The sequence below is a fragment of the Onychomys torridus genome, chromosome 9, assembly GCF_903995425.1.
Source record: "Onychomys torridus chromosome 9, mOncTor1.1, whole genome shotgun sequence".
NCBI classification, from domain to species: Eukaryota; Metazoa; Chordata; class Mammalia; order Rodentia; family Cricetidae; genus Onychomys; species Onychomys torridus.
The window spans coordinates 34,429,619-34,482,363 of NC_050451.1; the positions used below are offsets into that span (position 1 = coordinate 34,429,619).

General features: G+C 48.0%; 4 protein-coding genes across 9 annotated transcripts; 1 reads left to right on the forward strand and 3 right to left on the reverse strand.

Moving 5' to 3' along the window:
* Positions 1 to 2,303: 2,303 nt before the first annotated feature.
* Chchd1 (coiled-coil-helix-coiled-coil-helix domain containing 1) lies at positions 2,304 to 3,472 on the reverse strand. Its single transcript, XM_036199517.1, has 3 exons — positions 3,302 to 3,472; positions 3,091 to 3,209; positions 2,304 to 2,595 (listed from the first exon to the last, which is right to left on the reverse strand). The coding sequence occupies exons 1-3, from the start codon at positions 3,423 to 3,425 to the stop codon at positions 2,482 to 2,484; spliced, it is 357 nt and encodes a 118-aa protein (XP_036055410.1). The 5' UTR covers positions 3,426 to 3,472; the 3' UTR covers positions 2,304 to 2,481.
* Positions 3,473 to 7,458: 3,986 nt separating this feature from the next.
* Positions 7,459 to 11,539, reverse strand: Fut11 (fucosyltransferase 11). Its single transcript, XM_036199040.1, has 3 exons — positions 10,708 to 11,539; positions 9,999 to 10,624; positions 7,459 to 8,049 (listed from the first exon to the last, which is right to left on the reverse strand). Exons 1-3 carry the CDS (start codon positions 11,506 to 11,508, stop codon positions 7,902 to 7,904), a joined length of 1,575 nt encoding a protein of 524 aa, XP_036054933.1. The 5' UTR covers positions 11,509 to 11,539; the 3' UTR covers positions 7,459 to 7,901.
* A 27-nt stretch (positions 11,540 to 11,566) lies between these two features.
* Sec24c (SEC24 homolog C, COPII coat complex component) lies at positions 11,567 to 35,965 on the reverse strand. Of its 4 annotated transcripts, none has more exons than XM_036199034.1 (24): positions 35,885 to 35,965; positions 33,786 to 33,985; positions 29,970 to 30,105; positions 23,145 to 23,284; positions 22,593 to 22,964; positions 22,136 to 22,272; positions 20,698 to 20,742; positions 19,386 to 19,497; positions 19,022 to 19,149; positions 17,370 to 17,508; positions 17,065 to 17,180; positions 16,761 to 16,885; positions 16,435 to 16,626; positions 16,135 to 16,228; positions 15,819 to 15,935; positions 15,249 to 15,419; positions 14,752 to 14,848; positions 14,527 to 14,672; positions 14,273 to 14,411; positions 14,006 to 14,124; positions 13,728 to 13,907; positions 13,335 to 13,526; positions 13,026 to 13,115; positions 11,567 to 12,801 (listed from the first exon to the last, which is right to left on the reverse strand). In XM_036199034.1, the coding sequence occupies exons 2-24, from the start codon at positions 33,955 to 33,957 to the stop codon at positions 12,661 to 12,663; spliced, it is 3,300 nt and encodes a 1,099-aa protein (XP_036054927.1). In that variant the 5' UTR covers positions 33,958 to 33,985; positions 35,885 to 35,965; the 3' UTR covers positions 11,567 to 12,660. The 4 variants fall into 4 exon arrangements, with proteins under 4 accessions (XP_036054927.1, XP_036054925.1, XP_036054926.1 ...); XM_036199032.1 differs by having other exon boundaries at positions 20,698 to 20,766; XM_036199033.1 differs by lacking the exon at positions 35,885 to 35,965 and adding an exon at positions 35,541 to 35,846 and having other exon boundaries at positions 20,698 to 20,766.
* Positions 35,966 to 44,615: 8,650 nt separating this feature from the next.
* On the forward strand, positions 44,616 to 52,127 carry Synpo2l (synaptopodin 2 like). 3 transcript variants are annotated; one of them, XM_036199037.1, is made up of 4 exons: positions 44,616 to 44,720; positions 45,577 to 45,728; positions 46,127 to 46,641; positions 49,950 to 52,127. In XM_036199037.1, the coding sequence occupies exons 1-4, from the start codon at positions 44,616 to 44,618 to the stop codon at positions 52,106 to 52,108; spliced, it is 2,931 nt and encodes a 976-aa protein (XP_036054930.1). In that variant the 3' UTR covers positions 52,109 to 52,127. The 3 variants fall into 3 exon arrangements, with proteins under 3 accessions (XP_036054930.1, XP_036054931.1, XP_036054932.1); XM_036199038.1 differs by having other exon boundaries at positions 44,616 to 44,711; XM_036199039.1 differs by lacking the exons at positions 44,616 to 44,720; positions 45,577 to 45,728; positions 46,127 to 46,641 and adding an exon at positions 47,973 to 48,066.
* Positions 52,128 to 52,745: the final 618 nt, after the last annotated feature.

The following is a 52,745-nucleotide window of genomic DNA, read 5'->3' on the forward strand; positions in this document are numbered from 1 at the left end:
GATGGACACTATGCTATTGTCAGCTGTTTCCTATAACCCTGACTGAAATGCTAAATTTCAGCTCTGAGTAGATATATTTCTCTTCATCCTGGTTCATAGAATTCTTATTACACTACTGGGAATCTACTGACCCTAGGCTGACTCCATAATCTAAAACACTCAAAAACTGGATTTCTTCATATTACTAAAAGACACAGCTTGCAGAACCAAGCAGTTGTAGTGAAATACATGATTATAGAAAAATATAGCTATTGAGGGACGTGTTACCTTAGTAATTATCACACTAGACCAGGGAGAACTCCTCTGATTTCTATACCTCGTTTAATGCTATCAGCTAGAAGGAAAAGGTTAGCTTGATTATGCCTGAAGAGGCAGAACATACATAAAATCTTACACAATTATTCCAACTATCAGGGAACAGTAAACACCTTCAGCAAGCAGCAATGTAAGAAAAAAAAAAAACAGTAATTTACAATGAAGTTAATTGTCTACTGAATCTTACTTCTACCATTTGGGAGAATTAAGTGGAAAGACACTGGGGTAATGGGATAGATGATAATCAGCGCTGCCTGTTTAATAGAAGAAAATAGTTCCAGAGAGGGAGTGTGTGTGAAAGATTTTATCCTCCAATTTCTTGCTGTAGTCAGGTAAATGTTAACAAGATATAACATAGTACTGCTTATTTATACATTAAGAAACACTGGGGTGAATATTTAATTAGTAATGTTTGCTCTGGGGGGGGGTTGTTTGTTTGTTTTGGTTTTCCGAGACAGAGTTTCTCTGTGTAGCTTTGCGCCTTTCCTGGAACTCACTTTGTAGACCAGGCTGGCCTGGAACTCATAGAGATCCGCCTGCCTTTGCCTCCTGAGTGCGGGGATTGAAGGCGTGTGCCAACACTGTCTGGCTGCTTGTTTGTGTTTTTTTTTTTTTTTTTTTTTTTTCTTCCTGAGACAGGGGTTTCTCTGTAGCTTTCTTTGAAGCATGTCCTGGAACTCACTTTGTAGACCAGGCTGGCCTGGAACTCATAGAGATCTACCTGCCTCTGCCTCCCAAGTGCTGAGATTAAATGCATGTGCACAGCCTGCTAAAGCAACTTTTCAAAAATGATTTATCTTTTTTTTTTTCAGGCATGTTCTTTATGATCTTACTTAGGGATCTGCCTATCTGCCTAAGGACTGGGATAAAAGGCATGTACCACCATAAAGTTTTTTATTGTGTGTAAGTGCACTTGAAGGCACCAAAACAGGATGTCAGATACCCTGGAGGCAGTTATAGGCAGCTGAGGTACCTAGCACGGTTGCATGAAACCCAACGCCAGTCCTCTGCAAAAGTAGCAAGCACCCTTAAATAATGAGCCACCTCTCTAGCCCCTAAAAACTATTCTTAATTTTACAAATCAAAATACGTCTACAGAACCTCTGCATCATCAGTTTATGCACTTCCTTCAGCAAGTACTTTGGACAGACTATTCTTGAAGTATGCACTGAATTCAGTTGATGGAAAAAAAAAAGCTCTGCATACAGTATGCCGGATGGTGGTGGCACACACCTTTAATCCCAGCACTCGGGAGGCAGAGGCAGGCGGATTTCTGTGAGTTCCAGGCCCGAATGGTCTACAGAGTGAGTTCCAGGAAAAGCACAAAGCTACACAGAGAAACCCTGTCTTGAAAAAACAAAAAACAAAAGCTCACCGGGCAGTGGTGGCACACGCCTGTAATCCCAGCACTCAGGAGATAGAGACAGGTGGATCTCTGTGAGTTCGAGGCCAGCCTGGTCTACATAGCTAGTCCAGGTCAGGCTCCAAAGCTACAGAGAAACCCTGTCTTGAAAAACAAAAACAATAGCTCTGCATACAGAAGGACTTTACCACCCCTTATATATCTAAAAGCAAGAGCACCAAATGGAGTAAATGACTTGAAAGGCAACAAAAGACATCTATACTTGTTCATCAAGAGCATAGTTGGGCCAGGCAGTGGTGGAGTGCGCCATTAATCCCAGCACTTGGGAGGCAGAGGCAGGCAGATCTCTGAGTTGTTCAAAGCCAGCATGGTTAGTTCAGGACAGCCAGGGCTACACAGAGAAACCCTGTCTCCAAAAAACAAACCAAAACCCAACAACAACAACAAAGAAAGACAATGAGCATATCAGGAAGCAAAGAACTTCCAGGGTCTAGAGGAGAGTATAGGGCTAAAGGTTAGCTCAGCGGTTTGGTGCTTGTCTAACGCTGGGAAAGAGGTTCATCTTTGAGAAGGGGGTGGGGTGTGAGGAGGGAATATCTCATGAGAAGAAATGGCCAACTTCTTCTTTAGAGGGTTTTATTACAAGATAGCATCCAGAACGTGATTCATTCACAAGAGCAAAATTAAGTGTTTTTTCTCATATTGCCCTTTCAAAAATGCACAGTAGTTCAAATGCAAACATCCCTAACATGCCTCTGTATAGCATTCAGAAATGATAGTTCATTGAAAATGTTTCTCCATTTTCAGCTGAGGTGAGATTTGTTGGGAAATCTCTGTAACAACCTGGTCATCTTGTGAGGAGGTAAACTCTCAGACCGCTCTGGAGTCTCCTGGATTGATCTCATCCTTCCAGCTTCCTGCAAACACAATATAAGATAAAAATAATAACAGGAAAAAATAATAACAACAAGTTCTTCAGTTTACTATGGCCTAGACCCATAACGTTTATAATACTCCAAAACCCCAAGAGACCCTGCCTCAAAGAATAAAGTTGAAAAGGAATGGAGGAAGATTCCAGATGATGTCCTCGGGCCACCAAACAGAGCTGGTTCCCACACGTACGGCCCTGCATATTACAACATGCATGCACTTACACACACATCCGAAAGAACAAAGAAACAAAGGGGGACTTTTAGAAGAATTTAAAGGGATTTGGAACCTACAGATCTGTATCACCTGAGGCTATTATTCTGGCTATCAAGTTCGTTTAAGGAAACTTAAGCTTTTCTCACTTTGGCAAGGGTAAGATGAATCAGAGGCTCTTTCCATAACTTAGGACACGGCAGTGCCAACCATTCATTTGTATTTCCCTTTCTCCTCCCAAGAAGGCACCCCTAGGAGCCAGTTGTCACCTGAGCCCTGGAAGAACAATCGAAGAAGTCTTGGATCTCTTTTCTGCACGCCTCGTCGCGGAACTCATTCTGCTTCCAACAAGCCATCATTATCGACATCTCGGTGATACAGGTCGCCTCTGGAAGGGAGGAACTGGGGGACCTTCAGTCACGGGCCGACCTTACACCTCTCCCGCGCGCCTAGCCAGGCTCCCCCGCTCCCAGTGCTCACCGCCCTTCTCTCGGCGTCTGTTCCCGACGCGGTTAGCTAGGATAAGAGGCTTGTTGGGTTTCAGGACAGGCTTCCCCGGGTTCGCAAACCGCGCCAGGCGGCCGCGCAAGCTGGGCGTCGCCATTTTGCCCAGCGTTCCCAGTAAGCTCCGCGGCGCTGTGCGTGACCCCTCTTGACCCTTACGCACGCACTTTCCTTGTCTTGGCCTCACAACCCTCGGTTCGAACCCCGTCGGGCCCACGTTAGGACGCTCGGTTGTGCGCCGCCCCAGGCCGTCCCTTTGCGCGCTCCGGGTCGGAGGCTGCCACTTGCTTTGTGTGTGTGTCTGTGTGTGGGTGCCACGTGAGTGCTGTGAGGCCAAGGGGAGGCGGCGGATCCCCTGGAGTTGGGTTGGAAAAGATTTTTGTTTTACAAACCTGTACTAGTGGTTGATCCGGCGGGGCGGTGGTGGCGCACGCCTTTGATCCCAGCACTCGGGAGGCAGAGGCAGGCGGATCTCTGTGAGTTCGAGGCCAGCCTGGGCTACCAAGTGAATTCCAGGAAAGGCGCAAAGCTACACGGAGAAACTCTGTCTCGAAAAACCAGAAAAAAAAAAGTAGTTGATCTTTACAACTCTTGGAGCCATTGGAAAAGGAGAATTCAGCTCGTTTGTTTAACTAATTGTAACTGCTGTGTAGATGCTGTTCACTCGTTTGAAATGACCACACCATAGGGTGAGGGTTATAACATTTATGTGTAGCATTATATATAATATTTAACATTCTTAACATTTACTTATATCGTTCCTGTTTATAGACTTGGACCTACAGATGTGGTTGATTTGTCAGGCTTAAGTGTTTGACTTTTAGCTGTTTACAAAACCGAGTCCAAAGATGTGCCAGAGATCCCTAAAATGAACTCCCGAGACATTTCTGCCAATGGAAGTGGAACCCAACGATCATGTAGTTTACATGAGGTCTATTTTATTGTAAGATGTACCTGAATGCATGGGTACATTCGTATTGAAATTGTTTACCACGGTGTTCGGAATGCTCTCTGGATAACCCACACAGCTGGCTTTTCTTCCCAGTCTCAGCGCACATCAGTTTTCCCTCTTACCAGCACCCATCACAGTCTGAATTTATTGTGACCTTATTTACCCCAACATAGCTCCATGGTTAAGAGTGCTTCCAGCTCTTATAGAGGACGCAAGAGTTTGGTTCCCAGAATCCACTTCGCAAGGCTCACCACCATCCGTACCTCCAGCATCCAGGGGATGGGATGCCCTCTTCTTGCCTCCATTGGCAATACACGTGAGTTCGAGGCCAGCCTGGACTAGAGAGCGAGATCCAAGACAGGCACCAAAAGTACAAACAGAGAAACCCTGTCTCAAAAAAAAAAAAAAAAGAAAAGAAAACGAGAGGAGCCTTTGTGTGTCTTGTTTATTGCTGAATCCCCAGTGTCTAAAATAGTTATGCCAAATGTGGCATATGCCTGTAATCCAAGCACTTGGAAAGCTGAGGCAGGTGGCAGATTATGAGTTTGAAGCCAGCCTACCTTACATGAGTACCAGGCAAGCCAGGGCCACATAACATGATCCTGCATAAAAAAAAAAAAAAAAAGAAAGAAAAGAAAGAAGAAAAAAAAATGAATGAAAAAAGAAAAATTTAACACCACCACCACCACCCACTCCCGCAAAAGTAAGCAACTAGAGGCCAGCAAAATAGCTTAGTGGGTGAATAAAGGTGCTGCCACTAAGCCTGATGATAAGCATTCAATCCCTGGGACCACGTGGCGGAAAGAAAACTAACCCTTGCAAAATTGTCTTCTGGCATCCACATGTACAGGGAAGAAGAGGCCACCGCACATACACATAATAAACAAATGTAATGGGGAAAGTAACCAGGTGAAGACAGTATGTAGAAAGCCGTTTATTATGTATAAGATGAAACCTGAGAGAATAGATAGCTGGTAACCCTCGCCATCAGCCTTGTGTTCTACCCCAGATTCTCCTATCAGAAACTTCTATCACTAGTGCCCAGGACCTGCAGCAAATACTTGGTGCTGTAGACAGTATAGCCGAGCCCCAAGCCAGAAAAAAAAAATTACTTTCTCCACATGGGAAGTAAAGCTTTTTCCTGGGTAAGTACTCTGTGGTTACTCACAGTTCTTCCTTTTGGAAATGTAGCACCTGATTTGTCCTGGTCTTTTATGATTATTTACATAGTGATAGGGATAAAGAAGCTGGGAAGCACCAAGCAAAAAGCAAGTCTGATTGTCCAGCGACAACCATTTATGAACAGCTGGCTCACTTTGTGCACAGAAGGGGTGCTCATGTGAGTGGTAGCAGGAACAGGAGCCGGCATTTTGCATAACCATCACTTACCTTCTTGTTGCTCACAGAACATCTGAGTTCTAATCTAGATTTGCACTTGTATAATAGTTACTTTGCTATAGGAATCGGCATCTATCACCCTTCTGTCTGTCTGTCCGTCCGTCCATCCATCCATCTACTGAGACAGGGTCTCACTATATCGCTCTGACTGGCCTGGAACACTAAATAGACCTAGTCTCAAACTCACAGAGATCTACTTGCTTCTGCCTCCCAAAATACTGGAATGTTGAAACTAAACGTATGTGCGCAACCATACCCATCTATGCTATTAAAACTTTTTTGGGTTTTTTTTTTTTTGGTTGTTTTTGTTTTGAGACACAGTCTTGCTATTGTAGCCCAGGCTTGCCTAGCACTCATGGACCCACCTATCTCTGCTACACTTTTTAAAACATCTTTCTCGTTCTCTGTAAGAGACCAAATGGGTTAAATAATTTTCATGCTACTATGAAGGCATTTTTAAGTAAATAAAATAAAGGTCTGGTAATATTACTCAGAGATAGAGCCAGGGCACATGCTTAGCATGCACAGGTCCTTGGGATCCATCTCAGTAACACACACACACACACACACACACACACACTGAAGAAACAAACTTTAGAAATATAATTCCAACCTACGTGCAAGTTTTTCTTGGTCACAGCCTTGGATATCACATTATTAACTATGCAGCTTGGTTGCTGAAGCATCTGACATGCATATGTATCTATCATGATAGATATGGATTCACAGATATCTGTAGTTTACCATCAGATACTGATAAGCCATGAGATTTCTTTAGTGATAATTCACTAACTAACACAATAAGCATAGCTCTAAGGTCCAAGGCATTCTTTCTTATTACCCCAGAAAACATTTGTCTCCTGGTCAAGCTACAGCAGGAGACAGTTGGTCGGCACCTCCAAATCTAAAGTTTTTTGTTGCTGTGGATATATATGGGTGTTTTGTGTACATGAATGTCTGTGTAGCATATTCGTGCCTGGTGCCCAGAGGCCAGAAGAGAGATCAAATCCCCCTGGAACTGAAGTTAGAGACAGTTGTGAGCTGCTATGTGTGTGCTCAGAATCAAAGTTGGGCCCTCTGGAAGAGCAGCCAGCGCTCTAACAGTGCTCTCCAGCCCCAAATCTAAAGTTTTTATTTAGCTAGCCACTTACAGTGGCTTAAATCCCTTACTTTCTTCAATCTCTTTGAATAGGGGGTCTTGAGCTGGCTTCATAAAAGAAAAAAAAAAAAATCTCAGTTCTAGGGTTGCAGCTATAACTCAGTTGGTAGAGTGCTTGCTTCCCCAGAACCACAAAAAGCAGAGACTCAGCACCATAAAGTTATCTGGAAGAATGTGAGTAATGGATTGAATGGGTCTTTCCAGCCCTCCGACAGGGCAATATATTGAACTGACATTAGTGTCTTATTAAAACAGCTACTTAATCTGTTCATGAGAGAAGGAATTCCAAATATTCCCTAAACAAGAAAACCAAGCAGTAAGAATGATGGAAATGTTTGTCAATCTTCCCAATGTTTGTGGGAAATAGTCTAAAGCCAGAAAGAAAGAGCCACTTAAAATTTAAAAAAATTAAAAAAAAAAAAAAAAACCATTTGATTCTAAGGACAGTGCAAATATTTCTTAAAGTAACTTGAAGAGCTGGGCATAGTATTGTATACCTACAGCCCCAGCTACTTAGAGGCTGAGGCTGGCATTGTCACTTAGGCCCAGGAGTTAGCAGCTAGCCTGGGCCATGTACCGAGACCTATCTCAAAAGGAAAAAAAAAAAAAAAGCAGAAAACCAGAATAGCCCTCCCCCTCCCCCCCCATTTTGCCTCTCCACCCGTGTATCAGCTGCTAAGAAAAGATGAGGAACAGACGCCACTGAAAAAGGCACTAAATGATAGACGTTTTAGATCACAGCTTGACCCATCCTGTCCACATTTGAAATGACAAAATGGCTACAGACATCCTTGAGTCAAACGGGTGCCTCTGGCTTCTGCCTCTCCTTAAGAAGAAGCTCTATTATCATAGGCTGAGACACTGGCTCCACACCATTCAGGTACAGTGGAGAGGGCTGAGGGCACTTGTCTAGCATTCTCAAAACCTCAGGTCCCATTCCCAGTACAGGGCAGGAGAATCAATGAACACGGCAGATGATATTCACTCAAGGTAGCAGTGGATGTGCCTTAGGTGCCATGGTGAAAGTTTCCACAAGTCTTCCAAGCTAAAGGCTCTTGCAAGGGCGGTTAGAGATTTTTATTCCTTTTCATGAAGAGCTGATGCACATAATCCCAAAACTTCCTCTGCTGTGTTTCATTGTTGTGGATCATGGCAGTGAGTGCTTCCCCCTGATAGAGACCTTGCCAATAATCTTGTAGCCACATTTCCTTCCAGCTGAAACGACAAAACCGGACACAGTGAACAGGGCACAGCGCTAATAGGCTCTGCCCCCAAGTGGTTGCAGAGACACCAAAAGCAGGCCTGGGTGGTGATAACACACACACACACCTTTCATCCCAGCACTTAGGAGGCAGAGGCAGGGTCATATCTGAGTTCAAGGCCAGCTTGGTCTACAGAGAGAGTTCCAGAACAGTCAGGACTACACAGAGAAACCCTGTCTCAAAAAACAAACAAATTTACGCCGGAACAGGCTCGGCTGTGAAGGAAAGGAGAGGGAGTAAAACTCACACTAACCCAAGAGACAGGAAGTAGGTCATAAACATAATAAAGACATCATAGTCCACCCAGGAAGCCAACATTGCTCACATGCCTCTAGCTCCCAAATGTAGAGGGAGTACAAAGGTCTCAGGAGGATTCAGAGCATGTAAGCAGTATTCTAGAGGAAAGCAAGGGGGCAGTGAGGGGTCTTTAGAAGGTTTTAACCTTCACTGTTATTTAAAAATCCAAATGAAGCCGGGCGATGGTCGCACACGCCTTCAATCCCAGCACTCGGGAAGCAGAGCCAGGCAGATCTCTGTGAGTTCAAGGCCAGCCTGGTCTCCAAAGGGAGTTCCAGGAAAGGCACAAAGCTACAGATAAATCCTGTCTCGAAAAACAAAACAACAACAACAAAAAAATCCAAATGAAGATGCAATGAGAGCTAGTGTGTAGAAAGGCACAATCTAAATTTAATTTTGTCAGGGGAACAGTGGTCTCAAATAGCCCAGGATCGCTCAAACTCACTGCACATGGCCAACTGTGATCTTGAATTCCTGATCCTCCTGCCTCTGTCCCTTTGGCTATGCACTATGCACTACCATCCCTGGCTATTTCCTTAATATTTTTTTCTTCAAGTAAATCATCATCTACTCAGCATAAACTGCTAAGATTCTTAGGGAAAGCTTCTGCCGCGAGGACCCTATGTACCAGCAGCATATGAAAGCAGCCCTCTGCTGCCGTCCACTGTTGGAGTCTTTTTCTGTGAGCTGTTCTAGTAACCCCTCTCCAAATGAATCGTTGCGGCTTCCTGCAGGTGGCTTCAGCAGTTCCCAGTGCAGGTATGTTATGCTTCCTACTCACTTTACCCCACACTTACTGCCAGTGTTAATTATACATCTATTGAAAGCATTCCTTCAATCCTGTCTCAAGTAAACAAATCAGGACACGATCCTAATCAGGGCATAGAAAAGGGAGAGCTGGGGATGTCGATCAACGGTGGAGCACTTGCTTAGCATGCTTGGGAGACCGACACAGGAGAATCACCACAAGTTTGAGATCAGTCCAGGTTACAGAGTGACTCTGGTATGTTGGGTTGATTTTGTCATTCTTTTTTTTTGTTGTTGTTTGTTTTTTGGTTTTTTTTTGAGACAGGGTTTCTCTGTGTAGCTTTGCGACTTTCCTGGATCTTGCTCTGTAGACCAGGCTGGCCTCGAACTCACAAAGATCCGCCTGGCTCTGTTTCCCGAGTGCTGGGATCAAAGGCGTGCACCACCACCACCACCCGGTGGCGTGTGTTGGGTTGATTACTGAGAGGGGGGTTGTCCTTTACTGGGCTGAGGTGTGACTGGGTGTTAAAGTACTCTCAGAGGGCTCTGGGCTTAATCTCTGGCACAGCCAAAGTCCATCTTTTTATTCCCCACCTCCTCATCAAAGGCACTCAGTTGAGGTGATGATCCTCAGGCTGGCAATCAGGCTGTTCATAGCCTGGCCCCACCGAATGTCCTCAGGTTCTCCATCACCTCCCCACACAGCACTTGGATTACAGGTGTATCCGCCACACCCAGCTCCCCACTACTACTGACATCTTATAGCAAAGTGAGCCTGTACTGTCTTCTCCAGTCCCCTACACACTAAGAAAGCAAGCAGTCTGAAGTGACAGCTGCAGGGCATTCCAGCAACCCTACCTGTCATTCTCAGGAATCTCTTCCACTTTGCCAAAGCCAGGGGTAGGCATTGGGCAGTTCATGTGTGAGGGCTGGGCAATGTGAGGCTCTGGGACAGGAATGTCCCCAGGAGAGGATGCATGTGCTTTCTCGGCTTCTAGCCGAGCCAGTTCATGGTCACAGACGAAACACTCAAAGCCATTGAGGTAGTTAGGCAGCATGGGGTCATTCACTCCCCACTCCCTGTGCTCCAGGCTATCCAGAAGAAACTGGTTAGTGATGCCTCCTGGTTGCTTGTACGCCAGGTATTTCATATACTCTTCATCATTCTTGTCCAGAAAGTCAATAAACTCTGCCAGCTTTTGGGGGGACTCAAAGTCATCAATTAGGATGATGGAGTGGTTATTGGGCATCCAGTCCCTCACAGAGGGTGAGCCACGGTACACAGGCACAGCGCCCAGATGCATGGGGCGCCACAGTTTTTCTGTCATGTAATCATTGCAGATGGCATTTTCCAGGGCCAAGTGGAACTTATAGCGAGAGAGAAAGGTCAAGAGTTCTGGATCCTCGGTGGTGGCTGTGGCTGTGTCCTGTAACCGCACGGTGGGCAGCTCGCGGTTCTGAAGGCACTTGCCATAGGAATCCACCTAAGCAAGGCAGAGCACGGCGGTCAGCAGGGTGCGCTGTTGGCCCGGCCCAACCCTCCCCGCCACGCCGCTCTCTCACCCACCGGGATGTAGCGCATGAGCTCGCGTACGTAGCGGTCCCGGTCCGCGGGCACGTCGCAGTGGGACTGCAAGTAGAGCAACGGCGCGTACCCGCGACGACGCCACTCGGCGCGTTCCCGGAGCGGAGGCGCAGGCCGGAGCAAATAGGCGGCCCCGGGCAGCCACTGCAGCGGCAGCGGGTAGTCCGAGTGGCGGCTGAAAGTGGCTGTGAGGTTGAAGAGGCGGATGCCGGGGCCGTGGCTTAGCAGGAAGTTGTTGAGCGGCGACTCCTCGTGCAGGAGCGCCCAGCTCTGGTGCGCCAGGCGCGGCAGGGGGGCGTCGGCTGCACGGAAGTCCGTGCCGTAGAAGAGCAGTGCGCGCGTCCGCGGGTCCGCGCGCGCCCGCCGGTCCCGGGACGCCACGCACGCGCCCCGAGTGCATTCTATGCGCTCCGAGTCTCCCGGGAAGTGTGGAAACAGGCCTGGGCTCCACCACAGCAGCACCGGTAGGTCCACCGTATCTGTGCTCCCCGGTGGCAGGGACTCCAGCCCGCGCGCCACCCCCACTGCGCCTAGCGCAGCAGGCGGCCGGAAAACCGCGCCGTCCCACGGCTCCGGCCATTCTGCCTCCCCACCCGCCTCTCCCGAAGTCCCGGACCGGGAGCTGCTGGCCGCACATCCACTGAGTAGCCCCAGAACGGCCAGCACCGTTTGGGTGCAGCGAGCAGCCATGTCCACAGCAGACCCACTCGGACAGGAAGAAACCCCGCCCTGCAGCGAGTGGAGAGCAGACCAGGTCCTACGCCACTGGGGCACGCAGCGCATGCGCGGCTCCTCTTAGCCACAGGCGGGCTGGAAGAGGTTGCAAGTAATAAAAAGGACACTGGTTACATCTTATTTTATTTCTTTACAAATTAAAGATGCATTGAAAAATAAACCAATGAAAAGAAATGAAAAGTCCAGAGCAGGGACACCCCGGGCTGGGAGCAGGCAAGCCTGACCACCATCAATCCTAGCCCTTGTCCTGCCCCGGCCAATTGGAGTTGAAAGATGACGGTCAGCCACTCAGTCAATACCAAAGCCCCGTAAAGTCCTGGCACAGGAAGACAGGGAGGGCTCCAGCTATCTCTGCCTCTCCCCAACAACGCCCGGCTTAAGCTGTATTTCTGGTGGGAGTTGAGTGGGATGTGGGCTGGCTCTGTGAGGTATTGCAAGTTGACCATCAGGCTCTCTACAGAACCATTCAGTATTGGGGCTTCTCTGGCTGGAAAGGAAGCTGCTACCTCCCCAAGGTGTTAATATGCTTTGCATTCAGTCCCCAGGGTCATTCATCTCTAGCTATGTGCTTCTGTCCACGAAGTGCTCACCAAATAGCAGGGGAGAGAGAGCACACAAAATGGAAGTAGAGAGACTAGTCATCCATCCTCAGTAACTATGATTTTGTTACTGACCACCAGGCCCCCAAAGGACCAACTGCTTTACTCTCTACCACTTACAGTCTGACCCCAGCTCTTGTGCACCTGTATATTTTATCCCTAATATAGGAAGTTGTTGATGACACGGAGCTGAATTTGCCACCTCCTGTAATAGCCCTGGGATTCCCACTCCTTCTTGCCTGCCCCTTTCCTCTTGGAGGCTGGTCCAAAAGGACGCTGTATTGCCAGAATCTCGCTGCCTCCAAACCCCCAACACCGGATCATATACAGTGAACTGATAAACTACATTCATTACAACAGGATTAGCAGGAGAGAGGGTAGAGGAAGGGACCAGGGCACCTTCCATCAGCAGGACATGACAGAGTGGTAGGATATTTGAGCCCAGAAAGAAGGTGTCTCCTTATATCTTGCCCTCCCCCCCTAAGGAGACTGAGGTCAGCTTACATGACTCATAAGAAAGGGAACTGTCCCAATTTTCTCTGCCATCCTGGGGTACTTTCTGGAAGCTGGCCTGGGACCCTGTACCATTTACCCACTTGCTTTAGCTCAGTAGCTGTCGAATCTCCTTGTGCATATGACAGAGAAAGTCCACATAGGATGCACCTCCACTTAGGCTCTTGTCTTCCACTAGGAAGTGCTTGAACAGCATCTCCAATTTGTCTTCCTGTTTCACCACGATAAGCTACAGCCAGAAGGCAGGTTGTGAGGAAAGGCCAATGGTAACAAAGCACTTAGACTCTACCTCCCCACGCCCCTTCTTGCTGACTTGACAAGGTAAGACCTAGGAATCAGGTCAGTGTTGCTGTGCTGGGGATGTGGTTTAGTGAGAATACCTGGCTGGCATATAGGAAGCCCAGGGTTCAATATCCAGCACTACCACCACCAAACACACAAGATCTGTGTTACCTTCATGTACCGCATTCTCTGTGCCCGTAAGTTATCGATGAGGCCTCGAACCTTCTTGGACAGTGGATTATCCAGAACTGGCAGAACACTCTGGAACAAAAATTCATTCATTACTCTAATAAAGTACTTTTAAGTCCATCAAGAAGGAGCAATCCAGATTTAGGAGTCATAGGAAATGAGGAAGCCTGAAAAAGCTTGCCCCAAGTGTTCTCTGATAGGTAAAGGGCCCAGCATCATGACTTCACTGACCCCAGTCAAATCCCCCAGTGTTTTCCATACCCACTGTCATCCTTGACACCCTGCTCTCACCAAGCCACTGGTGACCTGACTGAAGGAGGAGGCGTTGAAAAGGCTCTGGACGACACCTTGTTGGACGCTTGCCCCCACCCAGACAAAGAGGCTGAGCCCGTTTTCCAGCAAATATATATCGCCACTGCTTAAACGCTCTTCAGAGGCTCGAACTGCTGGGGGTTCAGTGGTACTGTCCATGGGAGACTTTGTCTAGACGAAAAGGAAAAAAGTCACCAAGAACTACAAGACACTCTTTATACACATAAACTCAGAAAGTTAAGTCTCTAGATAGTAATGCAAAATGTACATAAAAACAAATTCCCTACTGTCGGCAATTAAATAACCCCACCCCCTCCTTCTTAGAGGCCCCGTCCTCAGTGCAACGCCTCACACGCCAGTCCTCAATCGCACCAGTGGTAGGAGGCGAGGGTAGAAGAAGACATTGGTCTCAGCTACATCCATGGAGGAAACCAGCTGTCGAACATAGGCACGGTCATCAGTAGTGACCTCGGCTCCAGGCTGCAGAACATCACTCTTCAACACACAGTTCAGGTAAACCGGGAGGAGCTTCATACACTCAGGAAGGATCAACTGAGGAATGCATGGAAATAAAGTCAATGACCATGGGCAATTCCTCTAACATGCAAACTTTTGTTGAAACGACCCCTCTGTTACCATCCTTGCCCGACCTGTCCTGCAGAGGAAGGGCTGGCACAGTTCTTTCTGTAACAGGCCAGGATCTGGGCACACTGGGTGATGAGAGTGTCACGGACAGTCTTCACAGGGCTATTCAGAACACCCCGATATGCTGTAGGGAAGGAGAGACAGCTGTCACTGGTCAGTGTCCTCTCACAGGCATCTTCCCATCATCACACCTACCCAGGAGTGCGGAACTGTTGACCATCCTGGACCTTTCTCTCCTCCCCTATCCCACCCTGCCCTGCTTCTACCCTCACCAAACTTGGCCATGTAGTTGATGAGCGTGTCAGTCTCACAGTTTCGATACAGATCAGCCAGCTGGGTGCAGCAGTTTAGGGCCAGGTTGTGGATGCGGAGCCGACGCTGCCCTGCACAGCTGGTATAAAGCAGGGCACACTAGGGGAAGGGAGAAAGGGGGAACTCACACCCCTCCCTCACAATTCCACCCACCCCTTATCTTCCCAGTGAATGCCTCCAGCACTTTCACCCCCTCCCGTCTCCCGCCTGCCACCTGCAGGAGGGGTCCACTCTCTTCACTGAGCCGATCATCATGCTTGAATTCCACAGTCACTGTCTTGTCCTCATCTAGTCCAGCCAACTCCACATCTGTGGTGTTGCTCATGTAGAAAGCTCCAAAGAAATCGACAGCACGGATACCTGAGACCACAGGGATAATAGGTCAGGGCTAAAGGTCAGATGTGTGCCTCAAACAGATTTAGCCTCAACCGCGACTCACCAGTGCTTGTCCGAACCCGCATCACAGCATCAAAGCCAACCACCTTCTGTACATCCCGACGCAGGTCACTCAAGAACCGTTCCTGGTCATTCTCCACCTGCAACCCAGGTCAGAGTCACATCACTGACCACACAGCTCACCCCGCAGTCGGTCTCCCACTCTACAAGCCTGCTTCATCACAGCGACAGTGACAATGAAGCTTTTATGGACTCATATCAAGTGGCACATGGAGTATTTGATATGTACTTGTCTAATTCTGTAGACAAATCCTAGTTAGTAAACTCTACCTTGAAGAGGAAGGGACAGAAGATGAGTCATGAAGTGACTGCCGATGCCAGTTAGTGAGAGGGCTTCAATATCAACCAGGACTGACTTGAAGAGCCATCCATGCACCTGACCACTATACTCTGGGCTCAACTTCACACACCACTGATAGGTCAGTAGGTAAAGAGCCGCTCCACATATGAGCAGATATTTCCACACCCAGAATTCCATACCTGAAAGCAGGCATATTTGTAGACAGAGCCTCCAGTGAGCTGGGGAACAACAGAGAGTGTGGCCACATCTACATATTGGTTAGGGAAGAGGAAGAGGTCCACACAGCAGCCTTGGGCCACACAGTCTTTGGCCAGAGTCTGATAGGTACCTGTCTGAGGCTGGAACAGAGTCTGGAGGGGAACAGAAGACATGTCCTATGTAAAATGAGAAACTCATACTTTCACGACTTCAGACCCACTACCACCTTGTAATTCCAGCAGTAGAAGAAAATTGCAAGGAAAAAGAAAAAGAAAAGGTGCAAGGTATGTTCGGGCACACCTATAATCCCAGCACACAGGAAGCAGAGACAAGAAGATCACTTCAAGTATGAGGCCAGCCTAGGCTACATAGCTAGACCAAATCTCAAAAAAGCAAAAATGAAAGAAAAGGTCAAGTCCACCAAGAATCTTGTGGGCGGGTTGGTAGTCACAGATGTAATCCCAGTTCACCTGGCTAAGGTGGAAGAGGACACATTGGAAAGTTACCACCTTCCTCTGTAACGGGAGGCCCCTCCCCATCAAGTCCCACACCTTCTCCTTGTCTGTGTTGATCAACTTCCTGTCATCTCTATTCTTCAGCTTCCCTGGGGCCTCTGCAATGGGCAAGGATGTGTGGAACACAAACAACTTTCCTGCACACTCGGCAGCCTAGGAAAAAACAGAACATTACTCGTCTGTTCCTCTCTTTAGTCACCCACTATTCCTCACCGTTTTCTTTGTCATTTATTAGGCACTAACTGAACCCGGCTGAGTGGCTGGACAGCTGTCAATCACTAAGGCTGTTTTCCAGTGAACAGCATGGTCAGAGGGAAGCAAGAGAGGAGACTGCCAGGAACTCCTGCCTTACCTTCAGAGCTTCCATCCCAGCCTGGATAACTGGGGCAAATACCGTCTCTGTCTCTCTTGTATCTGCAAACATTTCTGGGATCTGATCCAATAAGCTGAAAAGACAGATGATGGCAGACAACCCAAATTGCCACCCAGCTTTTAGCTCCCTCCATTCCCAATTCCTGGAATAGTTACCTGGCTCCCAGACTGAAAACTCCCGGACCACATCCTTGTCCATCTACTAACCCTCTGCACAACTCCCTGGCCTTCTATGAGTGTACCCGCCCACTCTCCCTCATCCCCACCCTCTGGCTCTTACCTGGTGATGACTGCCCGGGACTCATTGACACTGACCAGGAAGCCATCCAGCAGTGGCACAAACATGTCAGCCACATCAGATACAACCATCATCTGTGGCTGAGCCAAGGAGCTCTTCACATTGTAGAAGTGGAGCACTTTATTGTAGGTGACAAAGCCAACTCGGATGGCTGACTCTTCTGCTCCACCCTCCCTGTGGAAGGTGACACTGTTACCCAGACTGGCCACCTTCTTCAGCACCCACGATTTCATGACCTGTTCCTCTTGCTTGGTCAAGCCAGACAGCCACCATTAACCAAAGGAAAGCAGTGCTTCCTCAGCCCTCACCTAGGCAGGTAGTCTAAGAGTGACTTGAGCTCCTCACAGAGGAGCCGGACGAGACCAGTCCTGATGGCGTTGTAGGAGACGTCAATCATAAAGATGAAGGCAGGAGGACCGGGGAACTTATTGTTCTGTAGAGGAAGGAAATGGTGAAGGCACAGGAGAAGAGTAAGCATCCAGGAGACCAGAGGGCAATGTAATGAGCTTCAAAGGGAACCGTGCCAGGTAAGGGAACCGGTGACGGCTATTCTGTGAGGGTGAGGCTGTCTCACAATCCTCCACCCACTGCTCTCCCCACTACTTCCCTCACCTTGCAGTAATCTACAGTGGCCAAGAATTCGTAAGAGCCTAGGGACAGCTCAGGACGGTCATAAGCATCCACACGTTTGCCGGTATGATCCAGATGTTGAAAATACTGGGGGGGAACTGTAGGGAGGATGCAGTGTGTTACTCAAATGTCCACCCTCAGTCTTAGTATGCCAATTCCTAGCTGAGCTCCTTCCCATCACTCCAATACCCCATGTCCTCCCCTGTGCCCCACTTCCCCATCGATCTAACTAAACAGAATAAAGGAGAGGCAAGCCTTCCCCACAAAGCTCAGCCTCCACAGCATACCATCATTGATACAGCTGCAAAAGGAGCACTGGAAGCGCCGCCCTCCCTCGATGAATGTCATGAGAGGGCACATGTATGCTTTGCAGCGATTACAGCGCAGAGGACCAGATTCGCCATGGTCCACAACATACGGTGAAGCCTAAGGAACAAAGGGCAGGGGCTCAGACATGGCAACACATGACACAGACTGAAGGCAGCACAGCTCAGGCACTCTGTCGGGGAGGGAATACAGTGGAAGAGAGTGAGGACAATGGTACTGCTCACTGGAGAAACTCCAGTTCTTTCTTTTCATTTCCTCTCCCAGAATGCATTTCCTCCTAAATATGAAGAGGGCCCATGAAACTGCCATAGCAAGCCAGGGACTGCCATGGGTGCATGAGGAGAAAGCAAAAACTATTATAGGATTTCTGCCCTTGTCCTAGAGATGACTTCTGCTTCTTTCCCTGCACACCTATGATGCTTCTCCCCCATCACTCGCAAGAGAATTCTGGGACACCTGCTGTCCCAGGTAGACGTCATCTTCCAAATACAAAAGCATCTAACCATCCTCACTAGCAGCTAGAATGGAAGTGAGAAAGCATATATACCCTGAGCCTTGAGGTCCCAGTTCTGGAGAACTCTCAAGTACCTAAGTGACATTTCTTTTGTTTATTTTTTCCCAACAGGGTTTTTCTGTGTAGCCCTGGCTATCCTGGAACTTGCTCTGTAGACCAGGCTGGCCTAGAACTCACAGAGATCCCCCTGCCTCTGCCTCCCGAATGCTGGGATTGAAGGCGTGTGCCACCATGTCCGGCCAAGTGTTACTTCTCAAGATCTAAATAAACAGCTACCTAATTTTTTAAAATGCTTTTGCCAGGTATGGTGGCCGCCTGCTCTTAATTCTAGCACTCAGGAGGCAGAGGCAGGCAAGTTTCTAAGTTTGAGACCAGCCTGGTCAACAGGGTGAGTTCCAGGAGCAGGTGTACAGAGAAACCTTGTCTTGAAGAAATCACCCCCCCCCACAAAAAAAAACACTGCTTTCAGGTACTGAATTGGCAGATGGGGGCCCAAGCCAGGTGAGGAATGGAATGTTGGATACAATAGTACCTTCTCTTTTATATGCCTTAAGAGCCCTACCCATCTCAAGTCACTGCACTGTCATCATCCAGAGATCTGACCACACAATGGGTTCCTACATCCAGCTGGCTTGCCTGTAGAAGTTAGGTTGGCCCTACCTATTGTGTTTTATTTTAAGGCAGTGTCTCACTATATGGCCCTGCCTAGCTTTAATCCTTCTGAGTATCATGCCTAGCTCCTTGTTTGTTTTGAGATGCAGCCTGTTGTGTAGCCAGGCCAGGCTGGAACTCTGTGGCCTTCTGTTTCAGTTTCCTGGGTGCTACAATTACAGGTGTGTGCGCCTCCACACCCAGCTGGCTCTGGTTCTTTTCATTTGTTCCTCCTAAGAACCCTTGTCTCACAAAGTAATGGATTTGGTTTTTGCTTTCATCCCTCCCACTGCTATCAAGTTTGGGCCCTGAGAAAGAAAGATACCAAAGACACTGTTCCCTCCTGCCCAGCCAAGATGGCTTCCATGCCAATCAGAATCCCATCTAGAAAGAAGCATCATTCCCCGCCATTTCTTTCATTGTATTCTAGCCCCTTCCAAGACTTACCTCCTCTGGGGGCAGCCTTGCCAGTGGCTTGATGACAGCCGCCAGAGGCACCTGAGCCTGCTTAGCCATGTCAGATGTGCAAGGGATATTATAGGATGTGCATCGAATGTACCGGGGACTTGCATTCCCTGAAGAAAGTAGAAGATTTGAGTCATATCCCAGAAGCCTTCTGGAGACCAGCTCTCTACTGGAGAGTCACCCCACCTCCACAGAGTTAAGAGTTGGCAGTAGCTTTTAGCCCCCCTGAAGGACTGAGGGAGGAAGTGGGATGGGATGGGGAGACTGGTCTCTGGTTAAAGTCCAATGAAAGTGTGATCTAGAGAATTAGCTGCCATAGGGAAACAGATGTTAAAGTTCATCTCACCTTGGTCTTTCACCAGGAAGTTGGTGGTGACTAAGGGTGGCACCTGTCCCCGTACACCAGTAACAAATGGCTCTGAACCCCGATTGTTCCTATCGTCTTCGATGACCTGAATCTGTCGGACAAAAGCGAAGTGAGCAACATGACTGTAGACAAGAACAGAGGATCTGCCCCACACCTCACGCACCGGGCATGCTCTCCTTTGGAGCAGGCGTCAAAGGCTATGAGGCTGACCTTCCACTTGGCAGCAGTGAGCAGGAGATGCTGGGTGGGCCTTGGTGAGAATGGCTTTCTGATAAACACCCCCTGACCTCCAGGCACTGGTGAGTGCACTTTTATTTCTCCCACTCCAGGAAAGCTTCAACTCTGACCCCAAACCATAAGACATGATTGGATTCCATTCTCCATTCCCAAACTTTCCCCTCCCTCCTCTCCAGGAGACAACTGAGCTGGAGCAAGGAGAACAGAAGACAGAAACCCATGTAGAAATGAGTCTACCTGGAATGGCTCTGAACTCAATGAAATTAACAAGGAATGGGAGGAGAAGAGAATTAAACAGCCAGAATGATCCGGGAAGGAAGCAAATGCTGCCTTCTTTTTGGGTGAGCGTTGGTGGGGTCATAGAGGAGAGGACAAATGCCAGAGCCTTATGGCCCAGTCCTCAAACCTCTACTTGGAACAAGACATTGAGGAGAACAAACACAAAAAGGATATGCAAAGCTGGTAATCAGACCCTTGTTCAGGCTGGTGACCTTTTACTTCAAGAGGAGTTAGAGAAAACCAGAAAAAGTAAAGGGCAAATAAGACTGTATCCCGCAGCAGAAAGAGTTGAAGCTTAGAGATACACCAGAGTCTAAGACTCTCCAGATGAGAAGGTGGCCCACACTCTCTCAAAACAAGCAAGCTCTTCCCTTGTAAGAAATGCCATGAACCTGGACGTTCATAGCCACCCACCAGAACATTTCTCCTCACCTCAAATGGGAAGGATCTGCTGCTTGACTGTCTGGTTCCACCACATGCCACACACAAGCTCCTGGAGGAGCCAGCAGGACCAAAACCAAAGCTTAACATGCCACCAGACCCACCCTCAGAGCCTGACCATCCACCATCCCATACTCAAGGCACTGCTAACAGCTTGCTTTCTCTCCCGTACATGGTGACTTGGGGGGCATGCATATCCTTCAGCTTATAAAAGCAAGGATCTAGAAGGGCTCAGGGAGAATGGAGAGGGATGGCCATGGGAGATGGGGTGAGGTCACAGGCATGCATGAGCGGCATTGACACGGGTGACAAGCACAGCCCCCCCTGCACTTACTGGACTAGGGATGGCGTCAGGGTCTATCCTGTGCCTGCTTTTCTGCTGTGGAGACAGCTCATTAAGTTGCTTTTAGTGTTTAGTAATAAAGGCAGCAGGGGTACACAGGGAGGGAGACAAAAGAACAAGAGGCAGACGTTACTTCTCTACCTAACCCTGGTGGAGCAGACATGAAGAGCTGGAGCCCAGCTCAGACTGCTGAAGTCAGGGACCCAGGAGATCTGGAATTCCAAGTCTCTCTAGCCCAACACAGAGGCCTAGCAAGGAGGCCTCAGTGACTCAGACTACTATGGAGCAAGATAAGCTCAGGTGGAGCAAGCAGGAGGCAAGCAGGACTCTTTAAGGAAGCCCTAATGGGAAAAACCTTGAGGACCAGGAAGTTCCCCAGCAGGTCAAAGAACTCTCATGCTGGGAGATGCCTTGGTTGTCTGGCTAACCTCTCCTTCCCACCATGGAAGAGAGAAGGAGGGGCTACCAGTCCTTTTGGGTTCCCCTTAACTAACAGGCTTCCTAACTGTGGTAGTTCCCCAAAGGAAGAGGGAGGAGAACGGAATGGAATATGACAATGGCTAAGTATGAAGAGGGAACCAACATTGATGTCACAGACAGGATATAAAGCGGGCCCATGTGAAGACCTACTCTAGCCATGTCTGATAAGAAAGGGCTGAGGGGTCCAGTGCCTCTGGGGGAGAAGCAGCTTCCTCAATGGAGTGTACATGCACACTGCCTTCATACGCTATGATTACTCCCCATCCACACAGCAGGGACCTGGCAATCAACAGTATTGTGGGCATCATCCTACAACACTACCCATATAGGAGCAGAGAGGAACCAGTGAGGCTCTCCTGCTCTGACCACCTGACACCAGAGAGCTCCTACCTGCTCTAGTGATCAAGAAGAATGATACCCTACTAGATCTAAGGGAGTGAGACCTGGCCATCACTCCACAGAATGGCAAAGATGACCCCGTTATTAGTCTGTCCAAGAGCACAGAACATGGGCTGCAACCCAGAGCAGTACCAACATGACTGTTCACTCTTGGTTCCCCTTTCTCCTATGTAGAGCTATGGATTAAAACTGCACTAAGCCGGGCGGTGGTGGCACACACCTGTAATCCCAGCACTCGGGAGGCAGAGGCAGGTGGATCTCTGTGAGTTCGAGGCCAGCCTGGTCTACAGAGCTAGTCCAGGACAGGTTCTAAAGCTACAGAGAAACCCTGTCTCGAAAAACAAACAAACAAATAAACACACTGCACTAAAAGACTTTGGGGACTTGAAATTCCATTTTGAAAGTTTAGACAGCATATCTGAGTTCTAAGTCTTCAAGATGATAGTTGAAAAGGGAATGTTATCAGAAAATGTGAGGCAAACATCTCATCTAGGTCAGCCTGTACATCTGGCAGATGTGTTTCCCCAAGACTACATAAGCACCTACTTACAGGGCTGGGGATGGCATCAGGGTCCAGGCGCTTAGGAGGCAGTGGCTGAGGAGGCCCAGGCTGACTGCCAAAGGTAGGTGCTCCAGGGTATGGGCTCTCATAATTAGATTGAGGGCCTCGGGCTGGTCCAAAGGAACCTGAGAGACAAGGGCACAAGGTTGATTAACTCAAAATCCCTTCCCTCTCTCTGCTTAAGGACTCAGGAAAGTAACTGAACTCTTTAAAACAGATTATGGGGTATACTAGTGCCTGAGGAAGCCACTCAAAGAAAGACCACACTATCTCAATGAGCTAAGAGACAAGAAGACTGTCTTACAAACCTCACATCCTAGTAATGGTACCCTGAAACTGTCCATCTAATTCAGTACTTAGCAAGCAGTACCAGGATAAAGAAACAAACAGAAAGCCTGGAATAGCTGAAGCCTTGGCCTCTAGCCAGATGCTGGGGGAAACTCACCATTTTGCTGCAGCTGATAACCTGGCTGCTGAGGGGAGTGCATAGGTGGTGGTGGTACTGGGGGCCCAGTCATCTGGGTGCCTGGGGGCAGAGCATGAGCAGGAGGCGAGGACACGTGGTTGGGCTGGTTCACTGGGAGACCCCCAAAGCCCTGTCCAGGCGGGAGTGGACCAGTCATGGAAGGCATCCGAGGACCACCTGAAGCTGGGGATGTGAAGCTGGAAGCCAGTGGTGGGGCAGATCGCAAGGGAGGCTGGACTCCAGGATGACCTTGAGCTTGGCTAAGGGGAGGAGCCTGGCTCTGAGGGTAGGAGCCATAGGGACCAGAATTAGGGAAACTTCCTGAGGCTGAGGCCAATGATGTTGGTGGACCTGAGAAACAGAAGAGGCAGAGGCGGAGGCCCAGTCATTCTGCCTCGTTTAGTAAATTCTTTCTCCTCCCACCAAAAAAGGAACACATATGATACTCAAAGACACAGGAAATCAAAAATATGCCCAGAACCAAAATTTCCAAAAAGTGGATGATAGCATCCTGGTCCCATCACTACTTACCATAGCCCAACCCAGAAGAGGGAGGGGCTTGGGACGCAGCACCACTGATCTGCATTCCGGCAAGCTGTGCGGTCACCTGTGTACTTGTCGGGGGAGGGCCATAGGGCTGAAGCACAGCTGGCTGGCTGGCCACCGGGGGCCTGTAAAGAAAGTGGAGGCAGGTGACTGCAGGGTGAGAAGCCTGTGGAAGCCAGCAGAGCACCCCCTACAGGAGGCTCCGCTGAGGTCTGGCATTGCACGCTCACTCCGGCTCTCTGACAGCTTCACAGAGAGTTTTGGCCAAGTGACATTTTTTTTTTAAATTTAGTTTTTAAAGGTTTATTTGTTATTTATACAGTGTTCTGCCTGCATGTATGCCTGCATGCCAGAAGAGGGCACCAGACCTCATTATAGATGGTAGTAAGCCACCATGTGGGGGGTAGGAATTGAACTCAGGACCTCTGGAAGAGCAGCCCATGCTCTTAACCTCTGAGCCATCTCTCCAAACCCCCGGCAAATGACATTATTGACAGTCTACACAAATAAGATTAGTGGCAAAGCTTACTTTCCACTAGGTTCACTTACAAATACCAAGCACCCTGGGGTCGAACTCTAGTTTGATTGAGAAGTTATCACCTCCTTAGCCTCAGTCCTATATACTGCCTCAGTTTTGTAACCTACGCCTGAAGAAGTTGAACAGTTAGGCACACATGGGCAGACTTCCAGCAAGGGCCTACTCAAGGAAGGTTGAGACCAATCAATATAACATGATTGTTCAACTAAAGCACCTATGATGTCGTCCTGGGATGGTGTGAGAAGAATCGGGGAGAGCAGGAAGCAGTCGGTTGAGACTAGCATTAGGCAATAAAGGAAGGAGGAGGCTTGCTGTTCCAAGGAAAGACTAGAGAAATGGCGCACCAGGTAGCCTTTTGGGTCTACTAGCAACACCTTGTCACTTGAGCAGCCACGTCAGACACTCACACAATGACAACAGTCAAGTATGAATACTGGATACCAGGTGTAGGCAGCTGCTCTGATGTCTCAGGAAGATCTTATGGCAGATATATGCAACACAGAAACTCCATCTGGGACTTGGGATGAATCAAATCTATCAAAACATTGAATTTCTGACTTATACTTAAAATTCAAAAATAGCCGGGTGTTGGTGGCACACGCCTTTAATCCCAGCACTCGGGAGGCAGAGGTGGGTGGATCTCTGTGAGTTCAAGGCCAGCCTGGTCTACAAAACGAGTTCCAGGAAAGGCGCAAAGCTACACAGAGAAACTCTGTCTCGAAAAACCAAAAAAAATAAAAAAATAAAAAATAATAATAATAATTACTTAATTAAGTTACTTTTTTTTTTTTTCCTTTTTGCCAGATGTAGTGGTGCAAACCATTAATCCCAAAACTGGGAGAGCAGAGGCAGGTGGATCTCTGTGAGTTCGAGGCCAGCCTGGTCTACAGAGTGAGTTCCAGGACAGCCAGAGCTATACAGTGACACACTATCTCAGTGAGTGTGTGCATGCATGCTTAATTTTTTTTTCCTGTGAGTACATGCACAATCACGTTTGTGCCAGGGTGAGTGAGCAGTAAGTGTGTGGAGTCTGGAAGACAACTTTCAGACGTCAGTTCTCAACTTCTACCATGTGGAAGCAGTCTTTCTAGTTCCTGCTGCACAGCATACCCCAGGCTGGCCACCCCTCAAGCTCCTGCCCACTCTCCAGTCTCCACCTCCCATCTCACTATAAGAGTGCTGCCATTACAGATGTGCACCACGCATCCAGAACTGCTTATGGGGTCAAACTGAGATTGTCAGGCACTTACCCACCAACCTTCTCCCCCGACCCTCCCTGCCTTATTTTATCTCTACTAAAAAACTAGTACTTGAGGTTTGATCAGCTCCATCTGCTCTTTAGTTTAGCCAGCCAGTCACTTTTCCTTCAACTGGTAGCTCTTTTCTTTTTTTTTTTTTTTTTTAGCTGAGGATCAAACCCAGGGTCAAGCGCTCTGCCACTGAACTAAATCCCCAACCCCATCTGGTAGCTCTTTTATGTGTATGTTGTGCTGGGACTTGAACCCAGTGACATGCATATGCTAGGCAAGCAAGTACTGTAATGGTGAACTATGAACCCATCCCTAATGCTGCTTTCAACTAGCATTTATGCTACTGGCCCTTACTTCTAGCTCTTTGTTGGGCCCTGCATTATTCTGTGGTTCACAATACTGAATGAACATACTGTTAACCATACAGCAGATGCTCAATAAATCTTGTCAGACTAATTATATTGCTCTAGTAGTGTGGATTAATGCTATCAGCTGTCCAGTATTATCCTGTCAAGAGCTCCCCATACCTATATATAGCGTCTATAGTTTTCCTATTTAATCTAACCCTATAGCAAAATCATGAGACAGAGAAGATAGAAAACAAAACCACTGAAAGCATGACAGAACAAGCTAGAACCAAAATCGAAACCTGATTTGCAACTTCCAAGACTTAACATAATGCCAATGAATGAGAAAGCAAATCAGAAAGTACAGCACACTACATCCACAAGGCCCTACATGTGTCTATGATTCCCTCCTCCGTCTCTAGGGGTAACTACTCCTAATTCTCAATTACCATCCCTTGTCTTTACAACAGCAGAGTTCAGTTTTGTCAGATTTTAGCGTTTCATAAACAGGATCAAACTATATATACTCTGTAAATTTTGTGCATTTTTTCATATTTTTATGAAATTTATTTATGATATTCCCGTTTATCATTAAATGTTACTTCATTAAGCCTGGTGATAGTGGCGTACACATGCAATCCCAGCACTCAGAAGGCAGAGGCAGTTGGAGCTCTGTGAGTTTGAGGCCAGCCTAGTCTACAAAGCGAGTTCCAGGACAGTCAGGAATATACAAAGAAACACTGTCTGAAAAACTAAAAACCAAAAAAGATGTGTGCTCCCATACCCAGCCTGAGTTTTTGTTTGGGACCAGACCTTCCTATGTTGCTCAAACTGGCATCAAATCCTTGGGCCAATGAACCCACGGCCTTAGTTCCCCACTCTCTGAGTCTACCTGCATTTGTCACCATGTAATTTTGCCTCCATTAGCACAAGTGGTTGTTACTGTTCTTTGTTTGGGTCTCCACTGTGTAGCCCAAGTTGGCCTCAAATTTGTGATTCTCCTGACTCAGCCTCCCAAGCACTAGGGCATATCACCACACTACGCTCATACAATTTTTATTATTCCAAAATGCTTCCTCTTGTCCATTTGCCTATTCCCTCCCTGATTACCAATTGTCAACCTGAGCAAAGCAGAGCTCCTCATCCTCTAACAGTGTGCAGAAACTTTTTCTACAGGTGCAGTCCCAATACACACTTAAAAATCAAGTCTTAGATCGCCTGTGTGGCCTGGACAGGTGTCTCCATGACGGGTAAGGTGACCTGCTGACATCCCATGCAACCTAAGTCAGAAGCTCATTTTTTTTAGTAAAAGGGGGGGACCTGTAGGTCCCTGGCCCCCGTTTTGGGTAACTTACATTGCTTGCTGACCTTGACCTGATATCCTCCCTATGCCAATTCCCTTCGAGATTCCACCCTCCTGAATGCTTAAGGGAGGTTCCTTGTTTGTGTATCCAGCACATTGGGCGTTAACAACTTAGATACAAGATTGTAAAACATCACAAGTGGGGTTGGGGATTTAGCTCAGTGCTTGCCTAGCAAGTGCAAGGCCTGGGGTTCGATACTCAGCTCCAAAGGGAAAAAAAAGAAAAAGAAAAAAGAAAAAAAAACATCAGAAGCAAACTTCTGCCTTCAGGGGTTCTCCCATTGTGCTGTAAGCCTGTATTTAAGACCTCCTCCTTCCTTCAATAAACGGCATTCAGCATTCAAAAAAAAAGATCATGATGGGAAAACCCACAGAGACAGCTGACCTGTGCTAGTTGGAGCTCACTGACTCTGGACTGACAGCTCGGGACTGAACTAGGCCCGCTGAATTGGGTGACAGTTGTGTGGCTTGATCTGTTTGTGGGGTCCCTGGCAGCAGGACCAGGACTTGTCCCAGGTGCATGAACTGGCTTTTTGGAGCCCATTCCCTGTGGTGGGACACCTTGTTCAGCCTTGATACAATGGGGAGGGGCTAGGCTCTCCTTCTACTTGGTATGCCAGACTTTGTTGACTACCATGGGAGGCCTTACCCACTCTGAGGAGTGGATGGGGGTAGAGTGGGAGGGAGGTGAGGAGGCGGGAGAAGGGGAGGGAGGGGGAACTGGGGTTGGTATGTAAAATGGAAAAAATTTTAATAAAAAAAAAGTCTTGATTCCAAGCACCTCATGGGAAGATGCGAGGACACGATTCCTTTCCCCAACACCTGCTTCCCAAGATGAGAATTCCCACCTAATTAACAGGCAGTCACAAAGTCAACTCCCTCTCCAACTTCAAGTCTCCTCTTGGTCTCTGGAACTCGAGGCTTTCACTTTCTAACAGCTTAGTTTTGAGTTTGGGAGGAAAACTTTTTTAAATTTCCATTTCACCTCTCTTTTCTAGAGTCCTTCAACAAAACAGTTTTTAGGCTATAGTAATCTACTCCCCGTTGAAAGTCTTTGATATGCTGGGTAGTGATGACACCTCATTTAATTCTAGCACTTAAGAGGCAGAGGCTGGAGGATCTCTGAGTTTGAGGCCAGCCTGCTCTACAAAGCGAGTTCCAGGTCAGCCACGGCTACAGTGAGAAACCCTGCCTCGGAAAAAAAAAGAAAAGAAAAGCAAGTCTTTGAGCCAATCCAAGTAGGCAGTTTTCTTTATCTCTCCACTGAGACTGCCTTTATTAATGATAATGACCTTGCAAAGCTACACAGAGAAACCCTGTCTCAAAAAACAAATAAAAAGTAATAATAATAATGATGATGATGATGATGATGATAATGACCTTGCCAAGTCCAAAGGTCAATTCTCTGCCCTCATCTTCCTCAACAATGAACAAAGTTGATTACTGTCTTGCTTTCATGAAACACATTCTCCCCCCAACCCTCACTCCCCCACACTATATAGCCTTAGCTGGCCTAGAACTTGCTTTGTAGACCAGGCTGGGCTGGAATTCACAGAGATCCACCTGCCTCTGCCTCCTGACTGCTGGGGTTAAAACTGTGTGCCTCAGACACCTGGCCTCTATTTAATTTCACTTTATGTGTATGAGTGGTTTTGGCTTTTTTGTTTTGTTTTTTTGCATATTATGTATGTGTTGTGGGATATTTGTACACTGTGAAAAATGTATTGCTTTGACTGGTGCAATAAAAAGCTGAACGGCCAATAGCTAGGCAGGAGGTATAGACAGGACTTCAGGACAGAGAGAAAACTCTGGGAAGAAGGCAGATTTGCCAGTCGGATGACAAAAAAGCATGACATGTAGGAGATGAGGTAACAAGCCATGAGCCACATGTAAATTAATAGAAATGGGTTAACTTAAGTTATAAGAGCTATCAGCCAACCTTTCATAATTAACAAGAAATTTCTCTGTGGATATTTGGGAGCTGGCAGGAGGGACAGAAAAATCTGCTTACAGTATGTGCACCACCTATGTCCCCGGTACCCAAAGAGGCCCAAAGAGGGCTTGAATACCCTGGAACTGTGAGTGCCCATATGTGTGCTGGGAACTGAACTCAGGTCCTCTGCAAGAGCTATTAACTGCTGAGCCATCTCCCCAGCTCCCCTGAAACACTCTCTGTAGGCCCATCTCTTACCTCACTATTGAATCTTTTTTTAAGGGCTCTACTACTGACTACATTCCAATGGTACACTGACCTCTTGCTCTTCCCTGTCCACAGATGAGTTTCTACCTCCAGGCCTCTGCATTTGCTGCACCCTCGACCAAACACCCCCTCCCTCAGATCTCACGTGCTTACTTCTCCAGTTCACTGAGGTCTCAACTACTTCACAGAGTGTAAGGCAGCTCCATCCTCCTCACAAGTCACCCCAGCCTCCCCATCTTGCATCTTTAGGTCTATTTGTCTGTCACTCATCATCTACTGTGTGCCACACTTGCCTTAGCTAGGACTCATAATGCATGAATACACGACAAGTTCCAGAAATGACTTTGCCATTTTCACATCTACTAACCAGTTGTACTTTCTAAACTAGTACCAGAACTCAAACAACATTCTGACAGGCATGACTTCCCTCCTTTAACAGACTCCACGCAAAGAGAGGTTTATCAGGTTCTCATTATTTATGCAGCATTCCTTCTGAGTCTTTTCATTCCATAACTGGCATGTACAAATTTAACCAATCAATCCTACTAAGTGCCTGGTCTAGTGAAAAGGGTGACAGAGACACTCCTGAGCTCCCTCTTCCTGTTTCACCCCTAGCATAGGTTTGTGGGGACTAGAACCACTGTGAAAATGTATGTCTGGTAAAGGGGGGAAAATTGAGGTTCACAGAAAGATAATATGGAAACAAATCTAGGTACTAACATGCAGCCATAATAGGGCTGGACATTAGTAGTACCTATAACCTAGAAAAAAGGATGCAAGGCTGGCAACATGGCTCAGTGGGTAAAGCTACTTGCTGTCATGCCTACAGGCTTGAGTTTGGTCCCCAGAACCCACAGACTGGAGGGAGAGAACAATTCCTACAAGTTGCCCTCTGACCCGCCACATGCGCCCCACGGCATGCATGCCACACATATAATTCATACATACAAAATAAATAAGTGCAATAAAAATAACTAAAAGAAGACAAACAGGATAGAGGGAAGAGAAGAAAGAATCTAAAACAACGAAAAGAAAAACAAAACAAAACAGAGCCTCATACATTCCTAATCCACTTTTGAATCACACTGACTGTAGGCTCACCCGGTACACACCTTTGCATCTGAGCTGTGGAGCTCGGCCCATTCTGTATATCACCTTGACCAAATTGGCCATATGTAGTCTGACCACAGGGGGCCTGCGCTGTTGAGGCTGGAGGTGCCCCTGAGGGAGTTGGGGCTCTCGGCACACCTGAGGGTAAAGGACAGACATTAAATGGTTGGGAAATAACTTTCTATTCCACCTTGAGGCAGGAATACAAAGCAAGAACCAATAAAAGAAACCTTCACTGACCCCACACTCCAGCTGCAGAGCAAAAAAGGATGCCATGCCCCTCTTACTACAGCAGTATTTGGCATCTGGATAGCAAACAGGGTACTTTCTCTGACTTAGGGTGAAGCTAGGCAGAGCAACACAATGGAGGACCTCCCTCTGATCAACACTCACTCCTCTCTCTCTCTCTCTCTCTCTCTCTCTCTCTCTCTCTCCCTGAAAACATCTCACTCCACAACTTAGAAACTTGGGGATACATGAGAAAAGTGGTACAGAAGATGATAAGCAAGAATAAAATGAATTATTCCATTAAAAAAACTAGGAGTGTGGCCAGTGTGGTGGTGCATGCCTTTAATTGGAACACTTTCAAGGCAGAGGCAGGTGGATCTCTGAGTTTCAAGGCCAGGCTGGTTGACATACTGAGTTCTAGGACAGACAGGGCTACATAGTGAGACCTTGTCTCCAGGAAAAACAAATAAAAAGAAAGGAAGGAAGGAAAAGAAAAGAAAAAGAAGGAAACTAAGGAGCTAGAGATGTGGTCAGCTGCTTGTCTAGTCTGAAGCCTTGGATTCAACCCCCAGAACCACATAAAAACCTGCCTGGCGGGGCTTAGAAAGATGGTTTAGTGGGTTAGGACTGGGTTCTAATTGCAAAGGACCTACATTCCAATCCTAGCACCCTCATGGTGGTTCATAACCATCTGTAACTCCAATTCAATTCCAGAGGATCTGACTCCCTCTTCTGACTTCTTAATACACACATGTAAACAAAACATTCTTACCCGTAAAGAAAATTTAAAAAGTCTAAAATAAAGTAATGGTGGTGCACACCTACAACCCTGGAATTTGGGGGTCCAGAGGATGAGAAGTCAAGAAACCAGGGGTGGGGTGCGGTGGGGTTGTTTGTTTGTTTGCTTTGTTTTGTTTTCAGTGCTGGGTATTGAGTGCAGGGCTTCATGCATGCTGGTGTACCTCCAGTGCTGGGTACTGAGTGCAGGGCTTCATGCATGCTGGTGTACCTCCAGTGCTGGGTACTGAGTGCAGGCTTCATGCATGCTGGTGTACCTCCAGTGCTGGGTACTGAGTGCAGGCTTCATGCATGCTGGTGTACCTCCAGTGCTGGGTACTGAGTGCAGGGCTTCATGCATGCTGGTGTAACTCCAGTGCTGGGTACTGAGTGCAGGGCTTCATGCATGCTGGTGTAACTCCAGTGCTGGGTACAGAGTCCAGGGCTTCATGCATGCTGGTGTAACTCCAGTGCTGGGTACTGAGTGCAGGGCTTCATGCATGCTGGTGTAACTCCAGTGCTGGGTACAGAGTCCAGGGCTTCATGCATGCTGGTGTACCTCCATTGAGCAATACCAACCACAAGAAAGGCACTCCCGTAGCAGCTGCTCTGACCCCTTCTTCTTGGTACATCTTATATATCCCATCATGCTCTTTTCACCCACTTCCATGTTCAGTAGCATTCTCACAAGTCAGAGACCTTTTACAGATGGCTTACCCCATTGTTAATGCTGTTACCTACATTCTCACAAAAGCTGGGCTCTGTCCTTGTCTCGGTTCAGATCTCCCCTCCAAACTACTCCAACTAAGCTTAGCCATACTGCCAGCAAAAAAATACAAGTGGCGGGCTGGAGAGATGGCTCAGAGGTTAAGAGCACTGACTGCTCTTCCAGAGGCCCTGAGTTCAATTCCCAGCAACCACATGGTGGCTCATAACCATCTGTAATGAGATCTGGGGCCCTCTTCTGGCCTGCAGGGATACATGCAGACAGAACACTGTATGTATAATAAATAAATAAATCTTAAAAAAAAAAAAAAATACAAGTGATGAGTTACCTGGGAAATCACTTTTGAAATGTTGCTCAGGAAACTTGCTCACTAACCATAACAGAACCAGACAGATTTCCCTTCAATGACAAACCTCTCTCAGAAGACAAAGACAACTCCATTCTGATAAGTCAAACCTAACAGAGCAGAAGTGGATTCTGTCCAAAGTCCCAACCTAGAACAAGGACCTTCTAAAGAACCAAATTCTAATTTTATCACTTCACTGTTTTTCTACAGTGTGACTAAAATGATAATATTTCATTTATTTTTCAAAACCTATCCATGCCTTGTCTGACTGGATTAAATCTGCTCTCAAGCCAAGTGTGGTGGCCTAGGCCTTTAATCCCAGCACTTGGGAGGCAGAGGCAGATGGATCTCTGAGTTTGAGGCTGGCCTGGCTTACAGAGCAAGTTCCAGGACAGCCAGAACTACACATAGAAACCCTGTCTCAAAAACAAACAAAAAAAAAAACAATAACAACAAAAATATATATGTATGTGTATGTATATTTATTTATTTATTAGGTTTATGTATTTTATTTTGTATGTCTAAGTGTTTTGCTCACATGTGTCACATGCATGACTGGTGCCTGCAGAGGTCAGAAGAAATCATTGGATCCCTTGAAACTGGAGTTGTGGATGGTAGTGAGCTGCCATGTGGGTGTTGAGAATTGAAGTTGGGTCCTCTACAAGAATAAAAAGTGCTCTTAACCACTAAGCCATCTCTCTAACCCCCATAAAATTATATTTATGTATTTATTGTGTGTGGAGATCAGAAGACAACTTGTTTTCTCCTTCCACCATGGTTGCCAGGGATTGAACTTAGGTCATTATGCTCAGTGGTAAGCACCTTTACCTGCTGAGCTATCTCAAGCCTTTAACCCCACCTTTATTTATTTAGTTTATGTTTTTTTTGAGGTTTTGGGGATTGAACTCATACATTTTGTTAATGATTATATCTTCTTTTTCACTTTTTAGTTTTAGATGGACTCCTACTCTGTAGCCCAGGCAGGTCTTGAACCCACAACCCTCTGCCCCAGCCTCCCTCACAGGATTATAGGCCTGTGGAATCTACTCTCTCCAAAACAACATAGCGTTTGGCACACTCTAGGTCTTCAGCCAGCCTAACCAAAAACTCTTCTATTGGTACATTTACAAGGTCTACCTGGGAACATGCAGAACCAGCTACTCTTCTTGGAGAGTAACATAAACCAAAATTCTAAGGGCTGGGGGCGTAGACTCTAATGCAACACCAAGCTTTCTTATTTCACTGCTATTATAGAACATCCAAGAAAAGGAAACTCAAGCAAAGGAGAATGAGTGACAGTAAAGACCCAGGAGTACTAAAAGTCACACCTACAAATACACTTTTCCTCCCAGATCCATTTAGTCATTATAGTCACAATCAGACGTCAGATAAGAATCATTCTCAACACATATGAGGAACAAGTGACTTCAGGGAGACTTGAAGTCCAAAGGCAATGGAAGAGCTATGACTACAACCCTTCCGTTCATCTCTTAATAATGCAGCCAGGTGAGGTTGTCCAGGATGACGTGCACAGAAGTGAGCTGTTATTGAATCTGGAAGACTCATTCCCATTAGCTGTCTTAAGGTGGAAACAGTCACATACGTAAAAACAGGGTGAGACAGACGACTCACAGTGCCCTCATGTTCATGTTCTTCAATCACAGGCCTTAAGCAGCTTCATCATAGCAATACAATCTAACCTGAAGACTGCTCATTCCCTAAAGGAACCTGGAAACATACCTTGGAGAGGTGTCTGCTGATAGCCTGGCACTGGGCCATTGTAGGCTGCATAAGGAGTAGCAGGTCCTGCAGGTCCTGGCTGCCCACCATAACTGGACTGATGATACCCTGGGTAGATGGGCTGGTTCTGCCCAAATGGTGGAACAGGTGGAGCTGATTGGTTGACATTCATTATGAGAGCATCCCCGACTTGATCTTACCTATTGGAAGAAGGAAAGAAAGAAATCCATGAAAACACTTTCTAGGGAGAGAGCAACTATTCAGGAAAGGAAGGAAGAGACAAAAAGGGATTGACCTTATCAGGCAGTGACCAGCTGAACTGTTTCCACAGGACCACAGGGTCACAGTCACTTTCCTCAAAGCAAGGATTTTGTTACTGTGGACCCTGTGTTGTGTCACTTGCCAAGAAGGTCTAAGTTTCAACTTCAAACAGACCTAAGGGGACAGCAGAGCAGACATCCTCCAAGGGTAGGATTCTCAGTGTCTAGTCACACGGAGTCCTGGGGCTGCTAACTACCAAGATGTTACAAGTACAGAAAACAATGTTTCCATTTTCCATTCATTCTATCTACCATCAACTCACCCCATAAACACTTGAGTAACTTAAAATGTGCTGGGTTGTTTTAAAAAGTCAAAAATGGGGCCAGGCGGTGGGGCACCCGTCTTTAATCTCAGCACTCGGGAGGCAGAGCGCCAGCCTGGGCTACTAAGTGAGTAAGCTACACAGAGAAACCCTGTCTCTAAACATCCCCCCCAAAAAAGTAAAAAATGGGGGGCTGGATCTTTAGCTCAGTGGTAGGCAAGTGCAAGGCCCTGGGTTCAGTCCTCAGCTCCAGGAAAAAAAAAAAAAGTAAAAAATGGATCAACTAAAATCCCTCCTACACAAAAGACAAACTGCAGAGTTGCTGTTTGGGAGAAATGGCATTCTTTGTCTGACCTACAATAATACAAATGTTATTCTCACCCCAATCTTTCCATGAAAATAATGTATTAACCTTGCAAATGGAGCATTAAGATTTAAAAAAAAAAAATGTAGCCCAGTAGTGGTGGAGCACGACTTTAATCCTAGGGAGGAAGAGGCAGGCGGATCTCTGTGAGTTTAAGGCCAGCATGGAATACAGAGAGAGTTCCAGAACAGCCAGAGCTACAGCGAGAAACCCTGACTTGAAAAAAAAAAAAAAACGAACAAAAGCAGAGAACACCTAAATACCTAGTAAGCAATATTCCATTACAAAGATCATTCATTTCATTCCACAGAGAACTATGGGTATTCTACATTCAAAAGCATGTCTGTAATTCGGTTTCTGCTCTAATGTTTAGTAGGTCGCTATCAAAACTATTGCAATCTTGCCCAGCAACAGAAGGATGAGTTGGAGGTCCTTTCAAGGGTCATTCCAAGAAGGGGACAGTAGATCTACAGGCAGAAGGGGCCCAGGAAGAGTGAGAACCTCTCAGGTCTGCAGTAGAACAATGGGCCTCTCTCTTTGCTAGCAAATCCCAAAAGATGAACTGCTGCCGAACTGAAAATTCTGTAAAGTCAAAGCCACTTTAGGCACTGTCCTTCCAAACCCTAAACCTTGCACCTGCCACCAACACTTAGCTTGGGAGACGTCCCTCTCCCTTTAACTTCCTGAAGTCAGGAGAGAGAGAGGGACGGAATACACATGGAGTCAAACTCCAATCTCCATTCAAGGTAGACAGTCTAGGGTGACAACCCAAAGGGGCGGGGCAAGCTTCCTAGAACTCTGAAAGTACCCGAGATGCGGAGGCTGGGGAGCTCCAGGGATCGAGATCAGGAAGCCAAGCCAGCCTCTAGGGCCACGATGAGGGCAGGTTCATTAATCAGTAAAGAGCAAGCTTCTAATGCCCTTCAACATGCCGGGAGGGCGAAGCGAGAGCCGGAACCTGGGCCAGAAGGTGAAGGGAGGGGTCTGGGACCGACCGCCGGTCTCGGATGCGGGAAGGTGAGGGTCTCTTCCCAAGCCCCGCCCCCAGGCTCCTCCCTTTCCTCTAAAACCGGACCACGATCGGGCCAGAAATACCCTGGCCTCTCCTCAGCATTCCTCCCCACCGCGCAACCTCGCGATGCCACTCCTCACCCGGCTCCAGATCCAGGTTCGACTTCGTTCCTAACGTCAAGGCTCCCAGGCTCGACTTCCGGTTCCGAGGGGGCTGGCGTGCCGTCCCCGGAAGTCCCGCCCCATGCTGTAGGGCCGGGGCCACACCTTCTGCCACGTCGGCCTTAGGCATGCTTCCGGAAACCCCGGATGCTGCGCATGCGCCTTTGTCTCTCCCGGGATGGCCGCTGTTTGAGAAGCTGCGCTGAGTTTCATGCTTCTTTTTATTTATTTATTTATTTATTTATTTATTTATTTTTTTATTTTCTTCTTCCAGATATTCCAGACTCTTTATGGTTTTACCAGCTGAGAGGGTGTTGAGATAACTAGGTCAGACTATTTTAGTAACGCTCTCTCTGAAATGCCGTGCCACATTAAGAACCTCTAGTCCTGTAGCCACTTCCTGTTAACCTTTCACCCCATTGATTTGCGTCCCTCAGGCCTCACCCCTGACCTTTGAGCCACGGGTGGTGGCGGCAGGGTACTAGCGCTTGCTATGAGGTTGTGTGCTTATGTGTTCGAGTTTGGGGCCATTAGTTCAATGTTTGGACAACTTCTGCCCCGGTTTATTTATTTACTAAAATGAAAGTAATGCCTATCGAACAGCGATTTGAGATGAATTTAGAAACATTTCATAGTCTAGTAAAGATTAGTTATTTACCATTTTATGCCGTGCCCTTCTTTAACAGGCAAAACTACCAGAATCAAAAGATCTCCCTGCTCTCTCTGTTAAGAGAGCTACAATTCTTTCAGTAAAACTAAGACTCTTGAAAGAATTATTGTAACTAATCAGTAATTGTCGCTCCTCTTCCCCTCCCACCCCCCCAATCAGTTTTTTGAGACAGGATCTCAAAATATAGCCAGACTGTCCTGAAACTGGATATGTAACCCAGGGTCACCTTGAATTCGCCATCTTTATACTTCATCTCTCCAAGGCATACATTATAATCCTTTCAGTACTATTTATTCACACAGCTTTAAGCACTTCTTTGAGTCAACTCAGGTCCTAGGTCTCATGAATAGAGTAAGTAAAATGTTTTGATTTCATATGTAAAGGTAGTTATACAGTAGTGCATACTTAGAAAAAAAATGGATACTTAAGGTTGCGTATGTTTCTGCCCGGTGTGTTGTCTTTAATTTTTATGTATAGGGTTTTTGTCTGAATGTGTATCTGTCCAGAGACCAGAAGAGGGCACTAGATCTCCTGGAACTGGAGTTACACAAGTTACATACCTACAAGCCATGTGGATGCTGGTAATCAAACCAAGGTCACTTGTAAGACCAGCCAGTATTGTCACCAGCCCTGTTTCTGTCCGGTTTTAGAATAGTCAGTGGATCCTGGGATCAATGGTATCAGTATCAGCTGGGACTTGTTAGAAATGTAAATTCATGACCCAGGTGGTGGTGGCGGCGGCGCACGCCAAGCAGATCTCTGTGAGTTCAAGGCCAGCTTGAGCTACCGAGTGAGGCGCAAAGCTACACAGGGAAACCCTGTCTTGAAAAACCAAATAAATAAATAGATAAATAAATAATAGAAATGTAAATTCCTTCCTTCCTTTCTCTCTCTCTCTCTCTCTCTCTCTCTCTCTCTCTCTCTCTCTCTCTTTGTTGGGGGGTAGTGTCTTACTGCATAGCCCTTCTGGCCTAAAATTCACTGTGTGGACCCAGCTGGCCTTCAGCTCACAGAGATCCTTCTGCCTATGTGCTCTAGAGTTCTGGGATTAAAGACATGTACCACCAAACCTAACTAGAAATGTATATTTCTAATCCACCTAGGTGTATTTGTTTTAGAGACGGGGCTCAGCAAACAATAGTCCCTGAGTTCCTGACACTAAGCTTGACAGATGCCTCCCTCCTGGACGATTATCTTGCTGACTGACTGCTGACTGACATTTGTCTAGTTTAATAATTTGCCAAAATGCAACATTTGTTGAGCACCTGATCCAGGCTGAGTTCACCTGAGTGTAGCATTAACATGATTTACCCCACTTATCTTTCATTTCACCATAAGGAAGTAGATATAATCTGTCTTGCTTAAAGTCCCACACCCCTAGTAAGAGCTAAGATTCACAAGCTTGAAGATCAGAACTATAAGTTGCATTTTTTAATTTTCTTTTTTAAAATATTTTTTAATTACATGTGCATTGGTGTTTTGCATGCATATATGTCTGTGAGAGGTTGTGGGATCCCCGGAACTGGAATTAAAGACAGTTGTGAACTACCGTGTGGGTGCTAGGAATTGAACCTGGATCATCTGGAAGAACAGCTAATGCTCTTAATCACTGAGCCGTCTCTCCAGCCCTGCATTTTAAAATTTTCTGTCTCAACTTTGTACTTAGAATGGGCTGTATTGCTCTTAAGAATGTTACTGCTGAAACAAAATAAAAACCAAAAATTATTGGTGCTGACTGGACATAGTGGCACATGCCTGTAACTCCAGCATTCTAGAGGCTGAGGCAGGAGGATCAGAACTTCAAGCACCCTCAAGCACCCTTTATAACAAGTTCAAGGCCAGGTTGGGTTACATAAGACCCAGTCTCAAAAAATGTTCAAGGCTAGCCTGTGCAGCGTAGTGAGACCTTGTCTCAAAAACCATAAATGAATAAAGAGGAGAGGCTATAGGTGTGGGTTGAGCTCAATATAGGGTGCTTAACTTTTCTTTTTAAATTTTTTGAGACAGGGTTTCTCTGTATAGCTTTGGAGCCTTTCCTGGAACTCACTCTGTAGCCCAGGCTGGCCTTGAATTTACAGAGATCCTCCTGGCTCTGCCTCCCAAGTGCTGGGAGTAAAGTCGTGTGCCACTACTGCCCAGCTAACTTTTTTTTTTTTTTTTAAAGATGAGTTCTTATTATGTTGTCCAGGCCAGGTCTTGACCTTCTGTGCCCTGGTAATTGTTTTGCCTCAGTCTCCTGAGTAGTGAAGACTTTAAATGCATTAATTAAAACACACACACACACACACACACACACACACACACACACACACACACACACGGAATTGGGGATTTAGCTCAGTCAGAGCGCTTGCCTTGGCAAGCGCAAGGCCCTGGGTTCGGTCCTCAGCTCTGGCAAAGAGAAAAAGAAAAAGAAAAAGAAAACAAAAAATCAACTGGTGGACAAAATCAGCACACATTCCTTGCCTTCAACTTTTTTTTTCTTTTTGCATTGTTTCTGCTTTTTTTTTTTTTTTTTTTTTAAGATTTATTTATTATTATGTATACAGCATGTGTGACTGCAGGCCAGAAGAGGGCACCAGATCTCATTACAGGTGGTTGTGAGCCACCATGTGGTTGCTGGGAATTGAACTCAGGACCTCTGGAAGAGCAGTCAGTGCTCTTAACCCCTGAGCCATCTCTCCAGCCCGCCTTCAATTTTTTAATGGTCTAGGAGACACATAAAGAATCTACACGATCCACTGAAAAATGGAAGTGTGCACAAAATACCTATGTCACCCAAGGAAGGATTAATTCTATAGGGGAGAAGCTGGGAGAGGGTCAGGAAAGGCTTTAAGGAAGAGGTAGGCCAAACAACTGAATCAGAGCTGAGCAAAATTCCTCCACACAGTACCCAGTCCTGTGGTGGATAAGACAGATTTCCATAATGATTAATAGTAATGAAAAAAGACAGCACACTTGCATCGGCCCCCTTGAATCACTTACTTATGGTGACTTGATTTCAGTGGACTTTAAATGTCACTAATTTAAAAATATATTATTGTAGTCGGGTGGTGGTGGCACACGCCTTTAATCCCAGCACTTGGGAGGCAGAGCCAGGTGGATCTCTGTGAGTTCAAGGCCAGCCTGGGCTACCAAGTGAGTTCCAGGAAAAGAAAAGGTGCAAAGCTACACCTTTCCCCAACCTTAGACCATCCTGCCGCTGTTTTTCAAATGCCCCAAGGTACACGTGGAAGTCAGAGGACAACTTTTGGAGTCAGTTGCTTCTTTCCACCATGCCATGTGGGGCCCGGGGATAGAAGTCAGGCCAGATGTCAGGCTGGAAATGCTGAGCCAGTTAACAGGTGTCTTTATCTTATACGTATTCCTTAACTGTCCCCTCTGGAGGAAGGTTTGAAGCTTAGTTCTGTCATTTCCTCAGATCTGGCCACTTGATATATAAACTGTTATGAATTATCACATGGGGGGACCCCAAGGGTATCCCACCGTGTGTAGGGAAACATGCTAGGCAGATGCACGCCATGCAGGCATGGTGGTGGTGGCGGCAGCAGCCAGTAATTCACAACCCAGACGCTGCATCCACGTGGAAAGTTTGTTATAATAGAGAAATGAAGAGAAAGATGGGAAAGGGGGAGAAGAGAGGGAAAGAGAGACAGGTCAAGGTCTCATGGGAGGAGAAACGGAAGAGAGAGAGAAAGGGGAAGTGTTTTTCCTGAGAATGAGGTTTTTACTTCAGGACACAGGGTGGCGCCAAGGGGTGGGATTTCAAGGGGCTGGTCAGAATATTAACATTTCTCCATTTTGATTATTATAAAGAGGTGAGTTTTACTCAATTAGTGGGCAAGCCTCAATGAAACATTTCACTATTAGGATAAGAATTTATACTGTATCAAGCTGATAATAGAATAATTAATTAATTAATTAATTAATTTTTAAAAAGAGGTGAGTTATGGGAGCAAGTGGGGGAACAAGGGCGCTGAATTCCTGAGACTGCTTCAAGCTGACAAGAGGCGAAGTGGGGAGGGGGAACCAGGAGTCACACATGGCAGAAGATCTCAGGAAGGTTCCTTGAGGGAACTGAGGAGGCAGGTTGCAGTAGTGGTGTTCCAGGAGCTTGGGGGGAAATGACATGCCAAATCAGGAGTATAGAAGCCGTGGCATCTGCTATTTCTCTGGAGGTCACATGGGAACAACGAATCTGCAAAATATGCTCAAAAAATATGTAGGGTCAGAAATGGGCTCTGGAGATTGTTTTCATCAGACCAGATTTCTTGATGCAGGAGCAAAACTTTTCCCAGGAGCCTATAGGCATCTGTAAGACAGCTGGAATGGATTTACATCATGGCAAAAGGGTTAAAAATCCATTTAGGAATTCTTAAGAATTATTTGTAGTCAATGTTCTATCAGTTTATCAAAGCTGCATTCATCAGTTTTAAAACTTTGAATCTCTGGAGTTATATCTGAAACTGGTCTATCCTGTATCATGAAGTCTGAATGAGGCATTCCTGTCTGTAAGTGAAGAGCATATATAGAAAATCTTGGCACTGGGGCTATGAAACTGATACCCTAGTCATCAAACACTGTCAGATCTGAGAAGGATAAATTTAAGAAGGAGTAAGACAGCTTTCCAGCTACCTAGGCAGCACTCCCAAATCTCTCCGTGGTCATTGGGGCGGGGGACATTAGCCCCAAAGGCAGCATTTATTCAGCTGATCTGACAGATTTTTTTCGGTAGAGTAGAAATTTGGAGACTGACCCACCTTGACTTTGCAGTATGGGGCAATTGGTCCTCTGTTGTTCTACTTATTCACAGTCTGGACAGGATCTTAAGTTTTTTGCTGCATGGCCAGCCTCGCCATGAGCTTCTGGGTGGAAGTTCTTCTGAGGCCATCCATCTTCTTGGAGGACATACAGGTTTTTTGAGACAGGGTTTCTCTGTGTAGCTTTGGTGCTTGTCCTGGATCTTGCCTGTAGACCAGGCTGGTCTCAAACTCACAGAGATCCACCTGCCTCTGCCTCCCAAGTGCTGGGATTAAAGGCGTGTGCCACCACCACCTGAAATAATTATTTCTTAAGCTGTCTCCTAAGAAGGCAAAGAAGAGTGACAGGGGGATGATCCTAAGACTGAATGAGAACAGGAGAAAAGGGGCTTGTGAGTCAGGGTGCAGCCCAACTCTGAGAAAAGGAAAAGGACCCTGTTGGTGGACTCTATGCCAGGGTTTCCATCTCTAACTTAGAACAGGGAGCACAGGACAACATATTCTCCACAGCTGCTTCAAGCTGAAACAGGGCACAGGTGCACTCTGGCTAGTTAAAGGTAAGGCGGGAACCCAGACATGTGGTCATCTGACCTGGCTGTAGAGGCAGGGAACAATTGTGATTGGCTGGGCTGGTCCACATCACATAGACAAGAGTCTCTGCTGACGACTGTAGCAGGGGAAGCGCTGCAGGTTGTGTCCACACTGCGGCTTCAGTGTTTCTGCCAGCCTGCTGAGATATAGACTAGAGACGGGAGTTAAAATTTATTAATCTATTTGGAGCCTTTTGGCCCATGATCTTACTAATTGGGAAAGGGAGACCAGGAGGGTGAGAAATGTCATCCTCAGGAATAGACAGATGAGGAAAAATAAAAGTTTTAGATAAATTAGTATTACCCATCAGCACTGAAATCCAAATTGTAGAAAAGCAGGTAATGAGTACCCAAGGAAAATTAAAAATCCTGAGCTTGTGACCCAAAAGTATATCAGAATTGTATTAATGTTAAAATCTGAAATTTAAAATCTTAAAATAATGATACCCCCTGCACGTGGTCCTGCAGATGCCCGGATGGGGAGCACATATGTCTCCATACCCACCCACATGAGTGGCTGCAGGAAGACTGGACTTCTGCCCCACCCAGACAGCTGGAGCCTGAGAGAGGCAGCTGGGGAAGGCCAGGCCAAGGCTGGAGGACTTTTCCTCAGCTTATAAAACAATGGCGAGACCCTGGGTAGCGGGAGGCAACTCCCTGACCTCCCTCCATGCCAACGGTCTGAGTGCCAGGTGCCCTGCCCATTCTGCCCTTAGTAAAGATGGTGGTGAAGATATGGCCTGACTGTTTTGACCTTAGCCAAGATGGCGGCTAGACCACAATGGTTGCCCTTATTTATGATAGTGCCACCTGATCACATGATCACTCCTATCAAATATGGCACCTGACCACATGTATTCATGTGTGGGTCCCCCCCCCCCCAAATAAACTGAGCAGATAAGGAACAGATAAACTGAAGCATTTAAAAGTCAGTTAGAAAGAAATATAGATGGCCACGTCAATCACACATTTCCATTCGCACATAGGAAATAGACTCTGTGAAAGGAAATGGAGAAGTAGCAGTGCAGCCAGGCTGAAGAGAGGGACACCCCTCCACCAAGACTCCCCAGGCTGCGGCATGGTGCAAGCCAATGATAACAGCTCAAGATAGCCAATGGACCATCATCACAAAGGCTGTGGGCAATGGGATTGTGTGGGCACAAGCTGTCTCCGTATGCTGTCACACAGGGACTGGCCGAGGGGCTTAGAGTCCAAAAGACACGTGGTACCAGCAGCAAAATGAGACAAATCCTCACCTGTGGGAAAATGGCCAGAAGGGAAAAGAGGAATCTTACTGATCCAGTAGGGTGAAGAGTCCCTGGCGCTGCTCCAGCCTGAAAAATGGCGGGTGGTACAGGATCCCAGAACCTATCAGACTGCCAGTGGGCTGGAGAAAGCAGTGGGATTGCCTGGTGACGTTGGGTTCCAATGTTATGAATTATTATTGCATGGGGGAACCCCTGAGGTTATCCTGAGCATGCAGGGAAACATGCTGGTCAGATGCATACTGTGCAGGCGGCAGTGGCCAGTAATTCACAACCCAGACGCTGCATCCACGCGGAGAGTTTTTATAACAGAGATATGAAGAGAAAGATAGGAAAGAGAGAGACAGAAAGAGAGAGAAGAAGTTGGGGGGTGCACACCTTATGGGAGAAGAAGCAGAAGACAGAGAGGAAGGGGGCAGTTTTTCCTTAGAATGAGGCTTTTACATCAGGAGCGCCAAGGGGTGGGATTTCAAGGGGCGGACCAGAATATTAACATAAACTCTTTTGTTGTTGTTGTTTTTTAATACGTTGTCATGTTTTTGGGTAGGATTCTTTTTTTTTTTTTTTACATTTTTTAATTGATTTATTTATTATGTATACAGAAGAAGGCACCAGATCTCATTACAGATGGTTGTGAGCCACCATGTGGTCGCTGGGAATTGAACTCAGGACCTCTGGAAGAGCAGTTGGTGCTCTTAACTTCTGAGCCATCTCTCCAGCCCCTGTTTTGTTTTTTGAGACAGGGTTTCTCTGTAGCTTTGGAGCCTGTCCTGGACTAGCCCTGTAGACCAGGCTGGCTGGAACTCACAGAGATCCCCCTGCCTCTGCCTCCCGAGTGCTGGGATTAAACTCTTGCTCTTTCACAAAAGTCATCCTTTCCATGATTAGCATGCTGTGCAGCACAGGAACAGGTTCAGGTTCAATAAATAGTAAGTTCAAACAGCAAAGTCCCTGAGGAGCTCACGGAGCAGACCCGGTCATTTCTTGCTTGACTCTGGGGTTGAAGCTGCTGCTGCTCTTACCGTGGGCTTTGGGGGAAGGCATGTTGTCTGAAAGATCATACTCAGTTAAAAACCCAGAGATCTGATACTGAGTCCTGCCTAAAAGGCTTGTGCAGGAGAAGGGAGGGCATGGAGGGCAGAAGTTTGTACTATAATTAGTTCTAGGAGTAACATAGCTGGGGGTGGGGTGGGGGAAGAGTGCAGCCGGCAACTATTTTAAGCAAGCTGTGATTGACAGGACATGTGTACCGGACTGTACTGATCCCAGGCCCAAGCTGCCTACCTATGGTGTGTGGTGTAGCAGGGAGGCCTGGGTCAGCAGGAGCAGGACAACCAGACAGGCAGGCCGGACGGGGTACCAGCACCTCAACTTCTCTCTCAGGGACACTGTCCAAACTTTGGGGGCCACAGGCCAAGCTGTGCAATGGGTGCTGAGGAGGAGGTGAAGGTCACATTAGCAGGGGGAGCACCCTGGGGCTTCCGGCTTCAGGGAGGGGCTGAACAGAAGAAACCTTTACAGGTATCTAAGGTAAGGGAGAGCCCCTCAAATGATGTTTCATAGAGAAGGGAACCCATGGGAACTTGGGAAGAGTCATGTGGTGGCCTTCTGGGCCAGTGTGAGTGGGCAGAGCGGGAGGATGTGAAGAAGAGGTGGGCAGGTAAGCACGCTCGGGCTAGAGGGGAACAGACTCTGACCACAAGCTCCTGGAGAACTATTAGCAAAGCCAATTCTGGTTTCAGGGAGCAGTGCAAAAGGAAAGGCCTGCTTCAGCACTGTGGGAGAAGAGGTTGAGTCTGGTCATCCAGCATTTGCTCCCCTATGCGTGTGAGCTTCTCTACTCCCAAACTCCAGGAATGTAGGGAAGGTTCTAATTTCTCTCTGAGTAATGGATATGTGACAAGCTAAGGCAGTCTCTCCCAGCCCAGCCCAACCCTGCCCTACCCTGCCCTGCCCTGCCTTCAATGCTCCTCTGCCTAAGTCATATCCATTTTCCTACTAGGCAAGATTAGGTGCTAGACTTGCTGATGAAGTCATTATCCTTTGGGTTTCACCCTACAGACTTAGTTTTCTGAGCTGTGAAATGTGGGTAATGATAGCATGGAGTCTGTAAACCATTCTAAGAATGACATGCAATATTTCATACAATGCAGTGCCTAACGTTCAGTGAGAACTCAGTAAGTGACAGCCCTGTGTCACAGTCTCCCAGAATACCTCTAGACAGGCCTCCTTAGTTGCACCCCAGACATCTCCCTATCCTCTTTACCCTACACAAACAACAACAACAACAACAACAACAACCCCTCTTACATGGGTCCTTTTTGTTCTTCCATTCCATTCCCACTGGAGCGCTCCATGATCCACAATCTCTTCTTCAACATTTCAGATCCGAAGACGGAGCCAGGCTGGAAGAGCAGGGCTCCGAGAGAGGGACCAGCTCTTGGCGATCAATGGGGTTTCTTGCACCACCTTCTCCCATGCCAGTGCCATGACCCTCATCGATGCCTCGGGCCATCAGCTGGTCCTTACTGTGAGGAGGTATGGAGCCCTCCCCTCCTTTCTCCAGCCTCGGTCTCTTCTTGCCTGTCTTAGCTCTAGGTCTCATTGGTCGGACTTAGTAACTAATAAGTACCGATTTCTAGTTATTTTTTTCTGCTGGAGAAGGGTTGGATATACCTCCCAATGGAATGTATCTGCAACTGAGGGATGGGGTGTTGAGCAGGTGTTTGAAGGAGTGAGGACTTCAGTCCTTGGCCTCTCCTTATCACATCTTCCTCAAAGCCTTCAGATCCCGCTCTTCCTAGCCCACCTATTCCAACCGTATGCCAGTCTCCTCTCTCCATTGCCTTGCCCCTTCTCCCTCCAGATCCCCTCCAGAGTTGTTAGTCCCGTAGCCATTTGTCCCTCTGTCAAATCCTGTCATCTTTTCCACCCAGGGTAGCAGAGGAAGGGTCTGTGAGATCTCCATCTCCAGGGGAGCTGCAGATGCTGTCACCCCTCTCTCCCCTGAGTCCTGAGCCCCCCGGTGCTCCTGCTCCCCAGGCTCTTCAGCCTGGGAGCCTTCGTTCGCCTCCTGACAGCGAAGCTTACTATGGAGAGACAGACAGTGATGTCGACGGCCCTGCCACACAGGAGAAGCCCCGCCGAACCCGACGCCGAGGCCCCGCAAAGCCCTTCCTCCCAGGAGCCCCACCTGATGAGGTGTACCTGTCCGACAGTCCTGCAGAACCAGCACCTGCTAAAACCGGCTCTCTCAGCCAGGGCGACAGCCGGGTGAGCTCCCCATCGTGGGAGGAAGGAGCAGCTCTGCAGCCACCACCGGCAGAAGCCCTTCTCTTACCCCATGGTCCACTCCGGCCTGGTCCTCATCTCATCCCTATGGTGGGCCCTGTCCCCCACCCAGTGGGAGACGATCTTACTACCACCTACACCCAGAAGGCCAAGCAAGCCAGTGAGTGCCTGAATCCTTTTGTTCTCAGTCAGGATCTGAGTCCTAGTCTGTGCCTTCGCATGCACACATCCTACCTACCTCCTCTTCCCTGGAAACCGTCTCTGGGACAAGTTGAGAAGAGGCGAAGGAGAGATGGCTGCTTTTGCTCAGGTCCCCAGTTATCTCAGTTATAACTATGATCTTATATGGCTCAATGGCTCAATTCAAACTAAGAACAGACAATAGAGGGGAATGGGGAGGGGACCTGAAGTGTTTGGTGGTGGTGGCTTTGCTAGGTGTCAGGGTGGAGGGAGGAGAAAGGAGATTCCAGGTAGACAGTACCTGAAAGCAGGCTCAGGCTACAGGGGCTTTTCACAATGTTGATGGTAGGGTGCAGTATGAATGTTATTTTTGACACTTGTGAGTTCCTTTGGGATTCCTGGGGACTAACAAGGTGCTAGGGGTAATCCTCCTGAGATCCCTAGGAAGCTGGGAAAAGATCTTTTTTTTTTTATTTTTATTTTTAACTCAGGCAAGAGTGTAGGTCTGGGCAAAAAAAGGCCAGGCCCACTTATAGCAGGTTCTTGTTTTTTTTCCTTCGAGACAGGGTTTCTCTGTGTAGCTTTGGAGGCTGTCCTGGAACTCCCTCTGTAGACCAGGCTGGCCTCGAACTCACAGAGATCCACCTGCCTCTGCCTCCCGAGTGCTGGGATTACAGGTGAGCGCCGCCGCCACCGCCTGGCAGGTTCTTGCTGTCTTGATGTGAGCTATGCGGGATGGGATGCAGTGAAGCTTCTCTTTGTCCTAGCCTCCATTCCGCACCCAGAGACTTCTTTTTTCGCCACTTCTGAAATCTCAGGGTCCACTCTCTCTAGCTGTCTTCCCTCTCTCCCATCATTCTGATGCTCACTTCAAGGAGTCCTATGTCTCTGAATTTGCATAGAGGCTAGAAGTGTGGGAGTTGATAGTCTGATATCCTAAGGTGTCCCCTACTCTCTCCTACAAAGAAATTCCAGATGCATGTTCAAGATCTCATACTTATCCCCCATTCTCATTTTAGCACCCCCTCCCTTCCCATCATGCCAGGCAAGATTCTATTTAGTGGCTCAGGCTTATTTTTAGCTAAGCAGACCTCACAGTCCAGAGGGGGTGGGGTGAGGGGAAGGGGAGGCAGGTGCCCATGTCTGTCACACCAGGAGTTGTGGGACCGGGAAGAAGGGGGGGACGACAGGTTCTAAAAACAGCTCCGTGAGCTCGTCCAGCTGCCAGCTCTGGGGACAAGACAAAGGGGCTTTAAAAGGCCTGGGGTGCCTCAAGCTGGTCCTGCTCCAGCCAGCACTGCCTTTCTCGGCATGGAGGCCACTGAGCCCATCATTCCAGAGCCCCTCAGCCAAGCCAGCTGTGACAAAGCCACAGCTCCTGAGCTCCAAGACCCGTTCTATGCAGGTAGGACCCTCTCCCACTCAAGGGAGTGCTGGGGCGAGAGCGGAGAGCAGTGTCTCGACAGTGTGAAGGGTGGTCTTTGGGAATGCACACTCTCTCATCCTCTCAGGAAAGGGTCACCATCCCTTTCTCAGAACGGGTTGATGCTAAGACCACATGGCCAAGGGTTTATGAGTGCACGAGCTGTGGGAAGCTCGTAGGAAAAGAGTGAGAAGTGGGAGTGTGCACTATGAATACATGAGGACATGTATATGCAAATCCGGGAGAAGATATGTAAGAATAAGAACATGTTGTTGTATGGGAGAAGCTTACACCAGGAAAGCACGATGGTTGCTCACAGTGGGCCTTGGCAGTGTGTTAAGTGGCCTTGGCAGTGTGTTAAGTGTGGTTTATTTATCTCACTGTGCTCAGAGTTATGTCATGAAGAGGTACCCACTAGCATCCTCATTTCCAGACAAGGAAAGTGAGTGGCTGAGGTGAAGTCATTCTCCCAGAACTAACATCTGACTCCTGTGTCTACTCTCGTGCACAGTACCATTCTGTGTTATACACGTGGGGGCCAAAGGAATGAGGCCCTCTTTAGAAAGCAGCTTGGTATCTTGAGAGGAAAAGTAGATGGAATGTCAAGAATTTTCCAGGAGGAACTGGGGATCACAGAAAGTATCTGTGTCCAGGGTGGGGTCTTAGAGAAGAGCAGCCTGTTCCACTTCCTGGCCCCACCTACTCAGGCCCCACATGGCATATGAAGTCCTGCCCTGGTTCTTCAGCACCCAGACCAGACCTTCTCATGCCCACCTGATGGTGTGCTGCAAGCGCAAGGCCCTGGGTTTGGTCCTCAGCTCCGAATAAACAAAACAAAACAAAGCTGTCTGCCCCACAGCCAGCACCAACTTGTGAGAAAGGAGATCTTGAAATCTCCTAAAGACTTAGGGGGTTGCCTTGGAGAGCAGCACTCTGGCTTTTCCTGCAGCTTGGATCCAAGATTATCCCGGGATGTGAGTAGAGGTATGGATCACAAAGGAGTGTTCTAGCAGTTGGGAAGGCCAAGGTCAGTTCTCAAATCCTGCCTACTCTATACCAGAGTTTCCACAGGGAAGACTCTGGGAAGAGCTACCTGGCACATGGAGGTATATAGTTGTATTTGACGACTCTGTGTTGTATGAGGGCATAAGGATATGTGAATTGAGGAGTATGTAAGCTGGGACAACTGTGAGTACGAAAAGCAGAGTGGAGAAAATATGCCCTATAGCTGGTTTTCAGGAGACTGACATTAACACAGTGGAGGGGGGCTATTTCTAGGAGTGTTTATGATGTGAACAACTTGATGAGTAGAACTGTGAATGACGAGCTTCATGTTAAGAATCTATGTGTTGGGCTTTAATCCCAGCACTTGGGAGGCAGCAGCAGCTGGGCTCTGTGAGTTCAAGGCCAGCCTGGTCTACATAGTGAGTTCCAGGCCAGCCAGGGCTATGTAGAGAGACCCTGTCACACACACACAAAGAAAGTCTGTGTGTCCTGGTTATAGTGGTAATAGGTGTGAGGAGAAAAAGTGTTCCTTCTTATCTTTTCTCTCTCTGGGACCGGTCCTGCCTGCCTTAGAATAACACCTCCCCCACCCCACTGCCAGTCAAGAATGGGAGGCAGGTGAAGAATGTGTGGAGTGACTAAGTCTCATCTCTTGGAAAATACAAGTGCAATAGAGGGTACAGAAGAGCTGTGCCGTGGGCCATGTCCTCGTCCTTGATTTCACCCCCCCTCCGTCTCTAAGTCAGAGGTTCACCTCCCCCACCTCGGCTCTGTCTCTAAGTCAGAAGTAAGAATTTTGGGGAACAGGATTAGAACAAGCGGTGAAGCCCCCTGACCAATCTACCTCTTGATCTCCTCAGAACTGCAACGTGCAGAAAGCCTCCAAGAGAAGAGTGTGAAGGAGGCCAAAACCAAATGCCGGACCATTGCATCCTTGCTAACAGCGGCCCCCAACCCTCACTCTAAGGGGGTGCTTATGTTTAAGAAAAGACGGCAGAGAGCCAAGAAGTACACTCTAGTGAGTTTCGGGGCTGCAGCTGGAACAGGAACAGAGGAGGAGGACGGCATCCCCCCAACGAGTGAGTCGGAGCTGGACGAAGAGACTTTCTCGGACGCCCGCAGCCTTACCAATCAGTCTGACTGGGACAGCCCTTATCTGGACATGGAGCTGGCCAGGGCTAGCTCAGGAACAACAGAGAGTCAGGGCTCCGGGCTGGGAGGGCAGTTGAGCGAGGTCTCTGGGCGAGGGGTTCAGCTCTTTGAACAGCAGCGCCAGCGGGCAGCCTCCAGTACCCACGAGCTGGCTCAGGTGGGCCCAGCAGCCATGCTAAATGGGCAGGGGCTGCAGTCCCCACCTCGAGCTCAAAGTGCTCCCCCAGAGGCAGCGGTGCTCCCACTCAGCCCTTTGCTGGCCCCTGCAGCCAGCCCTAGCCCCTTCTTCCCGGATGGTGGAGCCCCCAGCCCAGCGCCAAGTATCTTCAACAGGTCAGCGAGGCCTTTTACCCCAGGTTTACAAGGACAAAGGTCAGGTACCACTTCAGTGATTTTCCGGCCCTTAGCCCCTAAGAAGGTAAATGAAGGCCTGAGGGCCACCAGCCCCGCCCCGTCCCCCTTCACAGCCCCTCTGCAGGGACCCACCCCTCTGCCCAGCTTCACCGTGCCAGGCCACACGCCAGTCTCCGGAGCTCCCAGCAGCCCACGCCCCTCCGGTCCTGTAACCGCTACCAGCTCCCTGTACATCCCAGCCCCGAGCCGGCCCGTGACACCAGGAGGCGCCCCAGAGTCTCCCGCTCCTCCTGGCGCGGCTGCCATGACCTCCACCGCTTCTATCTTCTTGTCGGCGCCCCAGAGAAGCTCTGTGCGCCCGGAGGCGCCGGGCCCCGCCGCCCCCGAGTCTGCCAGCGCTCGGGAGCAGCGCATCTCTGTACCAGCTGCCCGCACTGGCATCCTGCAGGAGGCCCGGCGCCGGGGCACTCGGAAGCAGATGTTCCGCCCTGGAAAGGAAGAGACGAAGAACTCGCCAAACCCCGAGCTCTTATCGTTGGTGCAGAACCTGGATGAAAAACCTCGGGCCGGTGGTGCGGAATCTGGTCCGGAGGAGGACGCTTTAAGCCTTGGAGCTGAAGCCTGTAACTTCATGCAGCCACTAGGAGGCAGGAATTACAAGACCTTGTCTCAAGTGACACCGAAAACCCCGCCTCCAATGGCTCCCAAAACCCCACCCCCAATAACTCCCAAGACTCCACCCCCGGTGGCTCCTAAACCCTCATCTCGAGGGCTCCTGGATGGGCTAGTGAATGGGTCGACCGCTATGGCTGGAATCCCTGAGTTCCCAAGGTTGCAGGGGAGGGGTGGGGAGCTTTTTGCAAAGCGGCAGAGCCGTGCCGACAGGTACGTGGTGGAAGCTACACCTGGCGCTAGCCTTAATCCTGGCCTGCGCCCTAGAAGTCCTTCTCCCACACCCTCACTGCCCCCATCGTGGAAATACTCACCCAACATCCGTGCCCCACCCCCTATTGCTTACAACCCACTCCTCTCACCTTTTTTCCCCCAAGCTGCCCGAACTCTCCCCAATAAGGCCCAATCTCAGGGACCTCGGGCAACCCCCAAGCAGGGCATCAAGGCCCTGGATTTCATGCGACATCAGCCGTACCAGCTTAAAACCGCTATGTTCTGTTTTGACGAGGTTCCTCCAACTCCTGGCCCCACGTCAGGGCCTCTCAAAACTGCCCGAGTCCAGGAGATCCGCAGATTTTCCACTCCAGCACCCCAGCCCACTGCAGAACCCTTGGCTCCCACTGTGCTTGCCCCCAGAGCGGCCACCACATTGGATGAACCCATTTGGAGGGCGGAGCTGGCCTCATCCCCTGTCCCTAACCCAGACCATCCTCAGGAGTCTTCCCGGAGCTTTGCTGCCACCCCCAGCTCCTGTGGTTTCCAAGTAGCCAGGCCCCGGTTCTCAGCCACCAGAACAGGGTTGCAGGCTCATGTGTGGAGGCCTGGGGCAGGGCAGCAGTGAACATAGGTCCCAGGACCAAGTAAGGGCACTTAGAGTCCCAGAAGTTTCTTCTGCTTTGTCCTACCGTTTTTTCTCCCCGCGTCCATCGCCTCTGCCAGAGATAGTGTTCCCCTTCAGTTTCCTCAGCCCCCTGCTGCTGCTTTATAACCTGTTATCACTGTTTTGGTATCTTCTCTGTATTCCTCTGCCTGGACCTCTGGCTTCTCCACCCAGAGGTCTCAGCAGTTCTCTGTTTTTTTTTTTTTTTTTGCATTTGTGTTTCTCTCTGTGGGTAACACTTGAGTGTTAGGCAAAAAGCACACAGTAAAATGACCACTGAAATCTCAGGCAAAAAGCTCACCACGCTACAAGCAACTAAGGGACTGAACGGTGCTTGAGCCCCTTCACACTCCATATTCCTCACTCCACGTGTGTGTGTGTGTGTGTGTGTGTGTGTGTATACACATGCTTTTGCAAATGTGTGTGGTTAGGATCTGCTCTGGAAAGGTATCAGAAAACCATACATGTGCGCTTCTTCTTTTTTTTTTTTAGCTGAGGTTTGAGGTTCGAACCCAGGGCCTTGCGCTTGCTAGGCGAGCGCTCTACCACTGAGCGAAATCTCCAACTCTCATGTGCGCTTCTTTTGGGGCAAAGGTAA

Excerpts from the sequence above, each read along its gene's own strand:
- Fut11 (XM_036199040.1), bottom strand. The coding sequence starts at position 11,508 with ATGCGCTGCGTGCCCCAGTGGCGTAGGACCTGGTCTGCTCTCCACTCG. Across the intron at positions 10,625-10,707 it reads AGCTCATGCGCTACATCCCG|GTGGATTCCTATGGCAAGTG; the intron begins GTGGGTGAGAGA and ends TGCCTTGCTTAG. Across the intron at positions 8,050-9,998 it reads GAGATTCCTGAGAATGACAG|CTGGAAGGAAATGTGGCTAC; the intron begins GTAGGGTTGCTG and ends TTGTCGTTTCAG.
- Synpo2l (XM_036199037.1), top strand. The coding sequence starts at position 44,616 with ATGGGTGCTGAGGAGGAGGTGAAGGTCACATTAGCAGGGGGAGCACCC. Across the intron at positions 44,721-45,576 it reads AACCTTTACAGGTATCTAAG|ATCCGAAGACGGAGCCAGGC; the intron begins GTAAGGGAGAGC and ends TCAACATTTCAG. Across the intron at positions 45,729-46,126 it reads CTGGTCCTTACTGTGAGGAG|GGTAGCAGAGGAAGGGTCTG; the intron begins GTATGGAGCCCT and ends TTTTCCACCCAG.
- Sec24c (XM_036199032.1), bottom strand. The coding sequence starts at position 33,957 with ATGAATGTCAACCAATCAGCTCCACCTGTTCCACCATTTGGGCAGAAC. Across the intron at positions 13,908-14,005 it reads GCCCTTCCTCTGCAGGACAG|TTGATCCTTCCTGAGTGTAT; the intron begins GTCGGGCAAGGA and ends TGCATTCCTCAG. Across the intron at positions 13,116-13,334 it reads GTCAGGTCACCAGTGGCTTG|AGTGTTCTGCCAGTTCTGGA; the intron begins GTGAGAGCAGGG and ends TTTTTGTTCCAG.
- Chchd1 (XM_036199517.1), bottom strand. The coding sequence starts at position 3,425 with ATGGCGACGCCCAGCTTGCGCGGCCGCCTGGCGCGGTTTGCGAACCCG. Across the intron at positions 3,210-3,301 it reads CAGACGCCGAGAGAAGGGCG|AGGCGACCTGTATCACCGAG; the intron begins GTGAGCACTGGG and ends CCTCCCTTCCAG. Across the intron at positions 2,596-3,090 it reads ATTGTTCTTCCAGGGCTCAG|GAAGCTGGAAGGATGAGATC; the intron begins GTGACAACTGGC and ends TTGTGTTTGCAG.